Genomic DNA, 72089 nt, shown 5'->3' with positions numbered 1-72089 from the left:
AAAAGGTCACTGGCTTCTCCCTGGGAAGATCCTGAGGAACTTCAAACAATCAGCTTTTGTGTCCTATGTCTGCTTCAGTTCCCAGAGGGACTGTCCCTTTAGCTGCTCCATCCATCCTACTAAGACCTATGCAGCTGGGGAAGGGTCAGATCATGTGCTTTGTCCCTGATGCTCTACTCATGGATTGGGTTCAGAGCAAATGCACCAGCCCTGAGACCAAGCATTGTCCCAGCCTTGGAAAACAATAGCAGATTGTGCCCAGCGTGTGTTGGCAATGGGTTGGATGGTGCGAGAACTCCCCTTCCAATCTCTGCAGTTATGGGTCAGTTATTCCACCGTGAGCACATTGTCTTGGCCCAGCTGGCAGGGAGAGAGATTCATTTCTAGAGCATGCGCGCCTGCCCATTCACTCTCTTCTGCTTCCTTCTCCTGCAGCATGTCCATTTTTGGATGACCTCCAAAGAGAGGCAGGAGAGAGCCAGGGGCCTAAGGAGCAGTGCAGTGCTGCTGCAATTCGCCAGCCGCCTCCCACATTTTCATGTAAGTGACCTTTGACCCCAGCAGACCTGGCTCTGATAGGCTGTGGGATGAGCTGCCCCAGGGGTTGTCAATAACTAGGGCCCAAGTGGGAAGGCGGAGTCAGAACTGAAATTCAGCTATGCTTGTGTCAAGTTCCTCTTCTCCTGGCTACGTGGTTCCCCTGGGGCCTGTAAGCCCCTGTGCTCCATAGCCCATGGACTTGCAGGTTCATGCCTGGGGTCAGGGCCCTTGTTATGCTGGAGCTGTTCGCAAGCAACTCCTCACAGAAGGTTATTTGCTCCATGCTCCCTTGCAGGCAGAGAGAATGAGGGCTCAAGCTCACTCCTGTCCTGCAGCATCTCCTACCAGTGGAGTAGGAGCAGAGAGCCCCCTGCCCAGGGGAGGTGCAGAACTGAAGGTAGTATGTTGTTGGATTCCCATCACCTTCTCCTCCCATCAGATCTCATCTGGATTCTCCAAGGCGGGCTCCCCTGTGGTGTAGCACCGTTGGGTCTCTATATATCTGACCCAGCTGGTGACATCAGCCGCCACGTCAGGGCAGGGATTTACTGGCTCTACCACCTGCTGCTGCAGAAGAGGGGTAAGAAACCCAGCTGGGCAATGGGTCCCTGTAGAAATGAGCCCCTTAGAGACTAACTCCAGCTGCCCAGTGGGACACCTAGAGAACTAAGACCCAACCGTACTGGGGCAAAGGGACCCCAATAGAAGCAAGGCCACTCCTTTGAGGCTCATTCTGCTGGGCAGTGGGACCCTACAGAAAGAAGCCCTCTCCTCTGAGACCAACCTGAGCTACGATGATTCTTTCTCTTCCCCATTCACTGAATTACAGAGCTGTGGGGTGTTCTCAGTGTTCAATGCCATTATTAAAAAGGTCCCAGTCCCAGAGGACAAGAACTATAAAATCCACCTGATTTCTGTGATGAATAGGATGAATCCCACTCGAGGTATTAAATTGCCTGGTGGGGACCCTGCTATTCCAGAAAGCCGTGGCTGCCACAAGGGCTCTAGACATTGTGCCCATAGAAATGGAACAAAAGGAACTAGGCCTGGAAATTGGAATGCAAACCCTCACAAATGTGTCTATCCCAGGTCTCAACATCCAGGACACCAGGGAGCTTTGGTGGATGAGCTCCAGGATACTACACTCCTGGGCTAACGCAACATGGCTGGGGTAGGAGAGGTAAGGACTCTCCGTCAGTGCACTCAGAAGCTCAGGTGTAGACCTGTTTCCCCCTGCACTGAATGATCATGGGTACAGGGCAAGAGCCTGCTGCTTATTTCCAGTTGTCTCTGTTCAACTTCAATCCAGGTTTGGAGCCTTGTGAAAGCCATGGTTTGTGTGTGTTAGCTGAGTCCACATCTAAGTGCAGGACTGCTGACAGGCATTGTGGGCCCCTGGGCAGAGTAGATTATGGGCCCTCTCCAATGCAATCTGTCTGACATTTGGGAGGTGCTGTGCTTGTACTGATGGCATGTTTCCTCTTACCTTTTTCATCTGGGTGAGCAATGCGTGTTGTCAAATGCATTGAGGCATGTGCAGATGTGAACCACCAGTAGAACCCAAAAACCTCATTATTGATATATATATATATTAGAGAGTTTCTCTGTCCATTTGATCAAGAACTCCTCCGAAATGGCAAGCGCTAGCACCACCACATTCTGTACACTTGCTAATGTTCTGCTGTCTTATTGAATGAATTGGAATAGAAATATTTCAGCATAAGGGTAATGAAGGAGAAGAAGCAAGTCACTGTAGGAATGGACTTTTAGATTGTACTGACTTTACTACTGTTTTTTATGTAGCCTGTTGTAAAACTAGACAAATATCTAGATGAGTTGAGGTACCCCTCCAAAACAAACTGTTTTAAATAAAGCATGTACATTTTCTTTTCATTTTCAACAAACAAAACAAAACAAAACAAAACAAACCCACCATCTTAATTGAGTTAAGGACCTGAAAAATGCTAGCTAAGTTGGCTTGTAAAATACATTAGTTTTAGAAAGTTACCATAGGGATTATTACTCCAGTCAGGACAGGTTAAACATTTTAGAACTCACTACTCAAATGATTAAATTTAACTGTGAATAACAGTAACAAGTCACTGGGACCAGATGGCATTCACCCAAGAGTTCTGAAAGAAAAGAGAAAAATTGCCAAATTGTTAACTGTGGCGTGTAAAACATCTTCTATACCTCATAACTGGAATATTGCTAACATGATGCTAATATTTAAAAAGGGCTCTAGATGTGATCATGGCAATTACAGACCAGTAAATCTAATGTAGGTACCAGGTGAATGCGTTGAAACTATACTCACGAATAGAATTGTCAGGTACATAGATGAACACAATTTACTGCGGAAAAGTCAACTTGATAAAGGTAAGTCATGCCTTACCAATCTACTAGAGTTCTCTGAGGAGGTCAACAAGCTGTGGACAAGGTGGATCCTGTGGATATAGTGTACCTAGATTTTTAGAAAGCCTTTGAGAAGGCTCTAAAGTAAGGTAAGATGTCACGTCTTGTCATGCACTGATAACCGGTTAAAAGACAGGAAACAAAAATGTAGGGATATATGGTCAGTTTTCAGAATGGAGAGAGGTATCGAGTGATGTTCCCCAAAGATCCATACTTTGACCAACTCTATTCAATATATTTATAAATGATCTGAAGAAAGGGATAAACAGTGAGATGGTAAAATTTGCAGATGATACTAAACTGCTCTGGATAGTTAAAAACCAAAGAGGACTGTGAACAGCTTCATAAGGTTCCCACAAAAACTAGGTGATTGGACAACAAAATGGTAAATTATTTTCATGTCAATAAATGCAAAGTAATGTGCATTGGACAAAATAGTCCCAACTGTAGATATAAGATGATGGAGACTAATTTAGCCATAACCACTCGAGAGGGATCTTGGTGTCATTGTGGATAGTTCTCTGAAAAAGTTCACTCAGGGTTCACCAGCAGTCAAAAAAGCAAACAGAATGTAAGTAATCAGTGGAAAAAAGAGATAAAGAACAAGAGGCCGTGTCTACACTAGCCCCAAACTTCGAAATGGCCATGCAAATGGCCATTTCGAAGTTTACTAATGAACCGCTGAAATACATATTCAGCACCTCATTAGCATGCGGGCGGCTGCAGCACTTCGAAATTGATGCGGCTCACCGCCACGCGGCTCGTTTAGATGGGGCTCCTTTTTGAAAGGACCCCGCCTACTTCAAAGTCCCCTTATTCCTATGAGCAGATGGGACTAAGGGGACTTTGAAGTAGCCGGGGTCCTTTCGAAAAGGAGCCCCGTCTGAATGAGCTGCGCGGCGGCGAGCCACGTCAATTTCGAAGTGCCGCGGCTGCCCACATGTTAATGAGGCGCTGAATATGTATTTCAGCACTTTATTAGTAAACTTCAAAATGCCCATTTGCATGGCCATTTCGAAGTTTGGGGCTAGTGTAGACATAGCCAGAGAGAATATCTTATTGCCTCTGTATAAATCCATAGTACACCCACATCTTGAATACTGTATACAGGTGAGGTCAGCTCATCTCCAGAAAGATATCTTGGCATTGGGAAAGGTTCAGAGTAGGGCAACAAAAATGATTAGGGTTTGGAACGGGTGCCATATGAAGAGACATTAAAAAGACTGTCTTTTAGCTTAGAAAAGAGGGCAGTAAGGAGGGATATGATAGAGGCGTATAAAAACTTGGCAGGTGTGGAGAAAATTAATATGGAAAAGTTATTTACTTGTCCCATAACATAAGAACGAGAAGTCAACAAATGCAGGTTTAAATCTAACAAAAGAGAGATTTTCTTCATGCAGTTAATAGCTGGGCTGTGGAACTCCTTGCTGGAGGATTTGGTGAAGACCAGGCCTTAAACAGGGTTCAAAAAAGAACTAGATATATTAATGGAGATTAGGTCCATCTATACTCATTAGCTGGAATGGGTAGGAATGGTACCCCTAATCTTTGTTTGTCTGACTTAAAGGAGAAAGTCGACCTAACATACACAAATCAAGCTATGCAAATATTGTAGCTGGAGCTGATGTATCTTAGATCCAATTTCTGCAGCATCCTCACTGTGGGAAGTCAACAGGAGAGTTTCTCCCATCAACTTATTTTACATGTGACCCAGAGGGGTACCATGTTCAACCAGGGTGATATCAGTGGTCAGGTTTGTGCATCCTTATCAGTAGGTGTCCTGCACAGCAGGTCTCTCCCAGGTCTTTGAAATCATGTGGATGCCAGAGCAATTGCCCCTTTGCCCACCCCCTTTGTCCATTGACAAGTCTGGCAATGTGGCATAAAAAGGAATCCCTGGGAGGCTGAGTTAATGGAAGAGGTATCTCAAGGGATGTGACTCCACTCACTGTTGCTCTGGCTCACAACCAAGTGTTTGAGAGGGAGCCCATTGGGTCAGCGAGTTGGGAAGCTCCCTCCCAGGTTTTGCCTGACTAGACTCTCACTGGATTCTCTGCACCCCATGGGAGCAGAGGCAGGCTGTAGGATTTGCCCAGCACCATCGCGAGCCAGGAAAGAAAACCTGCCCTTGCCCTGGGAGCTGGGTTAGGGACACTGAGGTCCTGCCCTGGACTGAATTACTGCACCCTGTGTAAGTTTCATGAGAATGTCTTTGGGCTAGGGAGTGGAAGGGAGACAGCTCTGAGAGGCCAGGCCCTCTAGCATGTTAGCTCAGGAGATGCTGCAGCTGGAAGCACTTGGGGTCCTTCACCGTCTGTATGAGTTGCATTCCTGAGAGTGCCAGGCTCATGCCCAGACACATTTCCAGCATCTCCTCTCACCTGAGGGGAAACCGGCTCTAGAAAGAGCTCCAACAGGCCTCAGTGCCTGCCCTCTCTTACTGACAAGGCTTACCTGGGCCATGGGACCCCAAAGGCCCTCAAGGGAAATTAGTAGCAGCATGAACCTTATCCTCAGTAGGAGGCACTAAGGGATGGGAAGCACTAGAGGGGTTTGGAGCCTGGTTCTGGACACCTGCCAAGGGCTCTGGTGCTGTTGGTTTTAGGTCTTTGGAGAGATCTCCTCTGCAGGTCAGAAAAGATCGTTCCTCCAGGTGGCGCTGCTGGCCATCCATCACCCCAACTTACGAGTCAGCCAGTCCGCGCTTGTACTCACATAGTCCATCCTGGGGGAAGCCGGCCAGCTGATCGGGGATGAGGTAACTAAAGAAAGTTTAACTGGGGAGGGACCCCAGAGTCTTTCACCTCCATGACATTTAAAATCACTTCCAGCGCATCCCTTTTGGCTGACAAGGAGCAAGGAAAGGAATGAGATGTGGCAGGTGCCAGCTTGTCCCCTGAGCAGCTCAAAGTAGCTCAGACCCAGCTCTCCAGCCAGGCCATTTCCTAGCAGACATCTCACCAAGGAGACAAGTTCCCATTGCTCATGCTGGGGGCTGCAACCTGCACTCCTAATCTCTGTGAGACTTCCTTTCCTCACGGGGCCTCATGCTGGTTCCTAGGGCTTTAGTGTCCCTGTCACTTGAGCCACCATCCAGATCTGCCCCATCACTGGCAACTGTGGAAGCCCAAGAATGAAAGGGCCACATGGATTTAACAGGCTGGGTTGAGGCATATGGGCCAGAGAGCTAGTCTTGCCGCTGCCCAGGCTGGGCCTGCTCAGGAGGAACTGGAGGGTTCACTCAGCAGAGGCTGCCTGCGTCCCTTATTCTCCAGAGCTATATCCATGGTACCAGCATAAGGACAGGGGATCCCATGGGCAAAGGAGTCCACTTCCCTTCACCCCCCTATACTACTGCCCAAAGCGTCCCCACCCCTCGGTTGCAGGGAATGTGAGTAGCTGAGGGGATTCTTGGGTTCTGGGTTTCTGCCCCAGATGGGATTAGAGGTAGAAAAGCTCTCGGTGTGGGACTGAGAGGAATGGGTTTCACTCTACAGTGGTGGGAGTGTGTTTGGAGGGCCCTCGAGAGGAGACAAGTTTTCATGTAAAGGTTGGGTGGGGAAATCCATCCCTCAAAAATGGGGAGGGGTTGGGTAAATTTTTTGCTGGATCCAGGTATCCTGAATAACTTTGCTGCCATGTGTGTCCACATTTCTGACTGATCCTGGTTCCTTTGCAACAGGATGTAACACCAAAGGTGATGGCGCACATTTTTGATATTCGCTGCCTGTGCCAGGTGCCCAAGACACTGCAGGGGATATGTGCTACGGGACACCCTTGGAAGGCCACCCTGCGTGTGCTTGGCAACTCCCACTCCCTGCAGCAGGTACTGCTTTGTCTCATACTACATGGGGGGCAGGGGTGATGCAGAGGGCAGTGGAGGAAGAGCCCATAGCTCTGAGAGAAACCCTCTCCCTTCTGTGCGGGGTGAGCCTTCCCTTGGCTCCCAGTCCCCTTTGCCTGGGCCATGAGGGTCTCCCACGGTCATTTTTCTGCGCTTGGTCTTCTGTGCCATTGTCCTGGCTCGTAAGCTGATCTCTCCTTGCCTGGCCTGCTGCAGAAGGGCCTGCATGTCAGGCTAAGGCCCAAGAACCCACAAAGTGCTCAGAAAACTTTTAATTGGGTCACAGGGAAGACCAACCGCTGCATCTGCAGCAATCCACGACCTGAGGCTTCTGTAGCAGTGCCCTCTGACACTCCCCCATGCCAGAAGAGGACAGGAGGAATCTGCCTTCAGGAAGACACAGGTAGAATGGCACCTTGCTCTCACCACCATGCCCCCGGCCCGCCCCCTGAAGCTAGGGCCAGGCCCGGTGCTGTCTCTGCTCCCATGCCTGGAGGCCTGATTTAGAAGCATCTGGCTGTCAGGGCTGTGGGGCTGGCCCAGCCTAGGGCAACAATACATGAGAATATTGAGGGAACCGGGGCTTACCATCAATAACCATTGCAGTCTGACAGTGGTGGCCTGACATGGAGCTCCTCCCTTGTTTGTATTGCTCAGACATTCCCATGACCTGTGTCACCCATGATGCAGTGAATGTCTGACTCACCCCCTTTCTGGGGCCCAGTCCACTCACATGGCATCTGAACCCTCACCTAGACTGGATCCCTGGCTAGTGCCTCCCATCAGAGGGGTCTTTCCTCTCTGGCCTTTATTCTCCCCTCCTGATAGGGGGTCAATGAGTGTAGAATGGACAAGAACTAGGGATGGTGATGCAGTACTGCCATGTAGCATGGGTGGGAGCTTCACTTGATTTGGACCCCAGCCCAGTGAGGGAGAGACCTCTTTGTCATCCCATTGTACTTCTTCTATTCCTAGGAAGAGAGGTCCACCATGAATCTATTCCAGGTTCACCTCCTCCTGCTACCTCCCCAATCCCTTGGACTGCAACTTCCAGTTTTTGACTTGACATCTGCATTTGGACTCCAACTTTGGTTAATGTTTTATTTAATGTTTGGTTGCTTTTGGACTACCTGGCTTTGACCTCTGGCTTGCTTGTGGACTCTGGCTGTGGCTCTAATTCTGGTTTGGCTCTGGACTCTGATCTTGGTTTTGACCATGGCATGTACCTGGATTCTAGCACCACACTTAACTTTGGCACAGTCCTGCACCTCACTGGAACCTACTCTCCACCCATTAGACCTAATTATCAGATGCAGCATTTGACGTCAGGCAGTGACACATTTTGCAGAAAAGCAAGCGCTCCACGAACAAATGGCGCATATGCAAAAGAGGAGACATGACAGCAGCTGTGGTCCATGGTCCACTACCTGAACTTGGCCCTTCATTACCAGTGCAATGAAACAAATGACTGAAAATGTCCAGGTTTCCTGAGTCAGCCTCCACCCCTGCACCACTCCATGACTCTTGACTCAGACACCTGGCAACCCTGCTCAATACCAGGATCCTGTGGACACCTGTGCAAGAAATGCAGGCGTGTGGCCTTTGCACTGATATTACGACTGCTCCATTTACCTACAACTTTGGTGGGGTTCTATGTACCTGTTCTCTGAGCCAGAAATAGTGATTCTACCTGCATGCAATCAGGGATACCAATTATCTACTAAGCATTGCCCAGGGGGGCCAGGCCCTCTTTGAGAAGAAGAAATGGAGGACTCTACCATGCCTCTGTGTTGAGTGCCAGCCCCTGTACAAAGTGACAGTTGGGAACCATTACCTCCTGCTCTGAATCCCACCACTTTTGGCTCACATGAAATCTTCTCAGTCATTTATTAAACTACACCTCTAAGGACTTGCAATCTAACACTCTCTGTGGTGGGGGACAAATGGAGGACAGATTTCAAACCACATTACGGACATTTTAACTGTCTGGTATGCCATTGGGCTTACGAACAGTCCCCTGACCTCACCAGATTTCATTAGTGATGCATCTGGGACATTCCACCTCCATACATTCTTAACTAATTAGACAAAATACTTCTCTTCTGGAGAACCCAGAACAGCACATGCAGCACATGGTGAGGCTACAGCAACGTGGCGTATCTTGAAAACTGGATATGTGTACCTTCAGCCAACCCTCCAATTTGCTGCCCCCCAAACCCTATCGCTGAGCTGTCTTTCACACACCTAAACTCCCTCCCCCAACCAAACCCCATCCCTGAGCCCTCACACACCCAAACTCCTTCCCACACCCCAACCCCCATCCCTGAGCTATCTCACATGCACCCAAACTCCCTCCCACACCCAAACCCTATCCCTGAGTCATCTCACACACACCTTAACTCCCTCCCACACTCCAAACCCCATCCTGAGCTCTCCCACATCCAAACTCCCTCCCACACTCCTTCCTGCACCACAAAACCAAGCCCTGAGCTACCCACCACCACCACCCAATCAACTTCCCAGAGCCCATACTAATCCACCTGTAATTCACTTTGCCGTAAACATTCAAACCAGCGTGTGAGCAATGACCACTACTTAAAAAGGGCTGAGTCATGCATGGACAAGTGACCTGCTTATATGGCAAATTCCATCTTTGCATACATTTTCACACATCTGGAACCAAGGAACACCCTCCATATGGGCATGGGTATAAAAATGCCCCACAGGTTCCTCCATTTGTCCCCAGTCTTGCTAAACACTGAAGAATGATTTCTGCTATGAACTGAGGTTTGAGAAGGCTGAAGACTCATGCTAACAAAGGATGTATTCCAGAGACTTATAAAACACCAGATTATTCCATCTCTCCTACAAGCCTGCATCAAGAGCTTTATAATTTGTGCATGTACTTTAATTCCTTTAACAATTTTAACTCTCACCCTTTCCGTTCTTTCTTTTTGTTAACAATCCTTTAGATTTTAGATTCTAAAGGATTGGCACAGTGTGCTCTTTTGGGAAATGTGAGGTGCGAATGTGGCTGGTTCATTGGGGGCTGGAAGAACATGTTTGGATTTGGTGAGATTGGTCTTCATAACCTCTTGGCTAAGTCTAAACTAGCACCCCCCCTTTCGAAAGGGGGATGCTTATAAGGCACTGCAGTGAATATGCAGTGCCTCATTAGCATAATGGCAGCCGTGGCACTTTGAAAGTGCCACTTTCAATCAACCGTGGCTCCTCTACACAGGGTCCTTTCCAAAAGGACCCCGCAGATGTTAAAATCCCCTTATTCCTATAACCAATAAGGGGATTTTGACATCTGTGGGGTCCTTTTCAAAAGGACCCCGTGTAGATGAGCTGCGGGTGATTGGCTGCCACAGCACTTTGAAAGTGCTGCTTTCATTATGCTAATGAGGTGCTGCATATTCATTGCAGCACCTCACTAGCATCCCCCATTTGAAAGGGAGGTGCTAGTGTAGATACAGTCATCTGCTTAAGGAGCGGTACTGATGGTGGTGCAGGAAAGTTGGAGTATCTAAGGGAAGTGCTTGTATGACTTCTTGCTAGCCAGTCCTTTTTTTGAAAAACAGGCAAATTGCCTCTATATTTTCCAGTCTGGCACTCCCTGTGCCTTTTCCAAAAAAAAAAACAAAAAAAAAACCAACTGTGAAAAAACCCAAATACAAGTACAGAGCAAACACTTATAACTTCCAATATAAAAGTAATGCATGCATATGAGCTGTGAAAACAGACTCTGTGAATCATAAGCTTTAAATAGACACCTCACTTGGCCCACTTTGCACAAGATTTGGTGCAAATATAGTACCATGGTTGCAACATGGTTTTGTACATTCATCTCAAAATCCAATAATGTCACACACTACCTCTCCTGGCCAGTATCTGCTCCCAGCTGTCCATTCAGGTTTCTTAGAGGACACCTAAACCATCTTTCTGACAAAGCCTAGTTTTCAATATCTCTACATTGTCATTTTGTCTGATGAGCTCCTGAACATAGTGACCATAATGGCTTAGTAACAGGAACCAAGGGGAAAAATAAAGTCTGAGGAACAACCCCCAAAGATTGCCCTTGGTCTGGAGAATTCTTGTGCATCAGGCACAAACTAAGAAATACAAAGTTGAAGGGACTGCACTGTTTCTTTGTTCACAATCTTTATTGGAATCACTAAAACTGACACAGTACATTTGGGACAAACAAAAATGCTGGCGCCATAATATGGAAAATGCCAGCTTAGTTGCTGCAGAACTGTGTAAAAATACAATACCCTGTAACTACACAAACACCAGCGACTGCGCTATTGTGACAGAGTGACAAATCCCCTCTGAATCCCAGGATGGTTCTTGAGGCCTTGTCTATACTACACGGTGAATCAACACTGCAGCAATCACACCTGCTGTAGGTGTGATAAATCGATCACTGAGCTTGCTCCTGTCAATGGCGATAATCCACAAAGATAAGAAAAGTAGCTGGCATCGACAAGAGATTGGCCCCCATCAATCTTACCACACACTAGGTGCTGTGGTAGGTGTGTCGACTTTAGCTGTGCTATTTGCTAGCTGAAGTAGATCGGCAGTGCCAGTAAGTGTTGGCAAGGTGAGAGTCTCCATCCTGCACAAAGGCTACATCTACACTAGCCCCAAACTTCGAAATGGCCATGCAAATGGCCATTTCGAAGTTTACTAATGAAGCGCTGAAATGCATATTCAGTGCTTCATTAGCATGCGGGCGGCCGTGGCACTTCGAAATTGACGCGCCTCGCCGCCGTGCAGCTTGTCCTGACGGGGCTCCTTTTCGAAAGGACCCCGCCTACTTCGAAGTCCACTTATTCCTATGAGCTGATGGGAATAAGGGGACTTCGAAGTAAGGCAGGGTCCTTTGGAAAAGGAGCCCTGTTGGGATAAGCCGTGCGGTGGCGAGGCGCGTCAATTTCAAAGTGCCGCGGCCCCCCGCATGCTAATGAAGCGCTGAATATGCATTTCAGCGCTTCATGAGTAAACTTCGAAATGGCCATTTGCGTGGACATTTCGAAGTTTGGGGCTAGTGTAGACATGGCCAGAGAGACTAAAAAGGGAGGTTACCAGATCTCCCCTGATCCCACATCTCTTGCCTGGGCCCTGAACTGCATCCTCCCTCCCACTACCCCTCCCCCACCAATGACCCCATCCGAGATCAAACCAAGCATCAAACAAATCCAGTTCCTATTCCTGAGCCTCACATCCTCAGGCAGGAGGGCTGGGCCTGGCAATCTGAAATATGGGGTCCCCCTTGAAAGGTGGGGACCAGTTTCCTTCCCACCTGGTCCCTCAGCTGACAGCAGGGCAGCCAATGCCAAGTCTGGCTGACGCAATGACTCCTGCTCCCCAGCCCTACCATATCTCTATGACGAGATCAGGTTTTGTATCTTTCACAGCATCCAGCTCTGCCTGTGTTTCTTCAGTTACACTCTGATAGCCCAAGCTGTGGGGGAAACAGGGAAGGAAAAGGACATGTTAACTCTTTCTGCAGACAACAGCTGAGTCCACAGCCCATCTGAAGCACCATGCTCTGCACCCACAGGATCTGTCTCAGGATTGCCGCTGTGCCTGCTGAGCTCACCATCAGCTGGTGTTTTTCTCTGTGGTGGGGAAGAGGAGAAGGACTGGTGTGGTCCGTAGCTCCCACCCACCAAACACACGCCCCACTCAGTCTGTGAGCTCTGGGCATGACAGCAATGCCTTTTCTGCACACAAAGGGTCTGTCTACAACAGAGCGATCCGTCAGCAAAAGTTACTGTCAGAAGATATCTTCCAACAAAACCTCTGTTGACAGATTGCAGCCAAATTGCCAAGCTGGACTGCCTGGCTGCTCTCACAACAGAACAGCCAACTGGAAGCACAGCAAACAGGGCTGCCTGGTGTTCTGGAAGCCCTATCTGTCAGAGGACCCGGAACGTCCAGACTGGCTTTCTGTCAACAGTTCTCTGTCGACAGAGGTGTTCTGTCTCACAGGGGAGCGGCAGAATGCTGTCAACAAATGTGCTCCGTTCTGTCATTTTACTGTCAAGAGAGCGCCTTGGGAATCTGGATGCTCCACAGGTTTTGTCAACAGAAAGGTTCTTACTCAGGATGGCGAACCCTTCCTGACACAGATAGTCCCAAAGATTACTGTGGGGATACTCAGAACTCACAGGGGGCTGCATAATCCAGCTCCCAAAATCTCTCTTTGGAATCAGCAAGAGCTCAGCTCTAAGGGCTTGTCTATACTTGGGAGTTTTTGGTTGAAAAAACCTCTTTTTTTTTTCCTGGGGGGAAAAGAAAACCCCTTTGCATCCACACTGTAAAGCTTGTTATTCTGGAGTAAGAGGGTATTTAATTCGAAATAGTAACTCCACCAAAACAAACAACTTTCACCAACCCCCACCTTCAATTTTGAAATTGACTCAGTGTGTACTAAGCAGATGTAATTATCCCTTACTAGGCCTCTGAGGAGGCCTCCCATCATTGCTCTTATTTCAGAATTGGACTCTGTAGTGTGAACACTCAATTTCGAAATGCTCTTGTTGAAATAAGTTATTTCTGAAAAACCCTACCGTGTAGCCATAGCCTAATTAGTGCTGCTGAGGCTCCTCTTGTCCCCTCCACACAGGGCTTCTGTAACACAGCTCTTGAAGGGGCTGAGTTTGCAGCAGCTGTTGTGCAGCTGAAATATCTTTTCTAAGTGCATTAAACTTCATGTGATTACATGGATTGTCTTGAAAATTACTGCATGTTAAGCGGGGGGCAGGGAAGAACCGAGAGTTCAAATGTGTGGTCATTTGAGGAAGGAATTCTTGAGATAAGGCCCCGGAAGGGTCATATGATAAAAGAGTCAGAAAATATGCATAATTTTTTTTTTTGTTTTTGCCCACACTTGGGGTTCAAACTACGGCGCTGATCCTGCCAGGACTTATCCCACTATCCACTGCTGCTTTGAGCAGTAGTATTTTAAGATGAAATTTGGAACTTTAACATGTGTCAACCCAAAGTAGCTCTTCAAAGACAGTGAAATAGACCTGTGGCAAGTCTAGGGCTCCACAGCACATCAGAGGTTTGGCCAGTTCCCTGATGTTATAAACTGGTGGCTCAAGAGGATGTTGGAGATAACTTCCTGGTACAAGTGCTGAAGGAACCAACCGGGGCAATGCACAGCTTGACCTGCTGCTCACAAACAGGGCAGAGTGGGCTGGTCCATGGCTGAGTTCCATGCTGAGAGGGCTACTACCCCTTTTCCAGCCATCCCAGTATTCAGTTAAGTAATTGCCTACAAAGGGCTAAACCCAGAGATTGTGTCCTATTTTCCAAGCAACCAGGTGAGCCAATGGAAAGAGAAAGGGGGCGGATTTGTGAATGGAGGCATTTATCTGCTGGGTGAGTCTTTTTTGTAGCCAGAGGAGAGACACAGGGATGAATCAAGTCTGAAACCAGGCTTGGAAGATTTCAGTAATATTTGTGCCTCCAGCGTAATCATGGAACAATAGATAAGTAAGTAGAAAGGAAAATGTTTAGTCAGAGGGAGTCAGGGTTTTTTATAGTCTTGGGTTTGGTGTGGGGCTTCTCAGGCTGAATGATGTACACTCCTGTGCACTGTAACTTTTAACTGAATCCCAGAGAAGTAATTATTTGTGTTTTAATCTACCTTTTCAATTGCACTGTATCACCTAGCAATGAAGTATACTTAACAAGCATGTCTTCTTTCTTTTGTTAATAAAATCACGTTTTTCAAGGCAATGGTTTGACTCTTGTGTCCTGGAAAGTAAGAGGAGGTTCTGTGTGTATGTGTGTCTAAGACTGAGAGGTCAGATATCAGGGACTGCAGTTTGTTACCTCTTTGTTCTCAAGCTCTCTTCTAAGGGAGGATTAAGAGCTTAAGGTTACCCCACAGGGAGACATCCAAAGCGAGTTTTTCAGGGTTCTAACGGGTTTTCTCACTTAGGTTGTGGCAACTACCTTCCAGGGTCAGGGAATCTGTGTTCTTGGGAAGGTTTTTAGCAGAAGCCTACAGAGGCATTGTATTTTGAGGTCTCTTGTGGGCCCCCACTTTCAGCACTCCGAGTGTCAGAGTGCGGATCAGCCTTGTCACACGCTCTAAGATATCTTGATCCTGGCAAATGGAGTGCAACTTACAATAACACGGTGTTAACAGGCACAGAACCCACTAGTGCTCACCTTATTTTGTGTAGTTTGCAGTTGGGATGTTTCAGTCCCTCGCAGAGTAGCTGCACTCCTGAATCTCCCAGTTTGTTTCTCCCTATATCTAGTTCTGTCAGGTTCTGGTTCATGCTTAATGCAGAGGAGAGATCACCACAGCAAGCAGCAGTGAGACTGCAATGCTCCAACCTGCAACAAGCAGACAGGGAAAGGGAAGTTATGACTTGTTTATTGCACCTGTGTTTCCCCTCCTTGATATCTGTGTGTGCCTCTATAGAGAGAGATCAGCTACTTATATTTAAGTAACAATCGAAATACCCCTACATAAAGCTCTCAGCTCAGAAGGCAGAATCAATGCTACAATAAAACCTCAACAACATTAAAATAAGCATTCAAATAGGAACTTGGCCAGCCAGCCACAAAAAAAATCCCACCTCCTCATCCCTCTGGGAGGCATCCTTCAGTTGACCCTCAGCAATTCCCAGACCCTGATCAATCAAGTGTCTTTTGCAGCATGTCTAAGTGGTCTCCATCAGAATTGGACTATTTTGTGCCAAAAAGGGAAGTAAGTCCTTGAGTGCCCTGCCAGATAGCCTGCTCTTTATAACGAGGAGGATTCAACTTGGGTGCCCCTGCTGACTGTGGCACAGGAAGAGATGATCCTTCAGGCACGCCAGTCCCAGGCCATTTAGAACTTTACAAGGTCATAACCAAGAGGTTAAACTCTACCTAGAAGCCAAATGTCAACCATTGAAGATCCCAGAACACTGGGATTACATGCTTACAGGAGAGCAAGTCACTGCAATGTCTGAATGTATGTAGCCTTCTGCTTCTCAGAATATTTTGGGAGTGAGTGGTTTCCTTTCCATTTGCACGGCCATTTCAAAGTTTTGGGCTAATGTAGACATGGCCCTAGAGTTTTCCCCCAATTCCACAAGGCTTCTAATCCTATCAAAGGAAGCTATCACACTGGTTTGATATGATTTATTCTTTGCAGTTCCATGCTGGCTGTTACCTATCACCTTATTATCTTCCAGATTTTTGCAGATGGATTATTTAATTATTTCCTCCATTATCTTTCCTGGCACAGAAGTTAAACTGACTGGCCTATAATTTCCTGGGTTGTTCTTATTTCCTTTTTATAGATGGGCACTACATTTGCCCTTGTCCAGCCTTCTGAAATCTCTCCCAACTTCCAGGACTGTTCAAAGATGACAGCTAAAGGCTCAGATACCTCCTCTATCAGCTCCTTAAGTATTCTAGGATCCATTTCATTAGGCCCTGGTGACTTGAAGACATCTAACTTCCCTAAGTAATTTTAACTTGTTCTTTTCCTATTTTAACTTCTAATCCTACCCCATTTCCACTAGCATTCACTATGTTAGCATCCAGTCACCACTAACCTTCTTGGCAAAAATCAAAACAAAAACTTGCCAAGCAACTTTGCCATTTTCAGATTTATCTTTATCATTGAGTGATCGTCCAACCCTGTCCTTTGGTCTTCCTCTTGCTTCTTATATATTTGTAGAATGTTGTCTTGTTACCCTTTATGTCTCTAGCTAGATTAAGGTCGTTTTGTGCCTTCAGCTTTCTGATTTTCCCCCTACATACTTGTGTTGTTATTTGCTTATATTCATTTTTGTACATTGACCTAGGTTCCATTGTTTATATGACTCCTTTTTGATTTTTTTGAGGAAGAGACAGGTGAAGAATAAAGTACCCCAACTGATCCCATGAACAGCCCCAGCAAATGATTATTTCCACTGATCTTCTTTGCGTTTTTGTCCTTTTCTTCTTCACCTTTTCCTCCTCCTTTTTTATTTCGCAGGTTGTTAGATTTGTCCCAGGATTCCTTATTACAGTGAAGGCAACGGATTTCTTTAATACAGGGTTAGTCTAGTGAAATTATGAGGTCTCTTATAACTGTGTTCTCATTTACACATAGCGAGTAAATTAGACAAAGAGCCTTCAGTAAGATACACAACATTTACGGTGCATGTAGAGGGGCTGTATCAGAGGGTTAGCCGAGTTAGTCTGTGTCTTCAAAAACAACAAAAAGTCCTGTGGCACCTTATAGACTAACACATATTTTGGAGCATAAACAGGTCTGATGAAGCAGGTCTTTGCCCACAAAATCTTATACTCCAAAATATCTGTTAATCTATAAAATGCCACAGGACTTCTTGTTGTTTTTGTAGAGGGATTGTAAGATCCAACTTCTCAGCTAATAAAAGGTGATGGCATTGGGTCCCTTTCTGACTCCTTGAGAAGACAGTATGAGTTTTTTAGGGGCTGTTAATGTCTTCACTGCAGTGCTGTGACTCTAGCAGAAAGAGCTGAAATCACAACATGACACCAGCAATAGGCACCAATGAAAAGAAACCACCTGTGACTTACCCCAGTTTCTGCAGTTTGCAGTTTGGATGTTTCACTCCCTCACACAGCAGCTGCACCCCAGCATCTCCCAGTTCGTTATATCCCAGTTCCAGCTCTGTTAAATACTGGCTAGTTCTGAGAGCAGAGGAGAGATCCCCACAACAATCAGCTGTGAGATCACAACCCCATAATCTGCAGGAGACAGAAACATACAGAGCAGGATCAATCACTTGCTTCCTTCCTGTCTGTGGCAGTTCTCTCGCTGATGTCAATGTCTGTGTGGAAGGGTGGGGTTCGTTCAGAAAAGACCAGGGCTCTGGACTGGGTTCCATATGAGGCGAGATTAATAAAATGGGGACTTTTCAGCTTGGGAAAGAGAGGACTAAGGGAGATATAATAGAAAGCAGTAGGTGTAAAACAAACAAAAGGAAGTATTTCTTCACATTGCACAGTTAACCTGTGGGACTCTTTTCCAGAAGATGTTGTGAAGGCCAATATTATAAAAGGGTTCAAAAAAGAACTGGATAAATTCCTGGAGGATAAGTCCATCAGTGGCTATTAGCCAGGATGAGCAGAATTGGTGTCCCTAGCTTCTGTTTGTCAAGAGCTGGGAACGGGTGACAGGGGATGAATCACTTGATTACCTGATCTGTTCGCTCCCTTCTTGGTCACCTGGCATCAGCCACTGTCAGAAGACAGAATACTGGTCTAGCTGGACCTTTGATCTGACCCAGTGTGGCTGTTCTTATAACATTGGCCTCTGTTCTATCCTATCCACTTTGTTGTCACCACACATCCCCACTCCCAGAGGGCTGCCTTTCAAAGGGCATTTCTGTAAACTAGTGCTGCCTCTCAGCTAAGAGAAACTTCTGCCTCATCTCTGAATTACAATGGCGAAGGCTGGAGCTGAACCCACACAAGATAATTTAGATCAGACAGGGAGGTTAAGAACCCTCAGGTTACTATTTTAAAACAAATGCATTTTACAGTTAGAGTCGTTCAAAAAAATTACTCCTAAACATCAGAGGGCCGGGGAGCTAGGTTCTGTCATGGGCCCAGCTTTGCTTAAAAATTTTCATTTTTCAAGCAGGGCAGTCTACTGGTGCTGAAGAAGCACTGATCTATCAGCATCTCCAGTTTACCACAGGGAACTGGCATCAGCACCAGCCATACGCTCTATCGAGCACGTCACCTAAAGAACACCTGTAAACACACAGAGGAGGCCAGTTATTGCTTACCCCAGCTTCTGCAGTTTACAGTTGGGGTGTTTCAGTCCCTCGCACAGCAGCTGCACTCCAGAGTCTCTCAGACAGTCAATACCCAGCTCCAGCTCTGTCAGACTGTTGCTGATGCTCAGAACAGCAGCGAGATCCTCACAGCAAGCATCGGTAAGAAGGAAATTCTTCAGCCTACAAGACAAAGAATTGTAGAGACAAGTGATCACCGTGTGACTGGGGCTTGTCTCAGCTGGTATGAAGCTGTCCACATCCACCTCCTTCTCTCTCGATCTATCAGCTTTGAGAATGGGCCATATTCCCTGCCTCAAGCACCACCCCTTGTCTAATGAGAACCCAGTGGTGGGTGGGACTTCCTGGTTAAGCTCTGCTCCTTACAGTCACCTGGACTGATCAGCACTGTCAATAAACTAGCCCCAGTTCCCTGCCATTGACCATTGAGGACTAAGGGGCGGAGAAAGACTTCCTCTCTAAGCATCATCACTAGTCCTTTTTAGTGACCAATCATAATTCAAGGTGGTTCCTGCACTCCTGTCTCTCAGAGTTTCAGAGTAACTGCATCTTTGACCCCACTCTGGGGTCTGCTCACGGAGAACTCCCTCAGGCTTCTGGTTGTTGCATCTCTCTGGGCAGGGACCTATGCCCCCTCCCTTCTGGCCAGGGGGTTTAAATTGCAGCAGCTGGAAGCTGTGCACTCTTATCAGCTGGAAGTTGTGCACTAATTATCCCAGAACTCTGACAAAGTGCAACCCCTGGACTTTGCTCTTTTTCCAAAGGCTAGTGACCAACCAGCTCTCTCAAACCCGAGTGTAATTATTTAAGGACAAAACATGCAGAGAAAACATATAAAAGACTAATACAATCTAAATGTTCCTGCTCCCACATCACCTCTGTGGAGACCCAGGCAGGTTCCAATCCCTCCAACCCTTCAGCAGGGTGGGGCGTCTCCTTGGATAAAAGATCACAGCCATTTGTCAAACTGGAAACAAGGACCCCAAAGTAAACTCAACTTTTTATACAAAACCTCTTGGTTTGCCTCCACCCCCTGAATCTGATCGGCCATAGAGCAAATGTACCTGCATATTTATTAGATCCCACTGAAGGCAGGCATAGGATGCCTGCAAAAGGCTTCTATCTCTTGGGACAGCCCTCTAGCCTCTGTGAAGAATGCAAATAACTTGAGCTGGTCAGTGGACTTGGGACAGAGCATAGGAAGGACCACATGTGTCAGTTTGGGAAGATTTTTCACAGGGAAAGCAAAAGGCAAGTCTAACAAAAAGGCTGCGTGTACCCTGCCAAACTTTGAGCCTTCGCTCCAGCAGATGGAGGAGCCAGAGCTTCTCAGCAAAAAAGCTATAAAAATGGATTTTCATCCTGACCTTATTCTGGAAAACATTGGCACAAGTGCAGCCTGACAAAGACACCCATTGTGGAAAATTTCAGCACAGAACAGTTAGAGTTTGACAAATTTATCAGTAACTGAAGACAGACTAACAATAGGAAGTATCAGGCAAACTGAATAATATGCAGTGTTACCACTACGTGCATTCAATTACAGGCAAAACACATATTGGCTACGTCTACACGTGAAGCCTACATCGAAGTAGCCTATTTCGATGTGGCGACATCGAAATAGGCTATTTCGATGAATAACGTCTACACGTCCTCCAGGGCTGGCAACGTCGATGTTCAACATCGACGTTGCGCAGCACCACATCGAAATAGGCGCAGCGAGGGAACGTCTACACGCCACAGTAGCACACATCGAAATAAGGGTGCCAGGCACAGCTGCAGACAGGGTCACAGGGCGGACTCAACAGCAAGCCGCTCCCTTAAAGGGCCCCTCCCAGACACAGTTGCACTAAACAACACAAGATACACAGAGCCGACAACGAGTTGCAGACCCTGTGCATACAGCATGAATCCCCCGCTGCAGCAGCAGCAGCCAGAAGCCCTGGGCTAAGGGCTGCTGCCCACGGTGACCATAGAGCCCCGCACGGGCTGGAGAGACAGCGTCTCTCAACCCCCCAGCTGATGGCTGCCATGGAGGACCCCACAATTTCGACATTGCGGGACGCGGATCGTTTACACGGTCCCTACTTCGACGTTGAACATCGAAGTAGGGCGCTATTCCGATCCCCTCATGAGGTTAGCGACTTCGACGTCTCGCCGCCTAACGTCGAAGTTAACTTCGAAATAGTGCCCGACGCGTGTAGCCGCGACGGGCGCTATTTCGATGTTAGTGCCGCTACTTCGAAGTTGCGTGCACGTGTAGACACAGCTATTCTGTGTGGAAGAAAAGGTATTGGGAATTAGTGCTCCAGACTGGGCCCATATTTCTTTATAAATTGCTTTTTACAAACATGGCTGGCCACCAGGATGTCGTGACTAACTGACACATCAGACGCTTCAGCGATGCTCTGCTATAAGCCTCAAGATGAAGCTGCTGCAGGGATGCTCTGCTAACAGCCTCAGAGAGCTGAAAGTCTCACACCATCAGTACAACCCTTTGCAGAAAAGGCAACTGTAAGGACTTACCCCAGCTTCTGCAGTTTGCAGTTTGCATGCTTCAGTCCTTCACACAGCAGCTGCACTCCTGAGTCTCTAAGGAGGTTTCCTCTCAGCTCCAGTTCAGTCAGAGTCTGGTTGATAGTGAGAACAGAGGAGAGATCCTCACAACAAGCAGCTGTCAGCTGGCAACCCATCAACCTGCAGGAGACACGCAAACAGAGAGAAATGAGCACTTCTGTCTGACCTCTTCCTTCTGTGGGTGTTGAGAGCAAGATCCCTTTATTTTGGGAATAAAACCACAGAGCTGTAGCAGTGGTTACTGAGAACCATGTGACTATATGTGGATTTCAATCTGTCTGATCAAGTTCAGCTGTCTCTGCCATTGATCCTGTATGCAGCATATGAATGTTATTCTGAAGGCAAAGTTCCCAAATTCCTTCCCGGAACAAAAGCACTGTAGTGCCCATTAATGGTGAAACATGGAAAGAAGAGCTGGAGGAGAGAAAATAAAGGGACAGACAAGATTCTCATTGGAAAACAATGCAACTGCTCCCTCAGTCAAAGCTGTATTTTAGTTTTGCAGATGTGGGAAGACTATTGTTCTCTCTGTCTGCCTCATTTCTACCTAGGATTCAGCCAAGAAGCTGCCTTCTATGGAGTACTTAGTTCTCAAGATTTAGAATTGAGGGATGGGCTTGTCAAGTCCCCCATCCCTGTCCCATGTTCCTGAGGTTTGACCATACATAGAAAAGGCTGGAATGTCCACAGGGAGCCCTGATGCACAGGCTGGGCTGGCAAGTAAGTTGTTACGGTTTTTCACTGCCGTGGCCCTGCTGGTGTGACAGCAGCATTATGGGAGTGACTGTAGAGATGTTGGATGGGTGGGAATTTGGGACGTGCTAAGAAGGGGGATAAAATGAGCCCATCTGTCTAATAGATAGGCTCATAACACTAGGGACAGGCTGGTAGATGCCTCACAACTTCTACAGAAAACTCGAATGAACTCCCAGTGATGGCCAAGGCCAGATTCACAACTGGTGTAAATCAGTGAAGTTATTTTGAAGTCAGTGGAGCTGTACTAATTTGTATCAGCAGACAATCTACCCCTGAGCATGGCCTGTCACTGGGCGTAAGTTCCCTGGCATGTGGTGTAAACAGTCACAATTTACCAATGGGTACAAATAAATGGGTAGGAGTAGAAAATAAAGACTGGGGAAGAAATTACAAAGGAAGTCAGTGGTTTCTGATACTATTATTTGTATTTTACTCTTGGGCTGTTTCAGCCTCCACAACAAGGTGTCACTCCTGAATCCCCAAGGCTGAGACTGGAGTCTCTTTTCTGAAGCTGGAGGTAAATGTCAGACACAAAGTACAGCTCAGACAGTGTGCAACAGCTAAATTGTCTGAACCTATCACCCCATGTCTCTCAAATTGTACCACATGAGTTTCAGGATATCACTCAAAACCCTAAGAGTAGCCCCAATTTACAAGGGGTTGTAATAGCTCAAGGTGAGGCTGTCTCAGAGATGGTTCACGCACCTGTGATTCATCAAACTGGCCTAAACTGCCCAGGGGCACTAAAGCTAACCAAGTCCAGGTTAGATTCCCAGAGGCACAGGCAGAGTATTTTCAGCAGCAAACCCTGGCTGTGGAGATCTTTCCCAATCTGAGCCCATGATCAGACCAACCTCTCTGATCTCTGATTATACCCAGCTCTGATTGCTGCCCGCATGTCGCCTTCTAGAAGCAGAGAGGTGCAAGCTCATTGCCCAAGTTCAGAAAACCAGCTCTTCTGTGCCATCAGGAAGTAGAGTGGCAAACTCTGGAGGGGCTGAAAACCAGGACATTTTCCCAGGAAAAGCAAAGCACAAATGCAATGTTTACGTGTCATATCCTACCCTGGTGCGCACCAGTCACTTGACAATATGTCCCACAACAGGTAACATTTCCCAAGTCCTGCCCCAGCCTGCTTCCAAGCTATGAAGCAACCGTGACTTCTAATGACTGACAGGAGGAACTGCAGTTCCCGCCTTCTCCAGATTCCAGTGGCAGTAAGGACACTGGGTTGTCCAAACAACTGGCTGGCAGAGATATCTAATGCCTAGCAGCCAGGTGGTCTGTACACACTCCTTGTTGCCGGGGAAGTGCTTTTCCTAGAGATACTGTTGCCTGGATCACTATACTTTTTGTAGAAAATGTGACTGACTCTTCACAGCTGCCTGCAATTCCCTGTAGGAGAAGGAGATATAACACTTGGGAGGTGCCAGGATGATGGCCACTAGGGAGGATGAGGAAGGTGATGGTGATGAGGAAGATGACAGCTCACATTTTGGGTAGTTTCACAAGGTTAGAATTTCTTAGTTGTCGGCTCACTGCCTATCTTCCCAGCCTCCGGGTATCACCCCCACACACTCTGCTCCCAGCCTTGCCTGGCTGACCCCTCACACACAGAGAGAAAGTTAAGCTCCTGGCCCAGTGAAGAGGCAGGCTATGTCTAGATTATTCTTCCTACTTTGGGATACAAATGTATCCCAAAATGGCAACTCCAGGGTTGCAAGCCAACTGGAGGGCACCAAGTTTGAGATAAGGTGACTCAAAATACTTTTGCATTGTGCAAATTACGTAAGTTATTTCAAGGTACAGCTACAGTCTATACATAGCCAGAGGGAATGACTCTATTCTGCTCCAGGCGGTGCTTGGGGGGTTAGAATGTGAGCATATGGATGTGCAGATGTACATTCTGTAGTATCCTGAGCAGGGGTATTTCTGACTGTGGTAACTCTATCTGTCTATCTAACATGTTTTAGAATGTGTCTGTCTGTCCATGCTGTTCGCTCAAGAGTTCCTCTGAAACCTTAAGAGCTCCAACTGTGAAATTTGGCGTGCAGCTTCCTTTTGCTCTTACTTAAACCAAACATTGGTTGTGCCTGGAAAGTGGGAAGTGCCTGAAATCTCACAGTTTTCCAGAACATGCAAGGTTGGGGGAGGGCACTGAGAAGAAGGATGCCACTGGGAGCAGCGAGCACAGGGAACAGCCATACTGCAAAGTGACCAGTGGGGGCAGCCGCAGTAGGAAAGCAGTGGCCACATGACGACAGTGCTCTCCACCTTGCTCCCCTCAGGATGGATCAGTGCCCCTCTTCGATCCCCCCCCCTTGCTTCCCCCCAGCACCCTGCTGCCCCACAAACACCCCCACTCAATTACTACTCCCCCCCAAAGACACTGGGGCCAGGAATCCCAGCCTTGCCCACCCCCAAAGCTCAGGCTGGGGTCGGGGAAAGCGGCTTGTCCCTGGCCCCACCTCTGCAGCTCTTGCTGGGCCTGGAGACAAGTTGTGAAACCTGAGCCAAGACCCCAGGCTCATCCCTGCACCTCTCACCAAGGATATGGAAAAGCAGTCCTGGTCCTCCCCCACCACCTCTTGCCGGGGCTGGGGAAAAGTAGTGAAACCCCAGACTCGGCCTCCCCCCTGTCACCACACTCTCACTGAGGCTGGGGAAAAGCACTGCTGCACCAGCCTCAGCCATGCCTCTGTGGCTGTCACTGGGGGTGGGGAATGCTGACTGGCCCCAGCCATGCCCAGGCCCAACCCCTCCCCCCTGCAAGAAGACCCCAATGTTGGGAACTGTTTACAAATCCCCCCTGCCAGAAGATGCCAGAGCCAGGAACCAAGCCATGGCCTGCTCCCCAACCCCCAGAGGAGACGCAAGGGTGCTGAGAAGATGCCAGGGCAGAGCACCGCAGCCCTGGCTCTCCCCCGCCAGACCAGCAACACCTTTGCCACTGAGAGAGTCCCTGGTAAGGCCCCCAAAACCTCTCAGCCCCATGCCCAACTCCCTGACTCCTGCCCTGAGCCTTATTACATACCCAACTCTGCACCCCCACAACCCCTACTGTCTGCCCCACCCACTTCCCTCAATCCTACCCCTCCACCCTTATCCTCAGGCCCCCCCATCTCTCCCAGCCTCTGCCCTCCCTCTTGTTCTCCCACTCAACCTCCTGCCTTGCCTCATATTCCCTTGACAGAGCCTCATCATTAAATGAAGTATGTACAGTTTCCTTCTAATGTCCAAAAGAATTACTTCAGCTAAGGACCCGAGTAAAGTCGGGTACATCTGCTAGTGTATCAAGAAGCTATTTGTAAAGATCGAGGCATCTCTGGTGTGTGAGTGTCACAGCTGTGCACAATGGGGTTTCCAATTATACAGATACCTGAAAAATGCTGGGGCTGATTTGCCCAGGTGTAGGGTTGCCAGATTCTGCTATTTTCCACCATGTAGGGGGTTTTTCCTACCCATATTACTAAAGTGACACAAACATAAAGCAAGTGGACATGAAAGGAGGTTTGTGCTGATTGCACACAACATTGAGTGTGAGAGCCATGCACTCTCTCCACAGCCAATCAAAGCACTGCGACAGTTCAATCAGCACACCCTGCAAATTCTAGGTGCATAAGTGCAGTTAGAAAATTACCCTGTCCTGGGAGCGTGTGTCGGTTACAACAATCTTGTGGCCCACTGAGATGAGGGCCACTCACAAGCCTTGGCTGCCCATCACAGCTCTTTGCCCAGCCATCGCCTTCACACTTCCCTGAGCACAAGGTCTCATCCCTTCCTTGCCTTTTGGAGCAAAAGAAACAACTAAGGAGGAAATGAACCATGATACATTCCACAGTACACTGGCCAGCACAGCCAGCTGGGTACACATAACAATAAGATGCATCTCTTGAAGAGGGCTTAGCAGCCAGCAAATCCTCTCCTCCCATCCCTGGCATGAAAATGATATTCAGGTAAAATTCCTGCTCTCTGAAAGAGAATCCTTCCCACAGCTCCTCCTGAGGGATTTAGGATCCTGAGCTCCTTGGGCTTCAAGATCCTGTTTGTTTTAATTCAAAATAAATGTAGTATTGCTTAAAGATGACTAAACAGGTGTTTAAAAGGGCTTGTTCTCTAAAAGGATGCTTTCATTTTTATTGAAAAAATACACATCAGTGGAAATCACTCGGTCCTCCAGTTTGGGGCAGGGGGGTGGAATGATTGCTACAGTTTAAACCCATCTTTATAAATAAATTCTGTTCTCCAATTACAATAAATCAAAGGGATATTGGGAGCCATTGGAATAGCAGGTGCTGGAGGGACTCTCAGCTTTCAGCTTCAAGGACCTAACACCTTCCACCATCTGCTTACCTTGCTGAGCTCTTCCCAGCAGGCAGATGTGTGAAGACTCACCTCAGTTTCTGCAGCTTGCAGTCGGGATGTTTCAGGCCCTCACACAGCAGTTTCATTCCCGCTGCCTCTCCCAGGTTGTTCAATGCAAGATCCAACTCAGTCAGGGTTGGTTTAGCCCTGAGAACAGAGGAGAGATTCCCACAAGAACGAGCTGTCAGACCACAATTCATCAACCTGTGGGAGACACAATCAGAGAGGGTAATGAGCACATCTCTCAATCCAGTTCCATCCCAGGGTTTCCAGACAGAGCCCTTTATTCTGGGAATAAAATCACCTCACTGTAGTAGTGGATGCTGAGGACTACGTGTGGATTTAAGTCCATTTGCTGCTTTAGCTCTCATTGAACCTGTCTAAGGTATGGGGGGTAATATGGGAGGCTGTGAAGGGTAACAAGAAGGTTTTCTACAGGCATGTTAACAATAAGAGGGCTATCAAGGGAGGTCTGGGGCCATTACTGGATGAAAGAGGTAACCTAGTGATGGATGATGTAAGAAAAGCTGAAGTACTCAATGCTTTTTTTGCCTCAGGCTTCATAGACAAGGGCAGCTCCCACACTATGGTACTAGACAATGCAGTATGGGAAAGTGGAGGGCAGCCATCTGTGGGGAAGGAATGAGTTAAGAGCTACCTAGAAAAACTAGATGTACACAGCTCTATGGGTCTGGATTTAATGCGCCCAAGGGTACTGAGAAAATTGGCAGACATCATTTCCGAGCCTTTGGCCATTATCTTTGAAGACTCTTGGAGATCAAGAGAGATCCCAGATGATTGGAAAAAGGCAAATGTAGTGCCCATCTTTAAGAAAGGAAAGAAAGACAATCCAGGGGACTATAGACTGGTCAGCCTTACCTCAGTCCCTGGGAAAATAATGGAGATCTTCAAGGAATCCATTTTGAGCACTTGGAAAAGAAGAAAGTGATCAAAAGTAGTCAACATGGATTCACCAAGGGCAAGTCATGCCTAACTAATCTGATTAGCTTCTATGATGAGGTAACAGGATCTGTGGACATGGGGAAGTCAGTGGATGTGATACACCTTGACTTCAGCAAAGCTTTTCATACCGTCTCCCACAACATCCTTGCCCATAATTTAAGGAAGTATGGATTGGATCCATGAACTATAAGACGGATAGAAAGCTGACTTGACAGTTGGGCCCAATGGGTAGTGGTCAATGGCTTAATATCTGGATGGCAGTTGGTTTCAAGTGGCGTGCCGCAAGGCTCAGTTCTGGGGCCAGTGTTGTTCAACATCTTTATTAATGACCTGGATGAGGGACTGAAATGCATCCTCAGCAAGTTTGCAGACTACACTAAGATAGGGGAAGAGGTAGATACATTGAAGGGTAGAGATAGGATCCTGAGTGACCTGGATAAATTGGAGGACTGGGCTAAAAGAAATCTGATGTGGTTCAACAAGGAGAAGTGTAGAGTCCTGCACTTCGGATGGAAGAATCCCAGGCATTGTTATAGTCTGGGGACCAAGTGGCTAAGCAGCAGTACAGTGGAAAGGGACCTAGGGGTTATGGTGGATGAAAGGCTGGATATGAGTAAACAGTGTGCCCTTGTAGCCAAGAAGGCTAAAGGCATATTGGGGTACATTAGGAGGAGCATTTCAAGCAGATTGAGAGAAGTTGTTGTTCTCCTCTATGCAGCACTGGTAAGGCCATATCTGGAGTAATGTGTCCAATTTTGGGGCCCCCAGTATAGAAAGGATGTGGATTTGCTGGAGCAGATTCAGCAGAGGGCAACAAAAATGATAAAGGGACTGTAGCACATGACCTATGAGGAAAGGCTGAGGGATTTGGTCTTATTTAGTTTGCAGAAGAGAAGATTGAGGGGTGATTTAATAGCAGTCTGAAGTGGAGCTCTAAAGAGGATGGAGAGAAACTGTTTTCAGTGGTGACATATTGCAGAACAAGGAGCAATGGTCTGAAGTTACAGAAGGAGAGGAGTAGGTATAAAAAAAGGGAAGAAGGATTCTTTCAAAGATGGAGTTTACTTTCGAAAGAGCAGTGTCTACAGTGGTTTTCTTCTTTTGAAAGAAGCTCTTTCGAAATAAGAATATGCAAATGAAGTGCCAGGTATGCAAATCTGCAGCTTGTTTGCATTTTCAATTTCCCTCATTTGCATACCTCTTTCAAAAGAGGAATGCAAGTGTAGACACAGCCTTGGAGGACAGGAAGGTGATCAGGAACAATCAACTGGGATTCACCAAGGGCAAGTCATGCCTGACCAACCTAACTGCCATCTATGATGAGATAATGGACTCTGTGGACATGGTGAACCATAGATTCATAGGCCTGAAAGAGACCTCAGGATGTCATCTAGTCCAAACCCCAGATAAAAGCAGGACCAACCCAGCTAAATCATTCTAGCCAGGGCTTTGTCAAGCTCCACCTTAAAAAACTCTAAGAACAGAGATTCCACCACCTCCCTAGGCAACTCATTCCAGTGCTTCCCCACCCTCCTCGTGACATAGATTTCCTAACATGCAATCTACGTATTCCCCACTGCAGCCTGAGACCCTTGCATCTCTTCCAACCCTAATCTTCTATGATTTTATTACATGCAAGAAGAATTCTGCTTCCCTTAGACAGGGATGTGAGAGATTTAGGATTCTGAGGCTTCTAGGGCCTCTTGTTCTTTCCTCATCATAAATTGAAGTAAATGTGACACTGCACTAAAGATCGTTAGAATATTGGTGAGAATTCACTGTTATCAAAGGAAGTGATATCCTGCTTTAACCATTAGTGGGTATATCTTTTTAGTCAGTGTTACTGTAACTAATAGTAACAGGGAGGTGGCTGTGTTAGTCTGTTTTCTAACAAAAAAAACCCAGCAGTCATGTAGCACTTTAAAGACTAACAAAGTGATTTATTAGGTGACGAGCTAGAAGTGGGTCTGTCCCATGAAAGCTCATCACCTAATAAATCATTTTGTTTGTTTTTAAAGTGCTATATGACTGTTGGTTAGTTGTGTTACTACAACTAAGTTTTCAAAAAATTTTTAGGGAGTGGGGTGAATGAGGCTCCAGCTTGAACCTGTCTTTTTTTTTAACTCTTATTTGACAAACAGGATGGGCCATCAGAAGTTGGTGCCAAGGACCCCCTCATGGACTGGCAGACACCCATCTTTCAGCCTGGCCCTACACCCTCAGGGATCTGACCTCACAGTCCATCCCCATCCCCTGCAGAGTTCTTTCCAGCAGGGAGACTTAGAATTACTCACCGCAGCTTCTGCAGTTTGCAGTGTGGATGTTTCAGCCCTGCACACAGCAGCTGCACACCAGAATCCCCCAGGTTGTTCTCCCCTATATCAAGCTCAGTCAGGGTGGGTTTGGTGCTGAGAAGAGAAGCAAGATCTCCACAACATGTGGCTGTGAGATGGCAGTTCGACAGTCTGCAGGACACAGATAATCAGAGAGAGAGATCAGCACCTCTGTCCCCGTGGGTTTCTAGGAAGAGTCCTTTAATTTGGGGATAAAAATTGCAGAGGTATACCAGTGGCTGCTGAGGACTACACATGACCATGGTTGGAATTCAATGCTGGGCTTTTATAGCTTTCATTGATCCTGTGTTCCACACAGGAATGTTGTCCTGAGGCAGTTCCCAAACTCCGTCTCCTGAGGAAAAACATCTGGGCTTCTCTTACTGAACTACTTTTATTACCCCTGATAGGACTGGAATGGGAAGAAAGGGAGGAAAAGAAACTGACCTGACTGGAAAGTACATTACAGTTCTGTGGAGAGAGGCAGCCCATTCTTCTCTTTCACTGCATCATTTGTACTCAGCAAACAGCCGACCCACTATGGGATACTCAGTACTAAAAATTCAGGGATGGGTGATGTGATGGGGTGCGGTCACAAAAGACCACTTGGGATGTTCCTCCATGTGCTGATCATGCCACTGACTCCCACCTTCTAGCTCTCTGGGATTCCCCCAACCCTCTGCCCAGCTGAGCTAGATCCCCTGGTCTCCCCCAGCCAAGGCACAGAGTTGGGGTTACTACCCCCTACCCCACAGAGCAATGCAGACACTGTTTAATCCCAGCTCAAATGGAGACAGTTCCATGGCACAGCACCCAGGGAATCAACCCCTGGAAAGGATCAAAACCCCAGACAAATTTGTCTCTCTCTGTGCAAAAGATTTGCACAAGGAGGGCTCATTAGGAAAGCCCCTTGATCAATGAAAGGGAGAAATGCACAGTGGTAGGTTCCCCCAGATAATACCAATTTATCCTGGACTTGATTATAAACAAAAAGGAGTTTTTATTAAGCAAAACAATAGGGTTTAACAGGTTATAGATAAGGACATGCAGACCAAAAGAGTTACCAAATCAAAGAGAAAATGCATAGCTAATACTATGCCCCTAAAAATCTAGTTACTTGTGAGATATTACCATGAACAGTTGTTTTTATATCAGGTGAAATCTTTAGGTCAGAAATGATATTATTGTGGTCTGGATCTCCAGTAAAGTTACTGTTTTCCTTTAGGTGTGCCAGGCAATTTGCTCAAGACAAAGATGGTGCAGGCTGGAAACAAAAGATGCAGGAACCACAGGCTCCCTTTATACCCTTTCCCTGTGGAGGGAATTCCATCGTTCTCTCTTTGTGTAACAAGATACCCCAAGATGGAGCCTGTCACATGAGCAGGTCACCTGTCCAAGTCCTTTTTAGGCAATCAGCCACTGCCTGTCTGCTGGACTGCATGTTCACAGCAAAGTTCCTCAGATGCGGACACCCATTAAGCTGTCTAAATACTGCTACTCACTCCCAAGCTGTACTCTCACAGTAGGATAGCCACAGTTCCTATTGAGGTCTTCACAGAGACCAACGTTTGGAATACATATATGCAGACACTACTTATAACTTCAACAACAAAAATGACACATGCACAGAAATCGGATTTACAGATCTAGCAGGTTATCACATGAAGAACCACAGGTCACAAGCCACCTTTTGTTCAAAGCATTTCTGAGTGACGCATATTTATATTCATAACCCATTTTTCATAAAGCATGGGTGGAGGGTCTGCAACATAAGAACATAAGAATGGCCATACTGGGTCAGACCAAAGGTCCATCAAGCCCAGCATCCCATCTGCCGACGGTGGCCAATGCCAGGCGCCCCAGAGAAGGAGAACAGAAGACAAGTGATTTATCTCCTGCCATCCATCTCCTGCCCTTGTTATGAAGGCTAGGGCACCATACTTTATCCCTGGCTAATAGCCATTTATGGACCTGACCTGCAAAAATTTATCAAGCTCTTTTTTAAACCCTAATAGAGTCCTGGCCTTCACAGCCGCCTCGGGCAAGGAGTTCCACAGGTTGACTGTGCGCTGTGTGAAGAAAAATTTCCTTTTATTAGTTTTGAACCCACTACCCATCAATTTCATTTGGTGTCCCCTAGTTCTTGTATTATGGGAAAAGGTAAATAATTTTTCTATATTCACTTTCTCCACACCATTCATGATTTTATATACCTCTATCATATCGCCCCTCAATCGCCTCTTTTCCAAACTGAAAAGTCCCAGTCTCTCTAGCCTCTCCCCATATGGGACCCTTTCCAAGCCCCTAATCATCTTAGTCGCCCTTTTCTGAACCTTTTCTAATGCCAATATATCTTTTTTGAGGTGAGGAGACCACATCTGCACGCAGTACTCGAGATGTGGGCGTACCATAGTTTTATATAGGGGAAGTATGATATCTTTTGTCTTATTATCGATCCCTTTTTTAATAATTCCTAACATCCTATTTGCCTTACTAACTGCCGCTGCACACTGCGTGGATGTCTTCAGAGAACTATCCACTATAACTCCAAGATCCCTTTCCTGATCTGTCGTAGCTAAATTTGACCCCATCATGTAGTACGTGTAATTTGGGTTATTTTTTCCAACATGCATTACCTTACACTTACCCACATTAAATTTCATTTGCCATTTTGCTGCCCAATCACTCAGTTTGCTGAGATCTTTTTGTAGTTCTTCACAATCCCTTTTGGTTTTGACTGTCCTGAACAACTTGGTGTCATCTGCAAACTTTGCCACCTCACTGCTTACCTCATTTTCCAGATCATTGATGAACAAGTTGAACAGGATCGGTCCCAGGACTGAGCCCTGGGGAACACCACTAGTTACCCCCCTCCATTGTGAAAATTTACCATTTATTCCCACCCTTTGTTTTCTGTCTTTTAACCAATTCCCGATCCATGAAAGGACCTTTCCTCCTATCCCATGACCACCTAATTTACATAAAAGCCTTTGGTGTGGGACCGTGTCAAAGGCTTTCTGGAAATCTAGGTATATTATGTCCACTGGGTGCCCCTTGTCCGCATGTTTATTAACCCCTTCAAAGAATTCTAATAGATTAGACAGACACGACTTCCCTCTGCAGAAACCATGCTGACTTTTGCCCAACAATTCGTGCTCTTCTATGTGCCTTGCAATTTTACTCTTTACTAGTGTTTCTACTAATTTGCCTGGTACTGATGTTAAACTTATCGGTCTATAATTGCCAGGATCTCCTCTAGAGCCTTTTTTAAATATTGGTGTTATATTGGCCGTCTTCCAGTCATTTGGTACCAAAGTGGATTTAAAGGATAGGTTACAAACCACTGTTAATAACTCCGCAATTTCACATTTGAGTTCTTTCAGAACCCTTGGGTGAATGCCATCTGGTCCTGGGGACTTGTTACTATTCAGCTTATCAATTAATTCCAAAACCTCCTCTAATGTCACTTCAATCTGAGTGAGTTCCTCAGATTTGTCGCCTAAAAAGGCTGGCTCAGATTTAGGAACCTCTGTAACATCTTCAGCCGTGAAGACTGAAGCAAAGAAATCATTTAATCGCTCCGCAATGGCACTGTCTTCCTTGATCGCTCCTTTTATATCTTTATCATCCAAGGGCCCCACTGCTTTTTTAGCAGGCTTCCTGCTTCTAATGTATTTAAAAAACATTTTACTATTGTTTTTTGAATTTTTGGCTAGCTGTTCCTCAAACTCTTTTTTGGCTTTTCTTACTACATTATGACAGTTAATTTGGGAGTGTTTATGTTCCTTTCTATTTTCCTCACTAGGATTTGACTTCCACTTTTTAAAAGCTGCCCTTTTCTCTCTCACTGCCTTTTTAACATGGCTGTTTAGCCATGGTGGTTCTTTGTTAGGTCTCTTACTGTGTTTTTTTATTTGGGGTATACATTTAAGTTGGGCCTCTAGTATGGTGTCTTTAAACAGTTTCCATGCAGCTTCCAGGGATTTTAGTTTAATTACTCTACCTTTTAGTTTCTGTTTAACTAGCTTCCTCATTTTAGTGTAATTCCCCTTTTTGAAATTAAATGCCAGAGTGTTTGACCGCTGCGGTGTTCTTCCCAACACAGGAATATTAAAAGTTATTATATTGTGGTCACTATTTCCAAGCGGTCCAGTAACAGTTACCTCTTGGACCAGATCCTGCGTTCCAGTCAAGACTAGATCGAGAATCGACTCTCCCCTTGTGGGTTCCTGTACTAGCTGCTCCAAGAAGCAGTCATTTAAGGCATCAAGAAATTTAATCTCTGAATCCCGTCCTGAGGTGACATGCACCCAATCAATATGGGGATAATTGAAATCTCCTATTATTACTGTGTTTTTTATTTTGATAGCCTCTCTAATCTCCCTCATCATTTCAGCATCACTATCACTGTCCTGGTTAGGTGGTCGGTAATATATTCCTAATGCCATATTCATATTAGAGGAATGAATTGTTATCCATAATGATTCTATGGAACATTTTGATTCCTTTAGGATTTTTACTTCATTTGATTCTATATTATCCTTCACATATAGTACCACTCCGCCACCCGCACGACCTGTTCTGTCTTTCCGATATAATTTATATCCCGGTATGATAGTGTCCCACTGATTGTCCTCATTCCACCATGTTTCTGAGATGCCTATTATGTCAACTTCCTCCTTTGATATGAGGTACTCCAGTTCACCCATCTTATTAGACAGACTCCTAGCATTAGTGTAAAAGCATGTTAGAAAACTACCACTATTTATATGTCCGCCTTTCACAGACGTGGTGGATTTTTTTATGCACGATTGTTTCACATCTGATCTTGCCCATATATTATTTCCCACGTTCCCTATCTGACTAACTTCTAGGGAATCCCTGTCTATGGAGCCTCGTGTAAGAGAAGTCTCCGTCCGATCCAGGTGCTCCCCCGCACCAATCGGCTTTCCCCCACCTCTTAGTTTAAAAACTGCTCTATGTCCTTTTTAATGTTTAATGCCAGCAGTCTGGATCCACCTTGATTTAGGTGGAGCCCATCCTTCCTGTATAGGCTCCCCCTACCCCAAAAGTGTCCCCAGTTCCTAATAAATCTAAACCCCTCTTCCCTACACCATCGTCTCATCCACGCATTGAGACTCTGAAGTTCTGCCTGTCTATCTGGCCCTGCGCGTGGAACTGGAAGCATTTCAGAGAATGCCACCAAAGATGTTCTGGATTTCAGTCTCCTTCCTAGTAACCTAAATTTGGCCTCCAGAACATCTCTTCTACCCTTCCCTATGTCATTGGTACCAACATGTACCACGACGACCGGCTCCTCCCCAGCACTGCCCATAAGTCTGTCTAGATGCCTCGAGAGATCCGCAACCTTCGCACCAGGCAGGCAAGTCACCATACGGTTCTCCCGGTCATCACAAACCCAACTATCTATATTTCTAATGATGGAATCCCCCACTACTAAAACCTGCTTCTTCCTAACAGCTGGCGCTCCCTCCCCCGGAGAAGTATCCTCGGCACGAGAGGATACAACATCACCCTCTGGAAGGAGGGTCCCAACTACGGGATGGTTTCCCTCTGCTCCCCTTGACTGCTCTCCTTCCCTGAGCCTTTCATCCTCCGTAACAGCCTCAGGACTGTCAGATTGGAGGTGGGACAGCCCTACTATGTCCCGGAAAGTCTCATCCACAAACACCTCTGCCTTCCTTAGCTCCTCCAGTTCAGCCACCCTGGCCTCCAAAGCACGCACTCGGTCTCTGAGGGCCAGGAGCTCCTTGCATCGAGCGCACACATACGCCACCCGCCCACAGGGTAGGTAGTCATACATACTGCACTCGACACAATAAACAGGATAGCCCCCACTCTGCTGCTGGGCTTCTGCCTCCATTTCCTACTCTAGTTATATACGAGGGTTAATTAAATGTTTCAGATAGAGGTTGTTATAAAGGATTTAGTTTAAGGGCAACAGAAGTAAGTCACTGGCTCCCTCCAAGCTCCCCCTCTCAACTCCCCTCTCCAAACTCCCTCCTGTTAGCACACACCCTGTTTGCCAGCACCCGGTCGCAAAGCTCCCTGGTCGCTTACTAGCAGGGTTTAAGTGCTCAGCCTCCCTGATAGCTCCTCCCTCTGCCTACAGCTCAGCCAATCAGCACACGGTGTTTCAATTCAAACCTAATCAGCTTCCAACTGCCTGCCTGCCTGCCTGCCTGAGCACACGGCCTTTCAAACAAACAAACAAACACACACTCAGCTCAGCACTCCAAACAAACAAACTCCAAACTCCAAACAAACACACAAGCCCAAAACCTCCAAATATAAGCAGCCACTTACCCCAAGGTGCTTTAGTTTGCTCCTTCCTTCCTTCTCCTCCTCCAGGAGAGCCTCTCCAAACTCCCTCCTGTTAGCACGCACCCTGTTTGCCAGCACCCGGTCGCAAAGCTCCCTGGTCGCTTACTAGCAGGGTTTAAGTGCTCAGCCTCCCTGATAGCTCCTCCCTCTGCCTACAGCTCAGCCAATCAGCACACGGTGTTTCAATTCAAACCTAATCAGCTTCCAACTGCCTGCCTGCCTGCCTGAGCACACGGCCTTTCAAACAAACAAACAAACACACACTCAGCTCAGCACTCCAAACAAACAAACTCCAAACTCCAAACAAACACACAAACCCAAAACCTCCAAATATAAGCAGCCACTTACCCCAAGGTGCTTTAGTTTGCTCCTTCCTTCCTTCTCCTCCTCCAGGAGAGCCTCTCCAAACTCCCTCCTGTTAGCACGCACCCTGTTTGCCAGCACCCGGTCGCAAAGCTCCCTGGTCGCTTACTAGCAGGGTTTAAGTGCTCAGCCTCCCTGATAGCTCCTCCCTCTGCCTACAGCTCAGCCAATCAGCACACGGTGTTTCAATTCAAACCTAATCAGCTTCCAACTGCCTGCCTGCCTGCCTGCCTGAGCACACGGCCTTTCAAACAAACAAACAAACACACACTCAGCTCAGCACTCCAAACAAACAAACTCCAAACTCCAAACAAACACACAAGCCCAAAACCTCCAAATATAAGCAGCCACTTACCCCAAGGTGCTTTAGTTTGCTCCTTCCTTCCTTCTCCTCCTCCAGGAGAGCCTCTCCAAACTCCCTCCTGTTAGCACGCACCCTGTTTGCCAGCACCCGGTCGCAAAGCTCAGGTGAGCTTTGCCTTATCTGACGTCCTGCTCAATTTCCATGTTGCCAGGGCTTGACCACGAACTAAAAGAGGCTGCAGCTTCCTTGGAGAGGGCATTCCCAGTGGCTGGGTCTATAACAAGAACTATTACCATCTTCCACCATTTCACTCCTACCAGTGGCAGACTATCTACCAAGATTATTAACCATTGGAGTTCCTAGCCCTGCTCTTAGACAAAATTTCCTTGTCTCTTGCTAACATCCCAGCAGTTGCACTGGTAATAGTGCCATTTTATTCGTGATATTTCAACAATGCTCAGAGCCAGCAATGCAATAAACAGTGGCAAAAGATGCTTGTGGAAAATTCTTGTGTGTTGGACTATTGTAAAATGATATGGAAGGATGTGGCTGGGGAGAGATCAGAAGCTTAGGAGTGCATTTGGGAAGAAAGGCTGGATAGAATGAATGAGCCCTGGTGCATTATGTGTGTTTGTATAAGTGCACAACGTTAAGAAGAAACCTATAGTTGCCAGATGACTTCCTGCAAGAAACTGCAGCTGAATGTCCAGCAACGCACAAGGCCAGATGCTTGGATGGTATAAATCAGACAAGCTACTTTGAAGTCAATGGAGCTTTGCTAAGTGACAGCCACTGAGGATCTGGTCCTTCGTGTGGAAACAAAGAAGCACTGGCCATCTGCTTCATGCCCAGTCAATCTCTTACACTGTGTGGAGGATCATCCATTCCCTTGCCCACCAGCCTTGATCCAGAAGCTAGAAGGAACCTCCTGGGGAGCAGAACAAATGTTCTACAGACTTCAGTCCTGGTGCTAGTATTTGCAAAGCACTGTGAGTCTCTGCCCCAGTGCTTGTCTGCAGGGGGTTGGGCACCTGTTTTTCTGGGGGAGCCAACTGGCCAGGGCCCTGGCCATGGGCTCTGTGGGCCCAATGGATAATCTGCCACTAGTCATGCCCCAGAAGCTACAGGAAGTTGGTCAACCTAGATCTACAGTTGGGTGAGGGTGACTGGAATCTGGGTAGGATGGCTATGGCAGTAGAATCTGCTGTTTTATCCAAAGGGCTAATTTTTTATTATTAAATAGAACTAGAGAGGACCTCAGGAGGTCATTGAGTCCAATCCCCCGCCCTCAGCTGTTTTTTTTTAAAATATATTTGCCTCCAATCCCTAAATAGCCTCCTCAAGGATTGAGCTCACAGGGCTGGGTTTAGCAGGCCAATGCTGAAACCACTTGAGCTATGCCACCCCCTTTATTTCAAAATAAGCACTATTCCCTGTCCTAACAACACCTATTTCCAAATAGGTGCTATTTCGAAATAAACACTATGCGTGCAAAAAATGTGTTTTGAAATAGCTAAGTGCTACTTCAAAATACATTTTTGTGTGTAGCAGCCCCATTCCAAAATAGCTTGTTTTCAAATAGGACTTCTATGTAAACATTGCCCTAGGGAGTACATCGTATTTGAACTCTGTCCTACAGACTACATGAAAATCCACCCTCTTCCCCGTGTGAGTTTCACATCTCTGCCTTACACGCAAAATTAAACAGGTAGTCGTGTCAGTCTGCATCTTCACAAAACAAACCAGCAGTCCTGTAGCACTTGAAAGAATAACGATATGATTTATTAGGTGATGAGCTTTCGTGGGACAGACCCACCTCTTTCCAGATCTGAAGAAGTGGGTCTGTCCCACAAAAGCTCATCACCTAATAAACCATTTTGTTCATCAGTAAAGTGCTACAAGACTGTTGTTTTGTTACACACAATAAGGTGCATGGAAAATTGTTCAAAAGCTCCTAAGGTGATTTTTAAAATGGGCCTTTCCCTCAGAAGATGATGAGGTTACATATCAATTTTTATCCAAAAATCCATTTCAGTGATGACTACTCTCTACCATTGATTCTTCACTTCGGGGGTGAGGGGATTGGCAGTAGTACTCTATTTTGAGCCAGTCCTTATTTATAACTCCCATTCTCCTAAAATGACCAGCCGTCAGGCTTTTGGGAGGTATTGACACACTCACTGCTGGAGGCCCACTCAGTTTTCAGCCTCCCCATGCTCCTACAAGGACCTGGCCTCCAACTCCATCCTCACAGCTGGCTGAGTTCTTTACAGAAAGAGACATGCAAATACTCACCCCAGTTTCTGCAGTTTGCAGTTTGGGTGGTTCAGTCCCTCACACAGCAGCCTCACTCCTGAGTCTCCTAGGCTGTTCATGGACAGATCCAGCTCAGTCAGGGTCTGTTTGGTACTGAGAGCAGAGGAGAGATCCCTGTAACAAGCGTTGGTGAGATGGCCATTAGTAAGCCTGCAGGAGACAGATAAACAGAGAGAAAAATGAGCACCTCTGTCAGTTCGGTTCCGCAGTGGGTACCAAGTCCATTGCTAGGAAGAGTCCTTCATTCTGGGAATAAAATCTCAGCATTGTGCTAATGGAGGCTGGGGCCCATAGGACTATTTCTGTGTTTCAGTCCACTGTACCTGTAGCTCTCCCTGATCCTTTGTTCCGTATACAAATGTGACTCAGAGGCAAAGTTCCCAAACTCCATTCCCTGAGCAGAAAAACTTGGGTTTCCCTTAGTTATCAATGAGAAGCTGAAGAAAGGGAGTAAAAGGAATCTCTTTGGGAAATAATGGAAATACTGTAGTACTAGAAGTACTAGAAGATATGTTACAATTCCATGAATGGGGGGAGTCCGTTTCTCTTTCTGTTGCATCATTTCTACTTAGGACTCAAAGAAGCCATCATCTATAGCAGGGGTGGGCAGAAGCTGGCCCACTAAATCTTTTAATCCAGCCTGCCCACGGGCACAGAGCAGCACCACTCAAAGCAGCCAGCTGTTCCCTGTGACTCTCTACACTGCTGGGAAGAGGGGGCCAGGAGAGACTTCACTCACTGCCACCACACCCAGAAAAATCTCTGAGCTCCCATTGGCTAGTTTCCAGACAACCGGAGCTGATAGATTTTGCTGAGGGTGGGGAAGTGCAGCACAATATCTCAGCTCCCATTGGCCAGTTTTCCCACTAACACCAACTGACAGATTTTGCTGGGGGTGGAGCAGAACACAAAGACTCCCCCCACAGCACAGAGAGCCACATGGAGTGGGGGTGCTAGCCCCTCCTATACCCCTCCCCCAGGCCAGAATCCTCTCCTGCCTCTATAACCACTCCTGGACCCTGCACCCCAATCCCATGCTCCAAGTCACAACCTCCTTCTTCACCAAAACTCCCCCTCAGACCTCCCCAAATTCTCTCCTGCACCCCCGCACCTCCCCTGAGCTCTTTTCTGCACTCAGCCTCTGTTCCATATCCCACACCCGCTCCACAGAAAAGCATGGCCTTTGACATCTTACCAAAATCTTGGAGTAGCCCGCCATCAAAAATTATTGCCTCCCCCCTCAACAATCTGTGGGTTACTTAGTATTGAACATTCAGGATTCAAAGATGGGCTCTGTTTTGCCAGCTCTCAGTCCTCCATCCATCTCCTGTTTTCTCTGGGCTTGACTAGAAAAGGCTGGAATTTCCATAAGGAGCCTATGGAATTTCCATAGTGAGCCATAGGGGGCTGGGCCTAGAGGGTATGTTCACACTGCAATGAAAGACCTATGGCATGGCTGTGGCTGGCCCCAGTCCTCTGACTCAGGCAGGGCTCAGGACACAGGGGCCATTATGCTGCACTGTACACATTTCCACTCGGGATGGAGGCTGAGCTCCAAGACCCTCTCCTGCCTTAAGGGGTCTGAGAGCCAAGCTCAAGCTTGAACATCTACTAGGCAACATCATAACTGTGCAGGCTAAGCCCTACCAGCTCGAGTCAGCTGACTTGGGCTATGGGACTCAGTGCCACAGGTTTTTGTTTTGTTTCGGTTTGTTTTTAGTTGCAGTGTGTACATGCCCACAATGAAACTGTTCTTGCAGGCTTCCACCATTGCAGCTCCCTTCGTGGAAGCTGCTTGCCAGTGTCAGTAACCTCTGTGTCACCTAACCATGCTCTCAGTAAAAAGGCTGGTGTCCGTTGCTACCTGCAGGGGAACTGTACCAGCTGTAGTGCCATGGTAGAACATTATAACAAATCGATCACATCTTTCTCCATTGGCTGACACCAGAGGTCTGAGCCACGCATCTGAACAAGAAGCTCACATTTTCATCTTATGATAAAATGCCAACTTCCTGGGAGATCCCCTGACCTGCTTAATTAGTGCTCAAATTCAAATTCTGCTTATACCATTTTTTTCTGAAACATTTTATTAAGACAAAGTTACAATAAATTATCACACTGCATATTACTTGTGCAGGATTGGGTTAATATTCATGTAATCTGGCTAAAGATTCTAGCTTGCTGGGAGCAGAGCTCTCCTCCTCTGAGCATGTTAAAAAGGTAACCTTTTCTAAATACCTATCCCCTTTTTGGCATCTCTCCTGTATATTTATTTGGTCTGAAAGCATTTCCAGTACAAGGACAGAGCATATTTTACTATACCACAAATCCACAGGAGAACTCACATTTTTCCAGTACCGTAGACACCTGAGTTACACGAGGGTTGTGCTCCTGTGCATCCTCGTGTAACTCAGATTTCAGGCTGGTTAGCTATATTGATATATAAGATATATTGGCACTGAAAAAGGTTCAGAAAAGGGCAACAAAAGTTATTAGAAGTTTGGAATGGCTGCCGTATAAAGAAAGATTTAAAAGACTGGGACTTTTCGGCTTAGAAAAGAGGAGATGGGGGAGGGATATGATAGAGGCATATAAAATCATGACATGTGGAAAAAGTGAATAAGAAAAAGTTATTTACTTGTTCCCATAATGTAAGACCAGGGATCATCAAGTGAAATTTGATTTAAAACAAACACAAGGAATTTTTCCTTCACACAGCACATGGTTGACCTGTGGAACTCCTGGTCAGAGGAGGTTGTGAAGACTAGGACTTTAACAGGGTTCAGAAAAGAGCTAGGTAAATTCACGGAGGTTAGGTCCATCAATGGCTATTAGCCAGGATGGATCGGAATGGTGTCCCTAGCCTCTGTTTGTCATTGGCTGGAAATGGGTGACAGGAGAGAGATCCCATGATGATTACCTGTTCCATTCATTCCCCCATTGGCCACTGTAGGAAGACAGGATACTGAATCAGGTGGATCTTTGGTCTGACCCAATAAGGCCATTCTTATGTTCATAAACTCAGCTGCCTCAGAGCTCAATGGCCTAGCAAACCTGTGAACTAAGAGGGGCCCAGTAAGCCCTCAATTGGTCAGAAGAGCCAATATCATTTTAAGCCTGGTAGCAAAAACTGCCCTGTTTTGGCACTGACTCCAGACCTGCTTCCTGTCCAGCCCTTGCCTGCTCCACTCTGACATGGGCTTGTCTCCTGACAACGGCCCCAGCTCTGCCCTCAGCATCTGTTCGGAACCCTGGCTCTGACCACCAGCTTATTTCTAGACAACAACTCCAGTTCTGCCCTCTGATTCTGCTCCAGCCGCCTGCACCGTGAGGTGTGACAGCAGAGAACCGTAACCAAGACTCTGCTCTGCCTCACCAGAGTGCTAGCCTTCCCTGCTTGTGATCCCTGCAGGCAGAAGAACAAGTAGGTGGTGGTACTGGCAGGACAGAGCAGAGTCCTGGCCAGGGCTCAGGGAACTCTCCACAGCCCTGCTGTGAAGGGAATGAATGAGAAGGGCCATGCCACCGCATCTTGGCTATCCAAACTCCTGATTATTCATATAAAAACTTTGGCTCCTGTGGCATTCAGACAATAAGGTGTATATTGTAGGTGGAAATTTAAATCTCTGCGCACCCAGACAATTCTATACAGACACTGCAACAGACAGGGTACATAGAACTAGGGTGCTGCAGAACTTCTGGCTTAACAGCAATACTAGGAGGGTTTTAAAATGAAAAAATAGCTTCTTACTTTAGTTTTTTTAGTTTACAGTTTGGCTCCTTCAGTGCTTGACAGAGCAGGTAAATGGGAGAGCGCGCCAGCTCATCCTGAGGCTGGTCCCTAAAAAGAGAGAATAGAAATTTTCTACCCTGATATCCAGAAACAGATTTCAATTCTCTTTCACAGTTTATTCTGTGACACTGCAAGTGGGAGTCACAAGAGAATCTAACTGATTTCAGGTAACAGAACTAAAAAGATACTTAACACCTCTCCTCTCTCCTGGCTTCTCCCCTGCCCCCATCCATGGCAAAACAAGGCACTACACACACTTTTCCTTCTGGGGAGAGGAGGAGAGAAAATGACCTAAGCGTGGTGTAGTCACATTTGTTAGCACACTACAGATGTCACATGGTATATAAAAGAGACAGACTTCAAACAGACTCAAATGTGGTCCTGTGTTTTTCAGGCATGGCGAGAGTTCTCCAACTTGAAGACATGAGTTCAAAATGAACAGACTTCCTCTGCATTCCCTGTTTCCAGCCCCCCACAAGCAATTCACTCTTGCCCCCGCTTCAGCCTTGAGAGCCTTGGGCTATGGCTACACTAGACATGGAAGTCGACCACAGATACGCAAGTCTATCTGTGCACCCTACGTAGCTATAATCAACGTATCTGTGCTCAGCTACCTTGTCTTTCTTAAGGGGGGAAGGTCAATGGGAGCATTTCTCTCTTCAACCTTTCTTACTCCTCACCTCTTGTAAGGAGCACAGGGGTGGACTTCACATGCACAAAATCAAACCCCGGAAGATCAACCCTGAGCAGGTCCATCTTCCACGGTGATATAGGTTAAGACTTGTCACTGATCCAACTGCCAGCTTCCCTTTTAAAATGACCTTCTCCCTCCTTAATGTATGTGTCTCTGCTTAAGAAATTATGTAGGTGCATTTCTATCTCAGGCATTACTTACAAACGTGGCTGCTTGGGTGGCCTTACAGAATCTTCACTTGGGTCTTCATATCCAAACATGCACAGATTTAGAGAGAGTGTCTCTAGTTTGTGACAGTTTTTTAGACAGAATGAAAGAGCCACTTGATCCATTTTGGTAAAATTATATTCAGCTAAATGTAGTTCAGTGAAACGATTTAGTGCACTTTGCACAAAACTTTCTTCTTGAATTTCATACAAACAGTGAAACTCCTCCAGCTGGTAAATCATTTCAGTATTCCGTTTAAAGGATGGTAACTCCTCATCAGGCTCCAAGAATAGCTGCTCAGACTTCAGGGACAAGGATGGTATTTTTGGTTTGGTTTTCACCCACTGCAGTAAATCTGGTTTAATTTTGGACGAAATTTTGAAGCTGAGTTTTTTCTCCATATCCTTCATTCTCTCTTCATTTAAGAGACCAAACAGGAATCGCACTGTAAACATTAAATAATTCCTAGATTTTCCGTAGTTTTCTAACAATTTTTTCACGCTGTTCATAGCAGTTCCTGAATCTGCCACAGTTGTTTCTTCTTTTTCCAACACATAAAACAAAGCTGCGAAAAACTCTTGAAAACTCAAGTGTATGAAGCTGTACACACACTCACAGTCAATATCTTTTTGAAACATGTTCTCATTCAGAAAGAGAGAATCAGATGTATCTAAGCCATGCTTCTTGATTTCTTCTTCCCCAAAGAGTATTTTTTGCCTCCAGATTCCATCTGCAGCCAAGGAGCAAAGTCCTTTCAAGTTAGCTGGTGTGGGCTGCTTTGAATTGCTCCTATGGCCCTTTAATAAACTGAAAAGATAGAGCATGTACACGCCAGTGATTGTCTTGGATGTTTGTGCAAGGTCTTCCCCAGCTTCCATCTGTTGTTTCAGAACCGTACAGATGATCCAACAAGCAATGGGGACAAAGCACATGGTGAAGAGCATTTCGTTTTCTTTGACAAAGTTAAAGGCTTTTCTTGCTTTTACTTCATTCCCAAAAAAATTGTGGAAATATTCCTCCCTCTCAGCAGCAGAAAACCCCAGGATCTCTGCATATCGTGCACATTCAAAGCACTGCCGGAGTTTCTCCAGAGCGGTTGGTCTCGTAGTGATTATTACACAGGATTCGAGAAGAACGGTTTTCCGAACTAAGCTGCTCAGTGTAATTTCCAATGGCTGCTTCTCACAGGGATCAGAGCACAGATTATCTTCTGGCTGATCCAAGGAAAATCTCAGCTCATCAAAACCATCAATAATGAAGAGGAGTTTCTCTGGATTTCTCAAAATCTCTTCAACTGGTGCATTTTTATTAGGACAATTCTTTATCATCAAATCAGCAATTCTTCCCTGCTCACTGCCAAAGTTCACCTCCCTGCAATTTATGTAGAAAGCATAATCAAACTTTTCTCGATAGAGCTCTCCAGATGCCCAGTCAAACATAATCTTTCTCGCTGTCATTGTTTTTCCAATCCCTGCAGCTCCTAGCAGCACAACAATTTGTGGAGTTTGTCCATCTTCATCACATTTAAATAAATTACCCAGGGCAATAGAACTAGCTCTCTTAGTCATGACTTCTTCGTGTCTCCGTCCCAAGGTCATTATTTCATGTTCCCTTTCCTTTTTGTGACAATGTTTCTCTACAATAATTAACTTTGTGTATCTGCTGTTGAGAGTCACACTCTCACCAAGACGAGAGTTTAAGTCTTTTATTACTCTGTACTTGTTTTTTATGTGTTCTCTGTATTTCACCCTGTAATCTAAATTAGTAACATGAAGCATTAGAATGATGGAATTGGAAACTCTGAAATAAGTCTTATCAATAATATTACAAAAAAGCTTTTTAAACAATAATATAAGCTACAGTAAGCCTCTACTGCAACTTTAACAGAAGTATACCCAAATGAATTAAATATTGGCCTGCTTATAAGTTGTCCCATTGAAATTAGTCATGCTGCTAAAAGCTGTATGTGCATAGAAGGTCCAACAATAGAATTCCATTGATTGGAAACGGTCAGATAACAGGGTGGTTGGATAACTGGGTGTTCTGATAACCAGCAGTGCAGGATACCTGACTGCCTGCCCCAAGGTTGTCAGTGCCAGGAAGCAGTGATGCTAGTCCCTGGGGGAAGGCTTCTCTCTCCTGACATGTATGGGTGGCTGGGCACAGTGGGAACACCATGCAATTGCAGGTGCCCCGATGATGTTTATTCCTTAGTCTGCTGTCTGCCTCCAAGACCAAGGTTAGTGCCTGCCTAGCTTCTGGGGTTGACAGGCATCCATCCAGTCAAAAAGGGACCTGGGAGAGGTGGTAAGTACTGTCAGAACCCCTCCCCTCCTTCACCCGAACCTCTCATTCCTGGTCCCGCCTCAGAATCCACACCCCTAGCCAGAGCCCTGATCCCTCCCACCCCTGCCTAGCCTGCTCCCTGAGCCATCTTCTGCTCCCTGGGCCCCTCGTTTCTGACCCCACCCAAAGCCTGCACCCCCAACCCAGAGCTTACGCTCTGCCCCGGCCTGGTGAAAGTGAATGAGGATGAGGAAGAGCAAGCTACTGTGATGTGGGGGATGGAGTGAGTGGGGAAAGCACCTCAGAGAAGGGGCAGGGCCTTAGGAAATGGGGAGGGTAGGAGGAGCATTCGGTTTTGTGTGATTAGAAAGTTGGCAACCCTACCTGCCTCCAACAGAGCCCTTGGGGCTGCTTAAGGTTCTTGTACCTCCTCAGCACACGCCCCAGCCAGAAACCTCACACCCTCCACCCCTCCCACCAACAAAAGAAAGGTGGGGGATACAGTATGAGAGAGGGGGAGTATCTACAAGACAGCTTCCCTTTCCCACAGCAGTCAGTGTTGGGAAGGGCTGCAGCAGCAGCAAGAAGGCACCTACCTTCTTGTCAGACTCCTGCCTGCCTGTCAGACTGAGGCCATATCTGTTATCTGGAAGGTCGCTCAGGGTTCAGTTTCATGCCTGGTAGAGACGCACAAAATTGACCTATCAGAGGTTGGCAGTCAACCCCTGTGCTCCTCGTTATCGTGAGGAGTAAGGGAGGTTGACGGGAGAAACTCTCCCATCGACCTTCCTCAGTGAGGACAGCCATATAAGTCGATTACAGATAAGCTGATTCTAGTTATGCAATTTCCATAGCTGGAATTGCATATCTGCAATTAACTTACCTACCTACAAGCCCCAGCACATGGAAATGGCAGCATCCCATACTTCTCTTTATAAAGAAACCCCTCCAAAGTGCAGTGGAGGACACCCGCTAATTTGGATAACTGGGATTTTTGAACATATGGAATTTGGATGACCACGCTTCACACATATATAGGCATCACCTCATCCATTACTGAAATGCAGCCACCTCTCAACTGTTTAGCAATGCACAACAGCCCCACATGACAAGTTAAGGCATGACATGGTGAAAGTGCAATCAAAACAGTAGTGGACATTTAAGTGCAAAGATTGCAAATGCACAAAGTAGGATTTCTCCAGAACACAGGTGTTACAAAATATCACAGTACTGTTAATGACCACCATTGGGCAGCCCTACTTATTTTACCTTATTTAAAAGACAGTACACCTGGCAGGAGAGCACCTTCCAGCACCATCCTGTGGGGCTGGCTTACTACTGACTCTGCGGGCAGGTCTACACTAGGCATTAAAGTCGATTATAGATACGCAATTCTAGCTACAGCAATTGCATAGCTAGAATCAACTTATCTACAATCAACTTACATGGCTGTCCTCACAGAGAGAGGTCACCTGGGGAAACTCTCCCGTCAACCTCCCTTACTCCTCTTGATATCGAGAAGTACAACGGCTGATTGTCGACCCCAGATTGTTCAGTTTTGCATGTCCCTACTAGATGACCTGGTTGACCTTCCAGGTAATGAAGACATACCCTGAGATAAGAGCTCCACGTGATCATTAAAACCTTTTCCTGCAGCACCTGGAGATCATCCAAGCATTTCCTCATCTTCCTTCAAACTGTACTTAACTTGTGTGATCTGATAATTTCACAATCCAAGGTGTTATTTCTTATTTCTAATGATAAACTAAGCATTTGGCTGAGCTGGTCTAATGCCCATAATCAACACAATGTTTGGTGCTTGCTCTAATGCCCGTAATCAACACAATGTTCAGTGCGAATGTCACATACCTGTTCTTCCGGGTGTTACTTTAGGACACAAAGCTGAAAGAGAAATTTTCATATGTTAGTTGAACAAAATCAGGGTGCGTTATATTGTTAAGGAACACGGGGCAATTCTTCCAGTCCGTGATCTCTGCCGCTATAAGCATGATTTAACTATGGTAATACATAAGCAGTTATATGTACTATCATAGTGTGTAGGAATCCAGCCTTGGATCACATCCCTGCTGTACAAACAGAACAAAAAGATGGTGCTCACAACCTCAACATTATTTTACAGAAAATATTTACTAATCTTTGCTTTAAAAAATGTAGCTGCTAGAGAAATATTATTTTACTTCTTTTTTGCTAATTTACTAACAAGATGTAAATTATCCTTTTTTTTAGTAAAGCTGACTCATTACGAGAAGAAATGCAAGCCTCATTTAAATTATTCTCTGTAAAACTGCTGGACATTAACTGCTTTTATCATACTCTGTGCCTATTTTATGTTAAACTGTAACACTTGCCAGATTCAAGGTATCTGTACATAGGAGTACTAGTGTATCTGCTTTTATGGTGCTTTTAATAATTGGAGAGTAATTTTATGAAAATGGTTAAGCATGGCTTTAATACATGAAATTAAAAATAGCCTTGAAATATTAGAGAAAGCTACAGCGTAGGTATCATAGGGCACAAAATGGAAACCAAAGGTTTTCCTGAAGTTTTGACATAGCTTAGAGTGCAGTAGTAAATTTTTCCCATTATTAATTTATGTGGGTTATTTTGCAAACTACAAAGAAAATATTTTTTAAAAAATCACATTAAACAGACATGCATGTGCATGAACACAAGCACCGAATATAGATAGTGGCTGATTAAAAAAAAAAATTCAAAAGGAGCCCTGCAAAATCTAGGAGGCCACCCTGCTCTCTGGCTTTCCCTACAGTAGGGGGCTGGTTTTCTTTCTGACAACTTCAGTCCTGTCAGAAAGAGCACTAAGGACATGTCTACACTACCCAGCTTTTAGTCACAGGGCTGTGTTGGCAAAGCTGTGTGAATAAAGTCAGCAGCGTAGACACTGGTTGTCAGTGTTTCTGCTGACAAAAAACTTCCACATGCTCTTGGAGTAGCATGTGTTTACAGTAGGTGGCAAAATAAGAAGTGTTAATAATTCTGAAATAAGAGTGTCCATGCATGGTGGTATTTGGGAACAGCTATTCCACTTTACAGTCAGACTTCACCTTAATCTGATCTAATTTAAAATCGTAGATTTACCCAGCATTGCCTGGGGCTGAGGCTGGAGATGGTGAGAGAGAGGCAGCGCACCCTAACCTCTGCACCTCAGAGCAGGGGTGGCGGCTGTGCACCACAGCCACTGGCTTCTCCAGGGGCCAGCTGGGCCACACAGGCCACCTAGCAGTATTCCTTGGGGCCAGCTAAGCACAGGCAGGGGCTGGAAGCTGTTCCTTGGGGCAAGACACAGTGGCAGAGTCAGCAGATGTTCCCTGGGGCAGACCGGATGAAGAGCCGTGCTGCCAGCCAGTGAATGATCTCTGGGGCACTAGCTGCCCCCTATGGTTACCTGTGAGTACAACTGTCCCCCTATGCCTGCTGCTCCCCATGGTCACAGATAAGGGTAACTGCCCCTGCTCTCACAAACAATCACATTCCAGGCACATCCCATTGTCCTGGCACAACCAAACCCTGACTTGCTTTAAAGTGATGATAAAAGGAAGCTGCCTATCAAATTCGGTAATCCCAGCTTTTACCATTTAGGGGGAGCTCTTGAACAGACAGTCAGACAGACACACATTTCTAAAATATAGAGAGACGTAGACAAGTCTTGAGGACTGTGCAGGCGGTGTCAAATGCCCTTGTCCAGCACCACCTTGATTGCATGAACTGGACTTTGCTGTCCTGTGGAACACTGAAAAGCCCCTGGTGGCCTTTGGTACTGCAGCTCCCTAGGATTGCTGGCTACCAGAGGTGGGGAAAGTACCAGAAAAGTTACTTGAGTAAAAGTGCAGCTGTTTTCACTTCTGGATACTTGAGTACGATCAAGATGGGGGCGGGAGTGTGTATATAGATGTGTACTTTCACTCAAATAGTTTCCCAGAGGGACACCAGTGACTCCTACTTAAGTACTTGCCTCCAAAAGCAGCTGAACTTTTACTCAAATAACTTTTTGGGTACTTTTCCCATCTCTGCTGCTGTTTGATTCTTTGTATTTCACTAAATTTGTTTCTTTAACTAAATATATCCCTGAAGATAGAGTTCCTGTCTGGAATCCTGGAAAGGCCCCATTCATCTATTTAGTGAGAATATGCTGGATCAGATTCTCTTCTGTAATCAGTTTCCAGTGACAGTTGTTGATTCTCTTTCCCAGCCTGGACCCAGGTTAGAGCTATGTGGGGGCTGCTCTAACTGTACCAGCTGCCACTGGTCCCCAAGGAATGATCCCCCCCCCAGGGGAAGCTCTCCATCCACTCCTCCCCACCTTTCTCTGTCTGTGACACTCCCGCTGTACCATTCTGCTGGTTCTGCAGTCACAATAGATTTACTGAGGCGGAGATTACAGGATATTTCTGTTCCTCTAGTGTCATCTGAGAGGGAAAAATGGAGTGGAATAGGGATGAGAATCTGGACCATGATGGACAGCTCGGCTTTAGTCCACCTGGCTTCCTATTGGGATTCAGAGCTTGTCAATCCTGCCATCAGCCTGTTTCTCATTGTGCTTGGTGGGTGCTGCCCAGGGGCAGCTTCCTTGAGGAGATTCTCCAGTTTTACAAGCGCTGCGGTAGCCAGGAATTGAACCCAGGTGGCAGGAAAGAATTCTATCACTCAGGCACTAGATACTTACACAGGGGTTACACTAACTTTAGGATTTTTACCTTTCTTTCTTTGTTCTCTGAGTTTAGCAGCAGAATCTCTCAGATTGATCTGACTGAAAACTTCTACCATAACATCTACTGCACAGTCTCCACCATAGAATGCCATCAGGAGGTTCTTTGTATCTATCCTGTCAGCAGTCTCCAGCCGACCTTGGGGGATGGTCCCTTTGCCCTCAAAGTCAGAGTGCGATAATTTGTCTTTAAATCCTTTGAATTCTTCCTGCGACAGGTTGTTGAGAGCATCTATGAGCAGGTCACTGATCCTGCTGCTTCTGTTTTCCATCACTGGGTAATCAGGAAAGGAAACTAAAATAGAAAATAAAATCATAATTAATTGGGTATAACAGTAATTTTCCCCAAGAAGCAGACAGAAATGTAGCCTAGTGATGAAATTAAATCATAGGAGCTTATAACTCTTCAGTTTTTTTCCTCAAAAATTAAGCACTGAATTGCTCACTTTGTCTCTTATGCCTGTGTTTTGTCATCTGCAAATGATAATAATCATATTACATCTAACTCACAGGCCAGAAATGAGGTTTGGCCATCATGTTGCACCTATGCTCAGTCAGACGTGTTACCACAGCCCATTTGCTCTGTGTGTTCTGAGCCATAGTCTGCCATCTTTACTCATATTGATTTTCAAGTGACTACATGTTAGTAAGGTATATTTGGGGTGAATAATGGGAGCGGACAGAAAATAGCTCTAAAAATTGAACCACGTTTTGGAGGGTGAATTGTTTGCTAAATCCGTACTGCATTTATAAATAAAGGAAAGTAGGTCAGATTCATGAAAAGCCACTGATAGAAAAAATGACAAATATTTAACTAAGAATTATTTCCATGCACCTAATCACATCAACTTACCAGCTAGAGACCTAGGGCCACAAGTTTTAAAATAGCCTCAATCTTTCTACCTGTGACCAGTACCAGGTGCAGTTTTGTGGGTGTAAATCATTGTAAGCACAACAGATGACAGGCCCTGAGCCTGCCATGAAACAGATGGGGGTGGGTGATCTGACCTTCTCTTCTGGCTTTAGTTTTTCCCTGGGGCTGCCTATGCCAGGGATAAAAACCTTAGGTGGAGGTGGTTGGGACTTAAATTTCTTTCTGTCAGGCTCAGGGATGTAGAGTCCCAGGGTCTTCAAAGTGGTGTGGGAGTCCTTTAGCATGTGCAGTTTAATGTCCATCTCCTGAGCAAAGAGGGCCACACCATCAAATGGGAGATCCTGGATGGAATTCTGCACTTCCAGGAATAACTCTGATAAAAGGAACAATGAGAATCTCCTCATGGCAATCGTGGAATCCATGGATCTGGCAGTGGCATCCACTGCATCGGAGGCAGCCTGCAGCACCACCCTGGCTGTGGAGGAATCTTCTTCCGCGAGGGCTTTGAACTCTTTTTTGGAGCCCTCAGGAAGCACTGATTCAAACTTAAGACATTGCCTGCCCCATATTCAGGCTGTAGCCCGCAATGAGTCCCTGTTGCTTGGCCACCCACAGTTGGAAACTGGCCAAAATAAAGTTTGTGATCAAACAATTCCAAGAGTTTTGAGTCTTTCTTTTTAGGGCTGGGGACAGGCTGGTCCTGGCATTTCCTGTGGTTTACCAACTTCATTATCAGGGAGTTTGGCACTGTATGGCTATATTATTCGTGCACCTTTGCAGACATGAAATATTTTCTTTCTGTCCTCTTCAAAACTGGCAGAATAGAGGACAGGATTTTCCTGGCAATCTTGGCTACACCTTCATGCAGCAGCTAGGCAAATCTTTTGGAGCTGTCTGTCCCAAGGCCCCCAAGAGCAAGTTCAGAGGTTCAAATTCATGGTCACTCTCTCTAAAAAGTCTCAGTGGGCCTTATCAACATCCTGGGGGACCACAGGAGGGGGCACCATGATGGCCTCATCAGGGGATGAGGCCTAGGCCACTTGGCATTCTTCCAATCCCTACGGAGGGTTGCCCATGTTCTCCTCCACTGGAGGGGTAACTGGTTTTGCCACTTATGAGCCCTGGGTGTGACTTTTGTGGGTCAGTGAGGTTACTTCTGTTGTCGAGGTAACCAAGGGGGTACCTTGCACCTGCATGGGAAAGCCCCATGAGGTCCAAGGACACCACTGAGACAGCCACTGGTCCTGAGGCCATGGGGTGTCCTGCACAGGCACCTACGGTACCAACCGCAGCGCTGGGGCAGGGGTACAGAGGGGTACAGAGGACTATGCCCTTGGAATGGAGGCTGACTCCAAAGGTACACAGGCGGAATGGAGGCTTCACAATGCCCACAATGGAGAAAAACAAGGGAGAACTAAGCTAAGACTAAAGCTTAAGCAAAGCACACAAGCGTGGTCACTGGTGGCAAGAAGGAACTGAGGAAGGAGGGGGCTGGAGGCACCCTATAGAGCACAGCATTCATGCGCCACTGCAGGGGGAGCTAAAGCTGACTCTCCTATGGGTACTGCTGAGGGAAAAATCTTCCGGCACCAGTGTATGGGGTGAGCACGCACATCTGTGCCGAATGGACATGAGCAATCACTCCAAGAAGAATGTTTAGATATCTATCCTTGATTTAATCTTTGAAATCACTGAATCCAGATTGCAGCTGGATCTCTCTGTGGACCTACCATCCCACTGTCATGTTCAAGTATGTACCACAAATGAACTCTTTGCTCCACTGAAGTCAAATGCAAGACTCCCATTGACTTGAATGGAGCCAGAATTTCAACCTAGTCCACTCCAAGGCTACGCCCATACTACAGCGACCCTTCGAAAGAAGTTCTTCCGGAAGCTCTCGTCCAAAAAATCTTCTTTCAAAAGAGGGCGTCCACACACACAAAAAACGGATCAAACAATTGATTCACTTTTTTGATAGAGAGCGGCCACGCAGTCCCCACTCTTTCTAAAGAACAGGGCAGGGATTGAAAAATTCAGGGCCATGAGGACTGCTCTTTTGAATAAAGATCCCTCGGACTGCCTACAAATGTTTTTTTAAAAGGGTTTTTTGTAAAAAGTTGGTTTTCCTCATCTTTGACAGGAAGAGGGCCACTAGAAAAAGTGCTGTGTTCTTCCAATTTCAGATCGAAAGAGTGCGTTTTGTGTACAGACGTTCTGCGGGTTTGTTTGGTTTTTTTTTTGAAAAAGGCCTGGCTTTTACAAAAAGAAAAACTTGCTAGTGTAGACACAGCCTTTTAGTTTTATGAAGAACCCTTACTAATAAAGGGGAAATGGGAATCCTAGTTATTTCTCAACAATTTGGCTCCATTTCTCAGCATTTGAATAAAACTATCTCCCATGTCCCATAAGCCTTGACATGAATTCAAACATTTTCTTTATTATGCTGTGCTATATTAATATGAAAGTCTTCTTCTGATGTAATTTGGGCTTCCTTGTTGCTTCTGGTACCTACTTATCTTTTTCAGCTTCAAAAACTTTTACTGGATGTTTTTCCTTTCTGATTAGCATGCCCTATCTCTTCCATGCATTCTTTCTTTTATTTGCGTTATTTCTGAAAACATTTTGCAAGTAGTAAAGATACTTTTTATTATTATTACACATTTTCTTGATCCACTAAAAATATTAACAGAAAATATTCAAACTCCCATGTTACTAGTCAAAGAGCACTTACCAAATGGCAGCTGAGAGGCTGTGACACTGGCCAGCACTTTAGGGACAAAATAAACTTTGGGTTAGGAAACACCAACTACTAAAATGTGCAGAGCTGTCTAACGGTGACCAAACTGGTATTTGCTCTTTCATGTGTGTCAAAACCTCTGTTACTTATTCAAAATTAAGCATTTATACAAGGCAGGAAAGCGACTCAGCAAAGTTAGTGTCAAAATCTAACTGTGCCTCATTCTCCACTATATTTCACTAGTGATGTGCTGGGGTCACTCCCTTGTTCTCTGTTGCATTGGCATAGCCATAGTGTTATAAAAAGGTGACTCATGTCCAATACGTTTATGACAATGATTCAATGCAGTGAAGCAACCCAGACAGTGTATGTTCTAAATGCAACAACTGTCATGATGTTTTTTTTATTTTTTATATTAAAGTAAGCTAACAAAGCCTTTCTTCTGTGTTTAAGGCTAGCACTGTGGAAGGTCTGGCCTCTCTTTTTTTACTGAGGGAAGGTGAGGCAAAATTAGTGAAGATTTCACTAATGTCAAATTTCACTCCTCTGTAGAGCAGATCAAAAGATCTATCAAATCCATTAGTTTATTTCAAATTCTATCAACAAGGCTAAGGAACCTTTATTGCCAGCAAAATAGAAACATTAAAACTGAACAGTATAACAAGAGCAGGAAAGCAGAAGCCACGCAACATGGAACAACAGCACTGCGACATATTTAAATACAAAAGCACACTATGGAAATACAATATAAAGGATGAAAGTGAAAATGCAGAAGTCAGGGAAGTTCTCAGGGGGGGTCTCAGAGTAATTTTAACATGTACACATTGTTGGCGACCTATGAAATAGCTATGCTCCTGAAATGTCACATGCAAGTTTGGCTTTCACAGATTGAATGTAATATTAATGCAGTGGAAGAACAGGGACAGGAGGATATAAAAAAGGTGGATTTTTAAAATGAATATACAAGAATGCTACGGAGAGGGTTTATTTCTGCTGGCCACCCCAGGACCATTTTCCTTTACCATATAAAAGAAACTGAACTCTGTGGGAGGGCATCAGAGGGCTTGGGGAAAAACCAGACAGATGTGTGCCGAGAGCTTTTAAAAAAATACACTGATGGTATCTACTTTCTGTTACTAAAACCAGATACAATGGTACTTCTTCTTTGCTAGGAGACCTGGTTCAATTATTTCATTTTGGTTTTTTTTTGGTCTGAAATCAGTCTTTTTAAGAAAATGTTCATAGGTGTTCTGCATAAAAATAGTATTGCTTAGTGTTCTCAAAAAGTTTAAGAAACGCTGCTATAGAGCAACCATTGCTTTCTCTTTCCCTTTTGGAACTGGGATTCTTAGATCCTTCCTCCCCTTCCCCACACAAACACACTGGGGATGTTAATGGTTAACCCAGAGGTTGGCAACCTACAGCTCCGGAGCTCTATGCGGCTCTTTAAGGAGCCACTTGCAGCTCCGGAGGCTGCTGCAGATACTGTCACAGTTAAAATGGAATTTATTTTTTTTGTTTAAGCAGCATCAGCCTCCGGAGCCGCAAGTGGAGTCAGCAGCAGCAGGGAGCCCTTGAAGAGGAAGCCAGCAAAGGCAAAGGAGTCCTGGAAGAGGAAGCCGGCAGGGCTGCCCTGCTGGAGCCATAACGAGAAACAGGAGGTTTTGGGGAGGAGGCAGTATAGGAACAGAGCAGGATCCCAGCTCCTGCCACAGCAGCACGCTGCCCACCAGCCACTGCCAAGCGCTGTGGGTGGGTACCCCCGGAACGTGCCAGTGAGACAAGTGAAAAAAGCAGCCACCTCACCCCTGGCTATGGCCAGCGCCGCTTCCTCCGCTCCCAGTCTGGGGGGGGCCTTGCCCTCCTGCGGCTGCCACCGTGCTCCCTCCCACCCAGCTGGCGGTGCCCGGCTGCTGCAGTCCACTCTGGGTGCTGGTCAGTGGTGGCAGCCAGGGAAAGAGCGGGCAGCTCCGCTCCAGCCACGGCGGGGAGCTACAGCCAAAGCGGGGGTAGAGGCGGCCACTTTCCCGCTAGCTGTTTGCTCCCCCATCCCCTGCTGCTGCTGCCTGCTCAGAAGCACCCACCTGCAGTATCCAATGCTAGCACCACTGCTGCACAGACCACACCATCCTGCGATGGGGGCAGGGGCGGCACTGTTTCTGGGCCTTCTCCTTGTACCTTAGCAGCCAGGGGAGATGGGCAACACAAAGAGAATCTGAGGCAGGTAAATCCTGGAGAGAGGGGGCACTTAGGGACTGGAGGGGTTAAACCTGAGGATGGGTGGCAGGTTTGCACGATGGGGAGGGTAAAGCTTGAGGATGTGGGGTAGATTTGGGCGTTGAGGCAGGTAAAGCCTGGAGATGGGGGTAACAACTTTCTAACTGATACAAACACTGTGAGTGGTGTTCTTAAAATGGGGGTGACTAAAAATTATGGCCTGCCTATTTATTAAGGACTGTCTCTTATTCACGTGCATTGCAGCTCTTGACATATTGATTTTGTAACTGAATTTGAAAAAAATGGCCCTTCTTGCTATTTCGGTTGAAGGCCCCTGGATTAACCCCAACAGATGAGGCTTACCAGTTATGTTCCCTGCTTGCAGAAACAGCCCCCTGCCAGTTGTGAACAAGGGGCTGCTTCAGCCCAGATGGAGCAGCCCTTGTCTGTAGCAGGGCTGGCCTGGGTGTGCTGCAGGTAGAGGCACTCCAGCCTGGACAGAGCAGCCCCCAGCTGTGGCAGGGGCCACTCTAGACCATCTGGGGTGAAGCTGCTGTTCCAGCTGCCCCCACCTTCCATGTAATTGGTTAACTGGTTAAATGTTACATTTTACATTTAACCAGTTAACTGATTGTACTTCCCTACTCCCCACACACAGCTGTGCAAATAACTTTTTTTTTTCAGGGAAGTCGCAGTTCTGTAAAACCAAAACAGAATTGTTTTGGACTCAACCAACAGCTTATTTTTTATTTCATTGTTTAATCTTTTAAATAAAAATCAAAGGAAATTCCAAAACCAAGACATTTCAAAACGCAAAGTTGAAATATTTTACTTCCAAAGTGCCAAAAGAAACCTCTTCAAGTTTTCCAAAATAAAATAAAATACACTAAAGATTTTTACTTCCCTCCCCACTCCCAGAACAAAAGCGTCGTCAAAATCAATTTGCAAAATAACTTGGCTAACACTGATCTGCATTTTTGGGTGAAAAAATGGTTTCAGCTCAAATACTTCACCCAGCTGTACCCTCCACTTCCAGATACAGAAGTGGGCCATTGCCTTTGTCCCGTTATAGATTCTTTTCTGCCGGTGTCTCATTTTGCCATTTTTGCCACACACAAATACAAGAGACCTTACAAGAGATTCAGAAACTAGAACAAATTACACATAGTCTCCCTTCTGGTTTTCATACAAGAGAAATCACAGTAAAATATGATCTCAAACATACACCATCTCTCTCTCCAAGGGAACCCTCCATGTGTGTCCATTTCCTATCTGCACAAAAATCTCTGTCTTTCTTCATAGAACCTGACTGGCATAGATCAATAAAAATATTATGTATTGCAAACTCACCTTGGGGCACTGAAGAGAGCATGCTCAGCTTGAAGGCTGTTTTAGAAATTTTTCATGCTAAAATGCAGAAGTGCTGTTTTCTGCAACATGGCGAAATCCGAGAGCACTTTCATAATCTATGTATGGGCTCCGCACTTCACGTGTCTGTAAAAATCAGTCACTATTACACTTAACCCTGCCCCATCCTAGTAAAGAGGAAAAAAAAAAGTTTAACAACTGCAATTAAGGTTGCTAGTATCTATCCATACTTTAAAGGTAAAATGCATTAGTAGAATTCTTACTATCTGTCAGATTGCAACTGCTTTGGAGGATAGGGTCATAATTCAAAATGATTTGGATAAATTGGAGAAATGGTCTGAGGTAAACAGGATGAAGTTTAATAAGGACAAATGCAAAGTGCTCCACTTGGGAAGGAACAATCAGTTTCACACATACAGAATGGGGAGAGACTGTCTAGGAATGACTACAGCAGAAAGGGATCTAGGGGTTATAGTGGACCACAAGTTAAATATGAATCAACAGTGTGATGCTGTTGCAAAAAAAGCAAACATGATTCTGGGATGCATTAACAGGTGTGTTGTGAACAAGACACGAGAAGTCATTCTTCCGTTCTACTCTGCACTGGTTCGGCCTCAGCTAGAGTATTGTGTCCAGTTCTGGGCACTGCAGTTCAAGAAAATTGTGGATAAATTAGAGACAGTCCAGAAAAGAGTGACAGGAGTGATTAAAGGTCTAGAGAATGTGACCTATGAAGAAAGGCTGAAATAATTGGGCTTGTTTAGTTTGGAAAAGAGAAGATTGAAGGGCGACATGATAGCAGTGTTTAGGTATCTAAAAGGGTGTCATAAGGAGGAGGGAGAAAACTTGTTCTTTTTGGCCTCTGAGGATAGAACAAGAGGCAATGGACTTAAACTGCAGCAAGGGAGATTTAGGTTGGACACTAGGAAAAAGTTCCTAACTGTCGGGGTGGTCAAACAGTGGAATAAATTGCCAAGGGAGGTTGTGGAATCTCCATCGCTGGAGATATTTAAGAACAGGTTTGATAGATGTCTATCAGGGATGGTTTAGACAGTACTTGGTCCTGCCATTGGGGCGGGGGGCTGGACTCGATGGCCTCTCGAGGTCCCTTCCAGTCCTAGTAGTCTATGATTTTTCCCCTTTGCAGCTCAGAAAGGAAAGTTTCATTTAAAAACATACTGTGCAGTAGGCAAATACAGAATAAAACCAACTCAAAAGATCACCCAGAGCATGTCTTAAGATAGACCTAACATCCATAATAGGCCCTGAACCCTTCCATACATAGTAGGCAAATATATACACACCATCCCTCTTATCTGCTACCTACTCACTCTCCAGAATTTTGCCTTCTATTGACAACCCAGCAATATCAATATGCTACATCTTACACCAAAGACACACAATGTTCTTGCAGTGTGGTTAATTAATTTAATTTTTTTCTGGACTTGGGTTCAGACAGAAATGTTAAACTATATCTGATTCCTCTTTTAATTTTGGATAGAAATCTTTAAATGTTATAGGCCAAAACTTACCAGCCTCCACAGACAGACTGAGGATTGTCCCTACATATGGTCAGCAGGGGTGGGTTTAGGGTGAGTGAGAAGAATTCTGTGCCTCAGTGGGTATCCTGTCATTCTAGGTGCGTTCGTAGGGATGTTATATGTAAAACATGGGGGCTACGTCTACACGTGCAGCCAACATCGAAATAGTCTATTTCGATGAATAACGTCTACACGTCCTCCAGGGCCGGCAACGTCGATGTTCAACTTCGACGTTGCTCAGCCCAACATCGAAATAGGCGCAGCGAGGGAACGTCTACACGTCAAAGTAGCACACATCGAAATAGGGATGCCAGGCACAGCTGCAGACAGGGTCACAGGGCGGACTCAACAGCAAGCCGCTCCCTTAAAGGGCCCCTCCCAGACACAGTTGCACTAAACAACACAAGATCCACAGAGCTGACAACTGGTTGCAGACCCTGTGCCTGCAGCATAGATCCCCAGCTGCCGCAGAAGCAGCCAGAAGCCCTGGGCTAAGGGCTGCTGCCCACGGTGACCATAGAGCCCCGCAGGGGCTGGAGAGAGAGCATCTCTCAACCCCCCAGCTGATGGCCGCCATGGAGGACCCAGCAATTTCGACGTTGCGGGACGCGGATCGTCTACACGGTCCCTACTTTGACGTTGAACGTCGAAGTAGGGCGCTATTCCGATCCCCTCATGAGGTTAGCGACTTCGACGTCTCGCCGCCTAACGTCGAAGTTAACTTCGAAATAGCGCCCAACGCGTGTAGACGCGACGGGCGCTATTTCGAAGTTGGTGCCGCTACTTCGAAGCAGCGTGCACGTGTAGACACAGCTGGGATGTAATTGTCTCACTCTGTCCAGCACTGGTGAGGTCCCAGTTGGAGTACTGTGCCCAGTTCTGGGCTCCACTCTTAGCTGAGGAAAAAATTGAGAGAGTCCAGAGAGGAGCAACTAAAGTGATAAAAGCTTTACAAAACCTGACCTCTCAGAAAAGTTAAAAAAAATCTGGGCATACTTAGTCTGGAGAAAAGCAGGCTGAGGGGGATGCAATGATAGTCTTGAAATATGTTAAGGATTGTTATAATGATGACAGTGATTAACTGTTCACTCTGTCTATTAAAGGTAGGACAAGAAGATGGGCTTAATTTGCAGTTAAACTCTGGCATGGGGTTTGAAGAGAGGTGGTGAAATTCCCATCACTGAAGGTTTTAAGAACATATTGGCCAAACATCTGTAAGAGATAGTCTAAGTCAGTAGTTCCCAGCCTGGGATCTGCAGACCCCTCAGGGTCTGTGAGGGCATTGCAGGGGATCCATGAAAAAATAAAAGATAAATAAAAATGATCATAAAAAATAAGAGTTAAATAAATTGCAAAGTTACAATCCATTATTTTTAAATTAAATATCTTCCCATAACGTTATTACCGGCTGTCTGAAAATATGTGTTGTGGTTTCCTTTTTCATTTAATGATACCTACATAGAAGCTAGAACTGCCATTGTTGGGGGGTCCATGAACAGTTTGGGAGTGTGAGTGGGGATCTCTGAATGGTTTGGGGGTATGACTGGACGTTCACACTATTGAAAAAGTTGGGAACCATTGGTTTAAGTTTATTTTATCATAGAGGGCTGGATTTGATCATTTTGAGGTCCCGGCTAGCCCCCTGTTTCTATGATTCATAATACCCTACCTTATCAACTCTAAGAAAATGATAGAAAAGAACAGAAACTTCTATCATTCTCACTTCTGCAGGCAGGACAACTTGGTCGTGTCAGGTCACTCAGCCTTTGGGTTTCACTTCACTCTTCCAGTTTCAGCTGACATTTGCACTACTTTCTTCCCACCGATTCTCTCTCACGCCGGTGCAGGGACTCTCAGACTGCTTTGTCCTGCCAAAATGATTACAGCAATCGTAGACTGGAACTGAGCCAATTCCAACATTGACCAGGCTGGAAACTGCTGATGAAGAAGACTAAAAAGATGGAAAAGAACAGAGAGAAAAGCAAAGGGGCAGGAAATGATGCACTAAGGAAGAGTCGGCAGAAATCTTGTATCTTGTGTCCTAAAAGTTAAAAAGGAGCTAGCAGCTGAGTTTTATAGGCTTTGATCCCACATCTAGTCTGATTTTGTGATGTTTGAGCTGTGGTATGTCTATGTATAAAAGATTGTCAGACAGATATGCCCAAACTCTAGAGGTCCAAATTGTGTGGGATGACTCAGGTTACAGGAGAGGCTGTCCCCAAAGAAACGTACAAAATAGGTGCTCACCAAAACTGTCTTTCAGAAACGGTATCCAGCAGACTCACCAACAAGGGGGGCAAAAGGGGCAGTTGCTGCAGGGCCTAGTGTTTCAAGGGGGCCTGGAGCTCTGGATGCCACCACTGCTGCTTTGGCTCCAGGCCCTTTGGAATTGCCATGGCAACAGTGCTATGCTGCTGTGTGCAGCTGGAAAGGAGCTGTGGGGGGCGGGGGGAGGTAAGGGGGCAGCAACACAGTCTAGGCAGTGCTGAGGGCTGAATCAGCCGCAGGCTCCACCCCTTCCATCCTTGGCCCTGCCTCTGGTGGGCATGAAGCCAGGCCCTTCTCCTTCCTTGTCCCAGGGCCTGTGGTGCCTGTTGGCCACTCATCTTGAAAAATGTCAGTTATGCCATGCTTCCTGAGGTAGACCACTACCACGAGTAAAATTTTGGAGAAAACTCTCAGGGCAGTAGAGAGGCCAGAGGACAGGGCCTTGTATTGGTAATGACTGGAACTGGAGAAAACGTCTATGAGCCGGGTGAAGGGAAACATGAAACTATGCATCCTCTACCGAGTCAAAGGATGAAAACCATTCCCCGTGCTCATGCACTGGGAGAATAGTAGCAAGAGTCACCATCTTAAATCTCTGTTACGTTACATATTTGTTGAGGGCTCTCAGGTCAAGACTTGGGCACCATCCCCCCAATGTTCTCCTCTGTGAGAAAACAGTGAGAATAAAAACACTTCCCTACATACTGGGAGGGGACCAGCTGTGTGGCCCCAAGTTGGAGAAGATGTTGAACCTCCTGCTGGAGCAATACATCATGAGAGTGTTCCTTGAGGAGGGATGGGGTAGGGAGCTGGCTGGGGGTATGGAGACAAAGGGGATGGCATATCCTAAGCAGATAGTCTGCAGCACCCGTCTGCCTGATGTTATGGATTGTCAGGTAGAATAAAATGAGAGGAGATGGTGTTGAAACAGCTTAGGAGCAGATGGCGATTCTGCAGAGTGAGCATCTTTCCAAACCTTCAACAAAGCCCTCCAGTTTGCTTATTGGGTTGAGGGGGCTGGCGTATGTGATTGGAAGGTGGTTGCCACCACAGAAATCTGTTCCTGTTGTGTTGAGTCTGTTGCTGGTCTCATCTCTGGTTGTATTGAGGGTATGGCAGATATCATGGCCTGGGGTATGAGTGATATCCGTAATGCCTTCTTCTAGGCATGTGGATACCCAAGGAATGGAGTCCTTCATTGTGTGTAGGACATCATCGGTGTTGGCTGAAAATGGTTTGTCTCCATCAAGAATGGGAGACCTTCCACAGTTGATTGAATCTCATGCGGGTTGGCAGCTGAGTTGAACTGAGAATCCCACCTCATGACAACTGCTGTAGCTCTGGGTCTTGCATCTTTTTCTGCCTCATCAAAAGCATCCTGTAGGACCATGCAGGACTCTTGTAGCCAAGAAGGCTAACGGCATATTAGGGTACATTAGGAGGAGCATTTCAAGCAGATCTAGAGAAGTGGTTTTTCCCCTCTATTCAGCACTGGTGAGGCCTCATCTGGTATACTGTGTCCAGTTTTGGGGCCCCCAGTATAAAAAGGATGTGGATGTGCTGGAGCAGGTTCAGCAGAGAGCAACAACAATGATTAAGGGGCTGGAGCACATGACTTATGAGGAGAGGCTGAGGGATCTGGGCTTTTTTAGTTTACAGAAGAGAAGACTGAAGGGTGATTTAAGAGCAACCTTCAACTTCCTGAAGGGGAGCTCTAAAGAGGACTGTGAGAAACTGTTCCCAATAGTAACAGATGGCAGAACAAGGAGCAATGGTTTGAAGTTACAGAAGGAGAGGAGTAGGTTGGATATTAGGAAAAACTACTTCACCAGGAGGGTGGGGAAGCCCTGGAATGCATTGAGTAGAGAGGTGGTGGATTCTCCATCCCAAGAGGTTTTTAAGTCCCGGATTGACAAGGTCCTGGCTGGGATGACTTAGTTGGGGTGATCATGCTTTAAGCAGGGGGCTGGACTAGATGACCTCCTGAGGTCCCTTCCAGACTTATGATTCTATGATTCTATGAACTTGTAAGGCCGCCAGCTATAACAGCCTTGAACTGCTGCTTTTTTTTATCTAGGATATCATTAATAAACTCACTGAATTTTGAATCGATCTTACAATTGCATTTACTAAGAAAGGCGGCATAGTTAGGTGTATGGAGTAAAAGTGGGGATGATATGTAAACTTTCTGGACATGGTCTGAAGGTGTGGATTGAAATCAGTGCTGCTTATTCCTCTGGTGGGCAGCCTCAACAATCAGAGAGCTGGGTGCAGGATGCGTGAAGAGGAATTCAGAATCTCTAAGAGGTAGATAATTTTTTTCTATCTGTCCGCTTGCAGGTAGGTGGTACAGTAGCAGGCGTCTGCCAAATAGTATTGGCCAAGTCCATGATTGCTGGGTTGATTGGGAAGGCAATTTTGGAAGATGTTGCTGCTTTCTGTCTCTTTCTTTTGTTCTTTTCCTAACATGCGGCTAAGGGGAATTTTGTTGCAATCATTATGTTAGGCCCAAGCTTAGAGCTTTCAAAGGAGAAATCCTGGCCTCACTCAAGTCAATGGGAATTTTGCCTTTGACTTCAATGAGGAAAGGAGTTTATCACTTTTATACACTGCCATTTCACAGCGTGATCCAGTAACATTGCCAAGAAGTCCGACAACACTCAGGATCCATTGATTTCAAAGATCAAACAGAGCATAGATGTCCCATCAGATATTGTGAATAGAACTTCCCCCTGCATTTTCTCTAATAAACCTCAGAACTGCTTTAAACATTAAGAAATAGCGATATGACATATGAACAGCACCTTATAGTGACTCGCTTAAGTGAAACACACAAAGGAGGTGGTTGATCTCTCCCAGTTCTAGGACTGTTACTCATAGGAGATTTATCTGCAGTTTCCCCCCATTTTAAGAACATAAGAACAGCCAGACTGGGTCAGACCATAGGTCCATCAAGCCCAGTATCCTGTCTTCCAACAGTGGCCAATGCCAGGTGCCCCAGAGGGAATGACCAGCACAGGTAATCAGCAAGTGATCAATTCCCTGTCACCCATTTCCAGCTTCTTGCAAATGGAGGCTAGGGACACTGTCCATGCCCATCCTGGCTAATAGCATTGATGGACCTATCACCCATGAATTTATCTAGTTCTGTTTTAAACACTACTATAGTCTTGGTCTTCACAACATTCTCTGGCAAGGAGTTCCACAGGTTAACTGTGTGTTGTGTGAAAACATATTTCCTATTGTTTGTTTTAAACCTGCTGCCTATTTTAATGAATGGTCACATTTTCCCTCCATATCAGTGTCTGTGATTTCTACAAACAAACTGGAAATTAAACATTTAGACTCCAGTTTTCAGAACTATCCAGTATTTTGGGTGCTCAAGAAGACTCAAAAAGAGCTTAATTTCTAAGCTGCCCAGAAATTAAGGTACAAGAATAATCAGTCACATTATAAATTTAGGCCCACAGTTCAAAAACCAGGCTATCACAATTTCCACTTGGGTGAAAGGTCTCTGGAAACTATTTGCATATAAAATGCTGATTCAGCTGTAGACAGGAAAGAATGGTGTGTCTGAAACACTTTCATTCTTTAATAATTGTTTCTTTGACAGAATGGTCCTACCTGCCCCAATATGTTTCAAAATTCTTTTCCTTCAAAGCTTAGCCCTCAAGAAAACATTCTCGTCATATAATCGGACTGTGGCTCCACAGTGTCTCTGAATCATGGTTGGGCAGGTAATTGAGAAAGAACACCGTTATTTTACCTAGATTGCTTCACCATTGCTCTTTATTTTTTCTTGTGAAGCCATTTTCTTTTTTTTCTGCTATCTGTTGGTGGCCAAATTCATTATTATTCTTTACAGCTCTATTTAAGAACCATTTTTTCAATCGGCCTCCATTTTTGCCCCCTCTCCAATCAGCTAAGGACTCCATTTTAGGAATTTGAATTGTGGGCTGAAATTATGGTGTTTACAAGTCTTTATTATTTGTAGGCTTCCTCGATTAGCCTGTTGGTTAATGCCAAAATCCTGCAAAGGATTAACCAAAATTGTTTTGTTCAAATTCCAACACAACTCAACAGAAAAACAATCAAAAAACATTGGAGCTGTGTCTACACTTGCATTCCTCTTTTGAAAGAGGAATGCAAATGAAGGATATCGGAAATGCAAATAAAGTGGTGATTTACATATCTCATGCTTCATTTGCATAACCTCTTTTCAGAAGAGATTCTTTTGAAAGAAAAAAAGCAGTGTAGACAGGGCTCTTTCAAAAATAAAACCCGTTTTCAAAAGAACGTTTATTCCTAATTTTTTTTTAAGAATAAGGGTTCTTTCGAAAGCGGGGTTTATTTTCAAAAGAGCCCTGTCTACACTGGTTTTTTTTTCTTTTGAAAGAATCTCTTCCAAAAAGAGATTATGCAAATGAATCATGAGATATGTAAATTGCCACTTCATTTGCATGTGTTGATTTTTTTTTCTGTTGAATCATGTTGGAATGATGGCTGTTTTGTTTTGTTAAAAGTTCCATGGGGAGAGAGCTTTCTGCTGCCATCTGTTGGTAAGCAAGGGAAAATGAGTGGCCTGGCTCATTTCCATCTTCGCTCTAGGAGTGTGTGGTGCCTTTTAGTGAGAATGACGCTCAGTTCTGACAAGTATCAGAGAGGTAGCCGAGTTTGTCTGTATCTTCAAAAACAACAAGAAGTCCTGTGGCACCTCATAGACTAACAGATATTTTGGAGCACAAGCTTTCATGGGCAAAAACTTGCATCTGATGAAGAGGGTCTTTGCCCACAAAAGCTTATGCTCCAAAATATCTGTTAGTCTATAAGGTGCCACAGGACTTCTTATAGTTCAGTTCTGAGTTTGGGGGAGATTCAACACCTGTCTGCCTGCCAGGACATGAGAGAACAAGATATCAGCAGCAAATATGCCTGAGATGAAAAGTGGGGAGGTCAATGATCAAAGTCTGTCTTCCACCACTGGGCTCTGGGGATGGGGTACAAGTCACCAGGATTAGAAAGTTGTTTGTTTTCTGGGTGAAATATCTTTTTTTAATGCACTCTGCTCCATTCCTTATTACAAATTAGTTTTTTCTGTGCAGTAGAAAGGAGAGTCAGATCTACACTGGCATGCTGCACAGTTGTGATTACCCTCAGCCTCGTCCTTAAAGTTACTCATCCTCTCAATGCATAACAATGGCAAAAATGGTAAATTAGTGATGGCGCTGGCAGTCTGTGGATGTGCAGCTCCTGTGTGTTGGGCCTAATGACTTACTTGACTTAACCCCTGGTACTCTGGGTGGAGCATAGGTCATCTACAAAATTCCTCCACTTCACTCTGCCTTGGGACAAAACTTCTAGCTGACCCCAGGAGTACCCCAGTTATTGTCCTGCACTCTGAGCAGATCTTCTCCACATTGTCTGAGGCCTTCCTCTTTTGCGTTTTCCTTGCAGATTACATTTGAGTCCTTGTCGTGGTGAGGTGGCTTGTGTGCCACAATGACCCAGAGAGCTATACCAGCGGGGGCTACAGCTCCTGGAAGTGCTACCCAAACTGGGCAAGTCAAAGGGTACAGAGCAGACCAGACAAATTTGAATCACCTCTCCCCAGAGTAAAAGGGGTTGGCTTAGGGTACCCTAGTGCAGGGGTGAAGAAGCTTCTTAGGTTGGGTCCCTCTTTTTGTCCTTACAATGAGCCAGAGGCCCCCAACCTGTCCAATATAATTCAAACTGATGGAAGGTTTGGTTATGTTCGTATAAAAACATCCTTTCAGCATGTATAAGAAAATAAGTCTGTAGAATGCAAAAACTTCATTAATCTGTATAGAAATGTGACTACCCAGACATAAAACCAGTAACATATTTTAATATTTTACGAGATGGATGGGTCTGAGACCAGGCCGCCAATCGTGCTGTCCCTCCTTATAAAATTTCACTCACCTGAAGGGGCCCACCCTCCACTTTGCACCCCACTGCCCTAGAGGGGACCAGCGGCAATTACTAAATGGGTGCCCTTTCCTGAGCAGTGATTATCTTAGAATTACCATGCTGTCACGTCTAGTGTAATCAATGGGTGGGGTTTTCAAAAGTGTCTGTGCGACTTGGGAGCACAACTTTTCTCTCTTGTGCTCCTAAGTCACTTGAGGACTTCAGAGTCACACTTGCACGTGCATCAGTCTTTAAAACAGAACAGATATGATCTGTGAGGGCTTGTCTACACTACCACCTTCCTTTGAAGGAAGGGTGGTAATTAGGGTGTTGGGAGTTTACTAATGAAGTGCTGCCGTGCATAGGCAGCACTTCATTAAGCAAATTCCGCCCCCCCTCCCCCCCCCCGCGGCAACTCTGAAGTTTTAAACTTCAAAGTACCAGCACGTGTCTAGCCACGGCTCACCCCCCAGTACTTTGAAGTGCTGGGGCAAGTTCAAAGTCCCCTTACTCCTTGAGTGAGCCGCGGCTAGACGTGTGCCAGTACTTCAAAGCTTAAAACTTCGGAGTTGCCGCGGGGGGGAATTTGCTTAATGAAGTGCTGCCTATGCACGGCAGCACTTCATTAGTAAACCCCCAACACCCTAATTACCACCCTTCCTTCAAAGGAAGGTGGTAGTGTAGACACAGCCTGAATGTTTCAGCTCTGTTTGAATTTCCCTATGCTGATAATGGTTTGTGCTGAGCTGGGATCATCCAAAAAAAAAAAAAATCCAGAAACTTCATTTAAAATCTCATGATGACTAATCTTTTCTCCTGGGCTTTCCCCTTCACGAGATGAGAAAGCGAGAGAGAGAGACACTTAAGCAAATGTGTTTGTTTTTCAGTATTTCTTGGTGTTACCCACAAGAGGTTTGTTTGGTTTTTTTTGTGACTGGAGCAGTTCCTCAATCTGCCCAAGTGTTCTTAGTGCAAAAGCAGAGCACAAAGGTTTAGGGACCAACTAGGGCCTGAATTGAGAAGTGGGTTTTGCTTGGTCCATCTCCATACACATAAGCTCCCCAAGGAATCAGTGCCGAGGACTAATCTCATGCACTCTTTCTAAAACACAACCATTGGGCCTAACAGTCCTGAGCAGAAGGGGGTTTCACCTGTTGCCAGGCGTAGCTGCCCAGCTTGTGTCCATCTTGTTTCACACACCCGAAAACTGCAAGCTTGTACCATTTCTTCTCCACAGCAATCTGTGCTGTCTTCCCTGCTTGATACATGGTCTGCACATGCCACAGACCAAACTGGGTTGTTGTCTTGGGTGAAAGAAGGGTCATCTGTGGTCAGCTTCCTTTCAGCTTTGCCTACCATGCTTCATACTCAATCTGTGTGGATGTCCAACTCCTTCCTCTGGATGACGTCCTGTGACTCAAGTGATGAGGAAGCAGAGAAAGGGGCTAATTCAAGAAAGCTAAGGGCAGACCAGCCAGGTATGCAGTGAAGTTAGTCACAAGGCTTGAGTGCTACATCACTGGAAGGCCATGATTCCAAACTGTGATGGCACAACAGATAGGGCTGCTCTGTCATGAAGTATTCATGCCGAAAGCGAGCCATTTCTCTGCATTAAACTCTCTTCAGACGTGCACAAAGTTCACAGAAAACTGATTAGAGTTTTGCAGGGACTGCTGAGAACTTTACCAGATAATACATTGCTAAGTCTTTGCCTAGGCAATACAGATACCTCTGAAATGTTATGACGTTACCTATATTTCCTTGATTGCAATGATGGAGTGGCTATTAAATACACTTCATTCTAATGGTTTACAATTAGTATAGCCATGTAATCTCATGAGTAATAATTGTTATAAGATTGATATATGCCATCTGGAATGTCAACAGCAAACCATTTGTTTTTATGGTTTCTTTTTCTGTATCACATGTTTCAGTAAACTTACTCACCAGCACATTTGATTATTTCAATCAGCTGTGCAAGAGCAGGGATGGGGGAAGAGACAGCATGAGGTTGCCATTTTGAGCCACGGAAGGTGGAGTGGGTGGCATGTTGGTCGGCTGATAGAGATGTGGGCAGTGAAAGAGAGGAGACAGAGAGGTTTTACAGTGACTTACATCCTGGCTGGGGCCAGTGACCACTCCATTTTATGGCCAACGATCTGCTTTAGAAGGGAGGCTCCCTCTACAGTCACTCATTTGAGAGGGGCTTAAAGCTTGGAACATCTATTGGGCACCTGAACACATTGGCCTTGTAAACTCAGGGTTGTGAGCTCAACTCTTGAGGGGTCCCTTCAAGGATGTAGGGCTGGTTAGATATAAAAGAATATAAAAAAATCTGTCAGTGATGGTGACACGTCCTCCTGTGAGGGCAGGGGACTGGACTCAATGACCTCTTGAGGTCCCTTCCAGCTCTATTGGATGTGTATATCTTAGTAAGGTACTGATTTTGGTGGAAGGTTCTCTTTAAATTAATTCATCAAATAGCTGAACAGTTGAGTTTTTCTTTTACTTTTGTCTGGAAGAAATGGAATGTTGTCTGTTTAAGGGCTCTCTTCACCGGGGTGTGTGTGTGAGAGAGAGAGAGAGAGAGAAAGGACAGTATGGGCGGATAAAAAGAAAAGGAGGACGGTGGAAACAAGTTTTTCTACTATAGTAATTAAAATTACAATGGTATTTTGTGGTATTTTGAAAAATTGACTTAGAAAACTATGCCGAAGAACCAACCATTTAAGGCTAAAGCTGAATACTTCTGTGCATCTAAATAATCTATGCGAGGATTTTTTAGAGATGTGATTTTATAAGCTTCAGCCACAAACTAACAAAACATTTAAACAAATTTTAAACTGAAGTCCTGTAGACATTGGACTCTGACGATGGGCCACATCCCCCTGTCTGATCTGACTTATTTTTTCCCCTTTTGATACATACTACTGATAATGGGCCATTTCCACCTTGACTGAATAGACCTCGTCAGCTCTGGCCCTCCCTTTTACTGGGACTCCACTCTTTAAATACCCCTCTGAACCCCCAACCCCACTCATGCATCTGACAGAGAGGGTCAGAAGGAGCAGGGAGGAATGCCCCTCTGCTCTCTGATTTGCTTACCTTGATGATAACTTTTCTGATTTGTCAACCTTGATTACTATTTTTGGTTCTCTGTGCCTTAAATATTGAGTCTGTTCTGGTATGGCTACGGTCTGAAGAAGTGGGTCTGTCCCACGAAAGCTCATCACCTAATACTGTATTTTGTTAGTCTTTAAAGTGCTACTGGACTACTTTTTTGTTTTCATAGTATACAGACTAGCACAACTTTCTCTCTGTTACTTTTCTGGGGAACAAAACTCTGTCACTATTCAGCATTCTGGGAAACAGTCACCAGTCTGCAGCTGCAACAGCTTTCTGTGGTCAGAATAGGAATAAGAGTTGGGGAGAGGTTGAGTGCTAAGACAACCGGGAGGCATTGCCTCTCTTTGCTTCTTATACCGGCCGCCCATGACAATGGGTCAGTAATAAAGTTGCTCATGATCAAGTGTTCCCCACATCCACGGAGAGTAAGACAAGAAGTACTGGGCTCAGTTTGTAGCCGGGGAAAGTTAGCTTGGCTATTAGGAAAACATTCTCACTGTATGGCTATATAATCATTGGATCAGGTCACCTATGGAGGCTGCCACATCCCCACCACTGGAAGTTTTTAAGGACAGGTTGGACCAGTGGTTCTCAACCTGTGGCTCAGTCACCACACAGCTGTGGCCCATGTGACAGCCTCTGTGCCACAGAGGTAGCTTATATACTGTGTGGATTCAGCCCACATAACACAGTGGTAAGTAGGTTGAGAACAGCGTTCCTTGCAAGTCATGCGCTTGTGTGGCCTCTCAGGAAAGATTCTAATGCTGCCCCAGCTGATTAGCAGATGGCCCACAGCTAAGTTTGTGTTTCCCCTGGTGTTGCACTTTTGCACATGCCTTAGTGCACTGAACAAAATTTATTCCATGCCTGGATGGAAAAAAAATCCACACATGGATGGAAAGATTAGAGAGAACATTGGCTGAGAACCACTGAGTTAGACAAACCCTTCTCTGGCCTAGTCCAGGTTTATGTGGGCCTCCCTCAGCGCAGGGAGCTGGTCGAGATACACTCTCGATATCCCTCCCCACCCCTACATAGCTATGATTCTGTGCACACAGGGATTGAGTGTCAGGACTGTCACTTTTCCTGGCTTTTGCACAGATGATACCAAGCAGGGAAAGATTGTTTGCACCTCCCCGTGCCTGTTCCTATGCATGTATAAGTGGGGAGACAGTCCCGCTATGGGGAGGATGTTTCCTGGCTTCTACACTATCCCGGTGAAATGGGCTAGCAAGAGGATCTGAGTCCCGGCTCCCACTTCCTTTACCCAGAAGCCTCCCTGACCTCAAAGACAGCCCTTCCACTCTCCAGTGTGGCAGAGTCTGTGTTACCCCGACAAGGCTGGGCTCACAATTCCTGGGGACTCAGTCCCTAAACTTGTTGT

The 72089-nt window shown here is 45.8% G+C and overlaps 1 protein-coding gene across 1 annotated transcript; it reads right to left on the bottom strand.

The window, feature by feature from the left end:
* Window positions 1-12054: 12054 nt before the first annotated feature.
* LOC142014808 (NACHT, LRR and PYD domains-containing protein 3-like) lies at window positions 12055-50918 on the bottom strand. Its single transcript, XM_074997964.1, has 12 exons — window positions 50636-50918; window positions 47772-47804; window positions 43611-45372; window positions 42674-42763; window positions 38902-39072; window positions 29556-29726; window positions 26329-26502; window positions 21127-21297; window positions 18592-18762; window positions 17375-17545; window positions 14996-15166; window positions 12055-12269 (listed from the first exon to the last, which is right to left on the bottom strand). Exons 1-12 carry the CDS (start codon window positions 50916-50918, stop codon window positions 12179-12181), a joined length of 3459 nt encoding a protein of 1152 aa, XP_074854065.1. The 3' UTR covers window positions 12055-12178.
* Between the last annotated feature and the right edge of the window lie 21171 nt (window positions 50919-72089).

Source organism: Carettochelys insculpta, chromosome 6, assembly GCF_033958435.1.
Source record: "Carettochelys insculpta isolate YL-2023 chromosome 6, ASM3395843v1, whole genome shotgun sequence".
Taxonomy (NCBI): domain Eukaryota; kingdom Metazoa; phylum Chordata; order Testudines; family Carettochelyidae; genus Carettochelys; species Carettochelys insculpta.
This window is presented reverse-complemented; position numbering and strand designations above follow the sequence as displayed.

What these genes read in the sequence shown, in the direction of transcription:
- LOC142014808 (XM_074997964.1), bottom strand. Translation starts at nt 50,918, where the DNA reads ATGGAAAACAGAAGCAGCAGGATCAGTGACCTGCTCATAGATGCTCTC. An exon ending in CCACCCAAGCAGCCACGTTT is followed by an intron (nt 42,764 to 43,610) that starts GTAAGTAATGCC and finishes CTCTCTTTTTAG; the next exon opens with GGACCAGCCTCAGGATGAGC. An exon ending in TGCAAACTACACAAAATAAG is followed by an intron (nt 12,270 to 14,995) that starts GTGAGCACTAGT and finishes TTTCCCCCACAG; the next exon opens with CTTGGGCTATCAGAGTGTAA.